The sequence below is a fragment of the Nicotiana sylvestris genome, chromosome 4 (genome assembly GCF_000393655.2).
Source record: "Nicotiana sylvestris chromosome 4, ASM39365v2, whole genome shotgun sequence".
Taxonomy (NCBI): domain Eukaryota; kingdom Viridiplantae; phylum Streptophyta; class Magnoliopsida; order Solanales; family Solanaceae; genus Nicotiana; species Nicotiana sylvestris.
This window is the reverse complement of record NC_091060.1, coordinates 166,861,497-166,933,585: the sequence shown is the minus strand read 5'-3', so window position 1 is coordinate 166,933,585 and position 72,089 is coordinate 166,861,497. Positions and strand designations below refer to the sequence as shown.

Sequence of the window (72,089 nt, the reverse complement as noted above, 5' to 3'; positions counted from 1 at the left end):
GGAATTTCAAGTGCTGGATATAGCTGTTTCCTACAATTTGCTATTAGGGCGATCGTGGATTCACTCCGCTAAAGCAGTACCATCAACACTCCATCAAATGGTCAAGTTTGAATGGGACAGACAGGAAATAGTGGTGCACGGTGAAGATAAATTTGTGCGCTCACAACAGCACCATTGTGCCATTCATTGAAGTGGAAGATGTCAAGGGACCATGGGTCTACCAAATTTCTGACGCAATGTCAGTCGAGAAAGTTCCAGAGGGGAAATGTATCCTGAATCCAAAGATAAACGCTGCCTCAGTCATGGTAGCGTATGAAATGTTGAAGAATGGTTTTGTACCAGGAAAGGGCTTGGGATCAGCGTTGCAAAGCATCATACAGCCCGTGTCTCTTCCTGAAAACTTTGGAACATTTGGTCTAGGATTCAAGCCCACAGCCACAGATATAAAAAGAGCCAGGAAATTGAAACAGAGGGCATGGGTCCTTCCAATGCCGGTCCCACGTCTTTCTATATTATTTGTCAAGTCCGGTACCAGGAGTCGCCTAGTGACAGCAATTCCCAGTTCTATGATTAATCCTGACAAGGAGTTGATTGAAAGATTTGAGAAGTTGTTCGCCAGTGTGAACATGGTGAAAATTGGAGAGGGTTCTAGCAACGCGGAAGTGCAATTTGTCGGGCCAAAAACAAACCTTAATAATTATAAGGCTACTCCTCTCCCTACTCAGAAGGAGTCTTGGTAGTTTGCTTTGATTTTCCTTTAAAGTTTGTACGGATTATTCTAGGGTTGTAATCCAGATTTCATTTTTTCAGTCTGTTTGAGTGTGCAAACCTTGTTATCTTTTATCAATCAATGAAATACAATTTGTCTTTCTTCATCATTCCTGATGGTTTTCCTTTTTGTTTTGTTTTGTTTTCTATACAGTTCTTTTTACGCTGGTTCTAATGACATGGCGTGCATAAGGAATCCTCAGCCCAGTCTTAAAAATCAATCTGATTCCGAAATGTTAGTTCAAGAAGTAGATTGTGATTACGAGTCAGAATACGAGGATGAGGATGAAGCCTTCGAAGAGATTAGTAAGGAGTTAATTCACTTCGAAGAAAAACCCAAACCCAACCTGAATGACACAGAGAAACTAAAATAAGTGTCCACCTCGATCCAAAAATCCGGGAGGAGTTAATCAAAGCACTCATCGAGTACAAAGATGTTTTTGCATGGTCATATGACGACATGTCGGGTTTAAGCACTGATTTAGTAGTCCGCAAATTGCCCACTGATCCAGCATTCCCTCCCGTCAAGCAAAAGTTGAGGAAATTCAAAACTGATATGAGTGTGAAGATTAAAGAAGAAGTTACCAAACAGTTGGATGCAAAGGTTATCCGGGTCACCCGATATCCTGTTTGGTTGGCTAATGTCGTGCCTGTGCCAAAGAAGGATGGCAAGATCAGAGTATGCGTCGATTACCGCAATCTCAAAAAAGCAAGTCCGAAGGATAACTTCCCTCTACCCAATATCCACATTCTGATTGACAATTGTGCCAAGCGTGAGATTGGATATTTTGTGGATTGCTATGCCGGGTATCATCAGATTTTAATGGACGAAGAAGATGCAGAAAAGACAGCCTTCATCACGTCATGGGGAACTTATTGCTACCGAGTAATGCCATTTGGGTTGAAGAATGATGGGGCAACTTATATGAGAGCGATGACTACTGTGTTTCATGACATGATACACAAGGAGATTGAGGTATATGTAGATGATGTGATCATAAAATCAAAACATCAGGCCGACCACGTCGAGGATTTGAGGAAATTCTTCCAGAGGCTTCGCAGGTACAACCTCAAGCTTAACCCCGCCAAGTGTGCATTTGATGTTCCATCTGGAAAACTGTTAGGATTCATAGTCAGTCGGCGAGGCATTGAGTTGGACCCATCAAAGATCAAAGCCATTATAGAATTTCCCCCTCCGAGGAACAAGACTGAAGTGATGACTCTGTTAGGAAGGCTGAACTACATCAGCAGGTTTATTGCTCAGCTCACGACAACTTGTGAGCCTATTTTCAAGTTGTTGAAGAAGGACGCTGCGATCAAGTGGATTGATGAGTGTCAAGAAGCGTTTGATAAGATAAAAGGTTACTTGACAAACCCACATGTGTTGGTTTCGCCAGAACCAGAGAGACCTTTGATTCTTTACTTGACAGTCTTGGAAAATTCATTTGGTTGTGTACTGGCGCAGCATGACGTCATTGGCAGGAAAGAACAATCCATCTATTATCTTAGCAAGAAGTTCACAGCTTATGAGGTTAAGTACACTCACCTGGAAAGGACATGTTGCGCCCTAACTTGGGTGGCACAGAAATTGAAATATTACTTGTCATCCTACCCTACCTGCCTCATTTCGCGTTTGGATCCGTTGAAGTATATCTTTCAAAAGCCTATGCCGACAGGAAGACTTGCAAAATGGCAGATTTTGCTCACAGAGTTTGACATAATCTATGTGACTCGGACTGCGATGAAAGCCCAAGCATTGGCCGATCATTTGGCCGAGAACCCGGTCGATGAAAAGTATGAGCCACTAAGGACTTATTTTCCTGATGAAGAGGTGATGCACATTGATGAACTAGAACAGGCCAAAAAACCAGGTTGAAAACTTTTCGTTGATGGGGCTGCTAACAGGAAAGGAGTCGGAATAGGAGCTATGTTTATTTCTGAAATAGGGCATCACTATCCTGTTCCGGCTCAGCTTCGGTTTTATAGCACCAACAATATGGCTGAATACGAGGCATGCATTTTGGGTTTGAGGCTAGCTGCAAATATGAATGTCCTGGAAGTTCTGGTCTTGGGAGACTCGGATCTTCTGGTGCACCAAATTCAAGGAGAATGGGAAACGCGAGATCTGAAGCTCATACCATACCGACAATGTGTGCATGATCTTTGTCAACGGTTTAGATCAGTGGAGTTCAGGCATATTCCAAGGGTCCATAATGAGGTCGCCGATGCTTTGGCTACCCTAGCGTCAATGTTGCACCATTCGGACAAAGCCTATGTCGATCCTTTGCACATTCAAGTGCAAGATCAACATGCTTACTGCAACATGATTGAAGAGGAATTTGATGGCGAACCATGGTTCCATGATATCAAGGAATACATCAGAATGGGGATATACCTAGTGCAAGCCACGGGGGATCAAAAGAGAACAATTCGATGGTTGGCAAGCGGATTTTTCTTGAGTGGAGGAGCTTTGTATAAAAGAACACCAGACCTGGGATTGTTAAGATGCATAGATGCTAGACAAGCTATGTCTGTCATATCCGAAGTACATTCAGGAGTCTGCGGACCACATATGAGTGGATATGTGTTGGCAAAGAAAATTCTCCGAGCATGTTATTATTGGCTCACCATGGAGCAAGATTGTATTATTTTTGTGCGCAAATGTCATCAGTGCCAGATACACAGAGATTTGATTCATTCTCCGCCATCGGAATTACACACAATGTCAGCGCCATGGCCCTTCGTCGCTTGGGGCATGGATATCATTAGACCAATTGAGCCAGCAGCATCCAACGGGTATAGGTTCATTCTGGTAGCCATTGATTATTTCACCAAATGGGTTGAGGCCAAAACTTTCAAGTCTGTAACCAAGAAAGCAGTGGTCGATTTTGTTCACTCACATATCATTTGTCGATTTGGAATCCCGAAGGTGATCATCACAGATAATGGTGCTAATCTTAACAGCAATTTGATGAAAGAGGTATGTCAACAGTTTAAGATTACACACCACAATTCTACCCCATATCGTCCCAAGGCGAATGGAGCAGTTGAGGCAGCCAACAAAAACATAAAGAAAATACTTCGGAAAATGGTGGAAGGTTCTAGGCAATGGCACGAAAAATTACCATTTGCGTTGCTGGGTTATCGCACTACTGTCCGTACTTCGGTAGGTGCAACTCCTTTTTTGTTGGTATATGGAAGTGAAGCAGTAATACCAGCGGAAGTTGAAATCCCATCCCTTCAGATTGTCGCTGAGGCTGAGATTGATGATGATGAGTGGGTCAAAACCCGTTTGGAGCAGTTGAACTTGATTGATAAAAAAAGATTGGCAGCTGTGTGCCATGGCCAGTTATATCAAAAGAGAATGGCAAGAGCATACAACAAAAAGGTGCACCCGTGGAAATTTGAAATGGGTCAGCAAGTGCTGAAACGCATCCTTCCACATCAGGTTGAAGCAAAAGGCAAGTTCGCCCCGAATTGGCAAGGGCCATTCATTGTAACCAGAGTATTGTCCAATGGTGCTTTATGTTTAACAGATATCGAAGGAAAATGCATAGACATGGCTATCAATTCTGATGCAGTAAAAAGATATTATGTATGATTTCTTTGGTATAATTGTTGATTGTTTGTATTTGGCATTATTTCGAAGATTGAAATGATGAAGGCAATTTGTTCTACTATCTAAACACTTTACCCTTTGTTCCCCTTTTTTGAGCCTTATTTATTTCTTTCATACCCCTCTTTTGGAATCAATAACGAAAAAGAGAGAAAAAGAAAGAAAAGAAAAAGAGAAAAAAAGTGAAAAAATATAACAACAAGGAAATTCAGGTGTGAACTACGTTTGACCTTATCCCTATTAAGGGTACATAGGCAGCTTTACGGCTCGGTCATAGTAAAATAAAAGTCAAAAGATCCCCAAGCAAGAAACTGGGGCAAAGGTTGTTTTGTAATAAGAAATGTGATTCCAAAAGTTGTAATCTTAAACCCATGTCAAATTATTTTGAGCCTTTGATACCCTTTCTTTCTAATCCCATCCAAAATCCCACATTGCGGTCCAATGAAAGACCTTCTGATCAGTTTTCGAGAGATAACGAGTCGAGCAAACAGAGGTGATTCATATCAGGGTAATACTCCGGTCCAAGCAGGGAAATCAATAAAAATGAGAGAGAGTTATTGGTGAAAAACTTCACAAGCACCATAAGGTGACAGAAGTTGAGAGAAATAAAATGAGAGAGTCTTATCGGTGAAAACCTTCACAGGCACCATAAGGCGATGGGAGTTGAGAGAAATGAGAGAGTCTTATTAGTGAAAACCCCTCGAAGGGCACTATAAGGCGACAAGGAATTAAAAGGAGCAAACGAGATAAGCTTGATGGAAAGGATCTGTCGAGACGTCAAGCAGAATAAAAATGTTGTTTCGGAAAAACAAGATGGGTTGCGGGACCTTTTGAATGCAAAGAAGGGATATCAGAAAGATTGATTGGTGTAAATAGACTGGGTTGATTGATCTAAAAATACACGACATGACTATTGGGATTGGTTATACCATTCAGATAAGCCATTTTCTCTTCAAACAATCGTTCAGAAAGATTTTTCTTGTTCTATCTTTCGAAGTCATCATTTTACATTTCTTTTTGGTCAATAGTAGTTTGTTGTTAAGAAGTATTTTCAAAGCCAACTACCAGTTGCCAACATGGTGTAAGGTAAATAGGGGTAAGACATGCGAGGATAATGTGATGGAACGAGAAAGACGTCGTTATAAGACCAAATGATGGATTGGTCTAAGTTTTCGGGGACAGTATGGAGCAAAGGTGGAAAACAACGGTTGAGAGGTTGATGAATACAGATTCATCAAGAAGGTCGGAAGTTATCAGCCAAGTTTCAAGATGGTCGAACAACACGGAGAATGGAGAAGAGCCAAAGGGAAAACTGTCCCCAGCAAGAGCATCCCCACGTTTTAAACTAACAAATTCTCTTTGATTTTAAGCAGGGACAGGAAATGTTATTGAGGACAGAAGGACAGGCCACAACAAAGAGCGTCAAACTGGGGCAGAAAATTTTCTTTCATTTTGAAAATTTTCTGGAAGTCAGGTACCTACTTGGGGAAGAAGGAAGATAACACAAGTTTGGAGAAAAATGACACCCCCAACAGTTTTCGGAAGAAGGCAAAACAAGTTTTAAAGAAAGCAATTTCGGGAGAAAAATAATACAAGTCTTAAGGGAAGTAGTTCCAGAGGAAGGAAAACACCAGCTTTAAGGGAAGTAATCTTTGAAGGAGGAAAATAGCATATTTTTTGAATGAAACACCGAAGTTATCCCTGGAAGTTTAAGAGGAATGAAACACCAGTGTTGGGGAAGCAGTTCTGAAAGAAGAAAATTCAAGTTAGAAATGGTTCAGGAGGCAGGAAGGAACAATGGCAATAGAACGCATTTTTAAGTCATAATAGAAGTCAGGAGGCCGCCTGGAGAATAGAGGTACTATGTTTTTAAGTGGTAGTTGTAGTCAGGAGCCCGCCTGGAGAATGGAGGTGTTATATTTTGAAGAAGTTGTTAAAGTCAGGAGCCCGCCTGGAGAATGGAGGTATTATGTTTTTAAGTGGTAGTTGTAGTCAGGAGCCCGCCTGGAGAATGAAGGTATTATATTTTAAGAAGTTTTAGTCGAAGTCAGGAGCCCTCCTGGAGAAGGGAGGTATTATCTTTAAATTGTTTATTGAAGTCAGGAGCCCGCCTGGAGAATGGAGGTGTTATATTTTGTTGAAGTCGGGAGCCCGCCTGGAGAATGGAGGTTGTTATATTTTTAAGAAGTTGTTGAAGTCAGGAGCCCGCCTGGAGAATGGAGGTATTATGTTTTTAAGTGGTAGTTGTAGTCAGGAGCCCGCTTGGAGAATGGAGGTGTTATATTTTGAAGAAGTTGTTGAAGTCAGGATCCCGCCTGGAGAATGGAGTTATTATGTTTTTAAGTGGTAGTTGTAGTCAGGAGCCCGCCTGGAGAATGGAGGTATTATATTTTAAGAAGTTGTAGTCGAAGTCAGGAGCCCGCCTGGAGAAGGGAGGTATTATATTTAAATTGTTTATTGAAGTCAGGAGCCCGCCTGGAGAATGGAGGTTGTTATATTTTTAAGAAGTTGTTGAAGTCAGGAGCCCGCCTGGAGAATGGAGGTGTTATATTTTGAAGAAGTTGTTGAAGTCAGGAGCCCGCCTGGAGAATGGAGGTATTATGTTTTTAAGTGGTAGTTGTAGCCAGGAGCCCGTCTGGAGAATGGAGGTATTATATTTTAAGATGTTGTAGTCGAAGTCAGGAGCCCGCCTGGAGAAGGGAGGTATTATCTTTAAATTGTTTATTGAAGTCAGGAGCTTGCCTGGAGAATGGAGGTTGTTATATTTTTAAGAAGTTGTTGAAGTCAGGAGCCCGCCTGGAGAGTGGAGGTTGTTATATTTTCAAGTTGTAGTCGAAGTCAGGAGCCCGCCTGGAGAATGGAGTCGTAGTAGAAGTCAGGAGCCCGCCCGGAGAGCGAAGGGTTACAACAAAGATCCCCAGCATAAATTAAAGTTCAGAGGTCGGAAGGAAGGCAACACTAGTCAGAAGAAGGCGGTTCAAGCTTCGAAGGAAAAATATTTCGAAGCTCACAAGAAGGAAATAAGCAGTTCAAATTCGGCAATCAAGAGAAGACTACGAGTCAAGACAGAAAGAAAGAAACATCAGAGGAAACACCAGTCACCAAGACGTCAAAGCAACAAGAGACACAAGAGCACGGCTGAAGATCTAGATAAGATTTTGTAATTCATAGACTATAGTTTAGTCTAGCTTCTTGTTTTCTTTTAGCATGGTGTAATAAGGAGGTTAGTAAGTAGCGGCAGCAACAACAGTAACAGTAAAACCACAGTTCCGTGGTAGTCCCAGCTACCAAAACTTCCCGAACTTCAATGACCTGATTCCCTTTTGGCCACGGATATGTAGGAAACCTTTGAAGCAGAGGTTCGGTCAAATCTTTCAAAAATGATTCACACGGAGTAGCCGAACGGGCAAAAATTGCTCGTATCCGCTCACTTCATCTTTGCACGAAAACTCTTCATGTTTCCGGACAAAGAGGGGTAGCTGTGAGCACGTGATTTTTGCCCTACGAGAACTACTCCCAAAAATTCAAAATAAAATAGTTTTGTGTTGTTTGTGATTTATTTGTATTTTGTCTATGCATGTTTATTTCTACTTTAATTAAGAAAAATACAAAAATATGTGTTGTATGTGCATTTAGGAATTAATTTTACAATTAGAAATTAATTAAACAATATTTGGATTTGCGAGAATGAAAATCACAAAAATATGTACTTGGCATTTTTTTTTGGCGTTTAATGTCAAATTGTGTGGTTTTATTTTAATTGGTATTTAATTGTGTGTGATGATTGTTATCAGGAATTAATTGGTATTTTTAATTTGGTTTGTAGTTAAAGTTAGGATTTTAGTTTTGAAAAATAAATTAAAAAAGGGAAATAAAGGAAAAGAGGAAAAAATGAAAAAAAAAAAAGGGAAAAGAAATCGACCAGGCCCAAAAACCAGCCCAATTCGACGCCCATGTACCCGGTCCAGTTGATCTGGCAAACGACCACCCAAACGGCGTCGTTTCTGTCACGCTCAGTCTGGACCGTTGATCTCAATCCATCAACGGCCAAGATCATCTCTCCCTTACCCGTTCCTATACCCGCCCCGACCCCGTTACTATTAAACGACCCCGTTTGGCTTAAGTGAATTAATCTGGACTGTTGGTTCCCATCATCCAATGGCCCAGATTAATCAACTAATTTTTGATATACCAACCCCCCCCCCCCACTTGTCTCTTCAGAGACCAAAACACACACCACCTCTACCACCGTGCTCTGCCCACCGGAAATCGCCTCACGGCGGTGTGGTTCAAACAGCCCCAAAATTACACCACAACCTCCCCACGACGTCCTCTTTCCAAATCCCGAATCAGTTTTCTTCGAATCAGTACCATACGCTTCGAATCTTCAATCGAAGATCAGTCCCAAAACCCTAGTTCGTCCGTTTGACCCCAAAGTTACACCACTGAACCTCCTAGCTACCCTCGTCCCAAATCCCACCCCAGTTCTGTTCGAATCTTGTTAGAGCCTTTCGAATTTCAAATCGAAGGCAAACCCTAAAAGAACCAAACTTTAGACTGTGTACAAAGTTAAAAATTTGAGGTTTTAACCGACTTTAGTCGAGTGTTCTCAGTCGAGAACACTCGATTAAGGTCCGTTTTGGCTTCAAAATTTCAAGACGAAGTGTCGACTGAAACGGATTGAGTTTGGTCTGAAATTTCGAGGTATTTCTTTTGTTTTCCTTTTTCTTTTGTTGTTGTTTTATTTTGACTGATTAATTCGTCATTTTTGTCAAGTAGTTCTTCCTCCTCTTTCGGACCTTTTTCTTGGTCCAGTTTTCTTCTGTTGATTAACATATGTTATAAATAGTTTCGTCGATTAATCCGTTCATGTTTGTAGTTTAGTAGTTCTCGTCAAGTTGTTTGGTGTCGATTGTTTTGTTCTCAGCCTCAGGGCTCCATTCAGTATATCCTCAGTGTTCCTACATTTTGTGTTTAAGGTTAATTTAGAACTATTAGTGTTTGTTGTTATTATTGGTTCGAATTGCTTCATTTTGTGTGATGTTTGGTTCCCTTTTCTTTGTTGTTCATCATTTTTGCATATGAGCTCAGTTTGTTTGTCGATTCAGTGCGTTTACAGTGATCATTCATTTTGCGTAAGTTTAATTTAGAATTGTGAATATAGTTAGTCATTCCCATGTATCTGTGTCAATCATGGTCTGAAATTTGACCTTGGTAGTTCAATATGATTTTTGTTCGGATTCATTGGTCTTTATTTTTTATGCTATTTGATCTGATCTGAGTTCTAGCTTGAACTGCTGATTGAATTTGATGATTTGAATTGGCTATAGTTGTTGGGGTTGGTACCGATTGAAGGGGGAATTGGGATAGGACAGTAATTTCAGGGATATCAGGAGGGTAATATGGGGGGGGTTAAAAGTTTGGCAAATGGTCTTGCTAGTGGGCTGTCAGTAAAGTACTTAATTAACCAATAATTTAATGTGTTAGTGGGGAACAAAACATAATGGTATGTGGAGGCTTAAAAGGAATTGATTAAAATATAGCATGCCCATACCAATTGAATTAAATAATGGCAAGGAACATATAATAGTGGGGAATGCACTTGCTGATTTTAGGGACTGAAATAGGCGTTAATGATTAAAATAAAAGCACTAGGGTGATGGGGATAATTAAAGAATTGAAAAGATAAGATGTTAGTGGATTGAGCACTAATGGTATGCCTGTTAAAAGAGCTATGAATCAGTCATTGAGGAGGGGAGTGTTAGAGAAATAGAGAGAGTTCTTGGGAGTTTTACCAGTCCTGAAGAAATCGGTTGGTGAGAAAACATTTTAAGCCAGTTCTTCTTTAAGCAATCGGAGAAGTTTGAAAACACTTAAAATACTAGAGAGTCAATCAATTTCTGATGGATCAGTTTGGAGAGTTTTAAGCTTGAAAAGAACAGAGAGAAATACTGAGAAGTCTCACTGTGTCATTGAAATTCTTTTACTGCTTCAGTGATTTCATTTTCCTAATTCAAATACACTAGACTGATCTTGAGTGACTTGGAGTCCAGCTGAAATGGTTTCTGATTGAACTTTAGCCTATTGAAAGTTTCAAGTGGTTCTGGTCATCTCTTTGAGTTCATTTGGTTTGTTTTGGTACTGCTGTGGGTCAATCTTTTGGTTTCTGTTTGGTTCTTGGGTCATTGAATCATTCCTGGGTTGAAGAATAGCTGTGTTATGGCTTTGTGAAATTCCTAATAGCTGTTGACTGCCCTGCTGAGCTAACTGCTTCTACTTCCTGTTGATTTCTGATTTTCAGGTACACAATTTGAACTCACCTTGATATAACTGCAGATTTGAATGAAATGAAACCATATTTCAATAGCCATGCTCGTTTGGAATGCATATGGCTGTATTTGATCATCTGTTGAGTAGTATACATATTTAACTCATCTAATTTGTATTGTATTAAGGACTGTATAATTAGAACCATTTCTGAATTGTTTAGACCAGCTGATTCATACTGGATCGTATTTGGACTGTGAGTATTTGGTTTTCTTAGACTTGTGTGAATACTCTTAGCTAAGCATTCAGTCATACTTATATTCAGTAGAGCAAAGTCTTAACTAGCTAAGGTTAATTCCGGTGGTCATTTCAGGTTGCTTCATGAAGTTATTCTAGTAAGTAATATAGTTGTAATAAAGTCATTTTAAGAAGCTATTTCAGTAGTAGTTAAGTTTGATTAAAATACTAGCTGAGTCTGCTAGGGAACATAAAGGATGTAAATAGCCAAACTATGTAATCAGGGTGGTAGTTCGTATACTTGAGGTTACCTCATGAGCAGTATACTCAATCCAGTCTTTGCGTTTAATCTTGTCTGGGGTACGAATTATTAAAAGTGGAAAACTAAAATTTCAGCAAGTGTTTAGTCTTGTTTAAATTGGAGTTGTGGTTCATTTTGTCGAAAAAGGGCTGAGAGCCTATATTTAGGCGGTTTGGGCTTTAACGTGTGAACAAGGTGGCATAGGTCCTGTTTCACATTACATTCGTTTGGATCTGGGCCCAGGCCTGTGAATGGCCTGCCCTTGTGCTTATTTGGGTTTTAATTCTTTAAAACGGGTTTCTTAAGTCATGTTAATTAATTAGACCCTTTTCTTTATTTCAGAGAGACAAGTAAAAAAAAAATCACTGTAGCTTTTAGGTTTGTCTTTTGAATGATAGAAATGAGATGAGCCTCGCTAAACAAACAGATAAATTATGGGGCTCTCAATAAATGTATATATAAAAATACTTAGATTTCGGGACGGGCCGTTTAGCGAATCTCACGGTTTTTCCCCAAAGTAATAACGCACTAGTCTCTTTAAGCGCGTATTTTAATAATGTTACCTTCCTAAACTCGGGTGCGTATTTATGTGACCTAAATCCGAATCTCAACGATGTTAAAATATGTCAAAAACCACGGGTGCATTTATGTGACGTGGTTCAAGATTTGTTTTAATGACGTTGCAATTTTCCTTAAAAAATAAATAAAAAGCGGTTGAAGTTAAAATTTGCACATAGATTTAACATGTATTAAAGTCGAATATGACAGTTGAGCGACCGTGCTAGAACCACGGAACTCGGGAATGCCTAACACCTTCTCCCGGGTTAACATTCCTTATCCGGATTTCTGGTTCGCAGACTGTAATACAGAGTCAATATTTTCCTTGATTCGGGATTCAACCGGTGATTTGGGACACCATAAATCTCTCAAGTGGCGACTCTGAATTAAATAAATAAATCTCGTTTCGGTTGTCCTTTAATTGGAAAAACTCCCTCTGCGCCCCTTGCGGGTGTAGGTAAAAAAGGAGGTGTGACAATCTAAAGCAAGCACCTAAACAGTGGCATGAAAAATTTGATCAAATTGATTAATGATGGTTTTTCATCAATTGAAGTAGATAAATGTGTTTATACAAAATGTGTAAATGGTACATGTGCTATTATTTGCCTTTATGTGGATGACATACTTATTTTTAGTTCTAGCCTTGATTTGGTACATAAAACCAGATTTTTCTTGTCTTCTAATTTTAAGATGAAAGACATGGGAGAAGCTAATGTTATTTTAGGCATGAAAATTATAAGATATGGCAATAGTTTGATATTGACTCAAGAACATTTTGTTGAAAGAATTCTTAAAAATTTGATAATTATGATGTGGTACCTGTAAGCACTCCTTATGATGCTAGTAGTCAATTAAAAAAGAATAAGGGAGATGCTATAGATCAAAATAAATATGCTCAAGTTATTGGTAGTCTAATGCATTTGATGAATTTTACTAGACCTGCTATTGCATATGCTATGTGTAGATTGAGTAGATATACTCAAAACCCGAGTCATGATCATTGGAATGCATTACTAATAGTAATGAAATATTTGAGAGGTACCATGAACTATGGTATTAAATATAGGATTTCCCACTGTACTAGAAGGATACAGTGATGCTAACTGGATCTCTGATTCAGATGAGACAAAATTTACTAGTGGTTATGTGTTCACCCTCGGTAGGGGTACTGTGGCATGGAAATCAGCTAAACAAACAATAATAGCTAGATCTACCATGGAATCTGAGTTTGTGGTATTGGAATTGGCTGGCAATGAGACCGAGTGGTTAAAGAACCTTTTTGGCAAGTATTCCACTAGGAATAAAACCGACACCTTCTGTGTCGATGCATTGTGATTGCCAAGCAGCAATAGCCATTGCTAAAAATAAATCCTTTAATGGGAAGGGTAGACATATCTGATTGAGACATAATGTGATAAAGCAGCTGCTTAAAGATGGAATTATTTCCATATATTATGTGAAGTCAGAAGTGAATTTGGCCGATCCTCTGACAAAACCTTTGGGAAGAAAATTAATATATGAAACGTCGAGGGGAATGAGACTTTTGCCAATTTGAGTTTTATCATCTATGATGATAACCCAACCTATGTGATTGGAGATCCCATGAAGTAGGTTCATATGGGTAATAACAAGTCATTAGTTGTTCAAATGTGCACTATTAAATTATATCTCTTCCTATGATGTGTGTGTATATATAGTGCAAGACTGCAAGGAATGAGAGGCTGGGTTATTAAACTCTTAATCTAATCCATAGCCTAATATTAGGTGGTGTATTGCGCTGCAGAATACACTTGATGGATAGAAATATATGAGTGTGGTGTGGGCCGCTCCTATTAAATTTATGGCAAAAAATTTCTAAAGCACTCATGAAAACCAGGCGCGTGCATGGCTTATTAGCGCAAAACCGTGACAAACAACAAAGTGTGTGGAGGTATAATGTGATAGATAAGACACCAAACTTACAAAAGAATTCTTATTTCATAGAAGTTCTAAACTTTCCCAATTGTTATGTAAGTTTAATCTTATTTTATCTAGGTTTGGTTCATAGTCCAAGAGACACCAGATTCGACGCATTTTGCTCATTTGTGAAAACCCAACCAGTTATTTAATTTTTTATTTTTTAATATTCTTTTTGAGATATGTGGGGGATTGATAGAAAAATATTTTTGATATCTCAAAAAAAAAAACTAAAACTATGTCTGGATTTATTTTCTTACTATTATATTAATGGGTCTTTATTATAGTAATTATTTCAAATATATTTGTAACAGAAATTAGTTTAATGTTGAATTTAATTTGGGACAAATAATCTTACCAATGCATTTTCTTTGCCCTATGTATATATATATACGTTTTTGGTTTTACTTTGAAAGTGTGTGTGAATTAAAAAAATTCTTTCTTATTTTGTTTTGTGTTGGGTTTAGTTCTTAATCTTTGTTGTTTCTGCTCCTAGTTATACTAGAAGAGTTTGTTGAATCCTGGGGGATACGCTCAATAATATTCATCTCAGTGTGGGCGAAACATCCTTAAGGACAGTGTCTTTGACACGCTTCAAGCTAAATCTTTTATTCTCCATAATTATTCAATTTTTCCAACAATCTATAGGTCATGGGTTCGAACCGTGAAATCAACCACTAATACTTGCATAAAGGTAGGCTGCCTACATCACACCCCTTTGGGGTGCGACCTTTTCCAAGACCCTTGTGTGAGCGCAAAATGCTTCGTGCATCGGGTTGCTCTTAATTTTCTCTTACTTGGAAGATGGATTAACATGTAAAGCTTGATCACTATGCTACTGAAGATGACATGGCTAAAGTAGGAGCATCATTGTCCAGTTTGAAGTTTTCTTACAAGAGTTTGGTTTTGTCATCAACTGTAACATTTTCTTTTCCAATTTAGCAGCCTGTGACTAAAAGTTACTATTCTTTTTAACTTCTTGCACTAACAGAAAATGTATACTCCTGTTTGTTTCCTGGATTTTCTATCAAAAAATCAATTGAATTCTAGAGATATATTCAACTTAACGGAAATCATACGAGACGATGAATGATGAAGATTAAAAAGCATCTTGACATTACTATCATTACTTGGGAAAAAATAGTATTGAACATATGACCCCGACCCCTTGGTTCTGAATTGTACTACATAAATATTACTCCAATAAGATTGAAACACGTGATGTATAGTAAACCAAAAATTTACTGCTAAAATATTTTTATTATTTGACATAACAGGTTGGACCATCACAGTTCGAATATAATACACAAAATTTTTGAGAATTCATAAAAAGTGAGTTTTGGCTCTTATTTGTTATAGATATTTAATCGATTTTACTTTGGTTGCCAAACTTAAATGTGCTTACACATTTGTTTCTCCTGTCAAGAAAAGATGAATACTCAAGACTACAGTTTTTAAGAGTTGTTCTATTTTTATGTTTTTGCAAAGTTTTTTGTAAAAACAAAGAATTTAATTCGATTTTCTCTACTATTTACTACGGTTTTTTTAAATTCCATTGGCCAAGAGATGTTGAAGCTGCATAGATTATTTGTATTGTACCTATTATCATGGAGAAAATATAGAAGGGAAATGAGGTAACGATTCCATATTGATTCGAATTAATCCATACACTCCCATTTTTAATAAGATTCTGGCTAGAAATCTTTAAATAGGAAGTAATACTGTAACATCATAGTCCACCAACTGGCTTTGAAATGGTATTATTGACTTGAGAAATCAAAAGGAAGACCTTTGCCTTCACTGAAATTTGATCATTTGATATCAAAACAAAGCTCTAGTAGGTATACTATGACTACCAAGAATAATGAGTTCAACCACAACTCTGCATCTATCTTCATCTCAATAGACACACTGCACTTCCATTATTGCTGTTGCTTTGTAATCGTCTTCGGCTCGCTTTTTGATCCTCTTTCCTTCTTTACTTCTCTGTTCACATTCATAATAATCAACCAGATCAAACAATTGTTTGTTATAAGTAAATTCTAGTCTAGATTCAGTTTCAAATAGTTGGACTTTTAGGAAAAGTTTCAAGTTTCAACTACCCTTTTAATAGTGTTAAGTTTCTCCTCAAGACAGTTGTTTTCTCAGTGAACCCATGAAAAATCATCATCTCATATGATAAAAAGCAGTAAAGACTAGTTTGGTGTAAGTAAACTCTACTGTAGATTCAGTTTTTTCAATCTTTGTAGTTTTAGGAAAAGTGTGAACTATTCCTTTAACATTCTTAGGTTCCCCCTCAAGATAAGTTGCTTTCTAAGCTAATCCAATTTTCTAAGATAAAAAAAAATAGTAGAGAGAAGAACACAAATCAAAGAACCCCCTAATTTACTATTAGAGCGGAACAAATATCAAGAATTCATATAGCCTAATTTTGACTAGCTTGGAACTGAGACGTAGTTGCTTGATATGTATATTATACAATAAAACAAGGTTGGAAAAATCTACCTTGGCTCGGATTGCTGGTTGGAAGGTGATTCATAAGTGGAAATGGAACGCATGGACATCTTGGCAATCTCCGCCACAGCAGTGTCTCGGATAGCCGGTGAATCACTCGTCAAATCTAGGTATGCTGCTTGGAAAGCTTCTTGCCAGAATTTAGGCAACCTGATTCTGCTACTCTGTGTGTACACATCCCACATATGTTTTACCATTCTCTCTTTTTCCTCCAATTCCTACAGATCAGCAGATAAATTCAACATCTTAATACATAATGGTGTAAATTTCAAGATATAAAGATCTCAAACAAGAAATCCCATCATCTAAAGTGTATAAAGAAATAAGAATAGAAAGAGGAAAAGCATTAAAGAAAAGGACTTTTTTTAGGTGATTTGACCTGAAACGTACACCTCTTATCACCAATCAACTACATTTCAATACCAAACTAGTTGAATCAGCTGACTTTATTACTAATACATCTAGCAAAAATCAATTCATTTTTTCTTAGTTACTTATGATTTGCCTTATAGTAAGTGGCCCCTCAAGGTCAAGGAAAAATCAGTTCAAATGTAACATCTAAAGTAGAAAAAGAAGATTAGGAAAAGGGACAGTCAAAAAAAACTTTTTAGGTAAATTTACCTGATTTGTACTCCTAATCTAACCACTCAAGTAATCAACTACATCTCAGTCCCAAACTAAAATGGGACTAAAATCAATGCAACTTAGCATTTTAACACACAAAATGGTGAAACATCAAGAGATCAAACACCCCAGAAAAGCAAATCCATCATCTAAAGTAGAAAAAGAAGATTAGAAAAGAGGAAAAGATAAAAAGTACAGGACTTTTAAGGTGACAACAACAACAAGTAGTCAACAACAAACCCATTACATTCTCACGCATGGGGTGTGGGGAGGGTGGTGTGTATGCAAACCTTACCCCTAACTCGTGCAGGAGCTATTACCGAGAAACTCTTGGTACGTGGGGTTTGGGAGGGGGTGTACGCATCTCTTACCCCTGCCTTGTGCAGGTAGAGAGCTATTTCCGAGAAACCCTCGGCACGTGGGGTCTGGGAGGTGTGTACGCATAACTTATCCCTAACATGTGAAGATAGAAAATAGATTTCCGATAGCCCCATAGCTCGAGCAGGACTTTTAAGATGAATTGACTTGAAATAAAAGCCTACTACAACCAATCAACTATATTTCAATACCAAACTACTTGAATCTGTTAACTACACAACCACTAAATCTAGAAAAGATCAAATATTTTTTCTTATTTACTTGAGATTTTTACCTTATAGTAACTGACCCATCAAAGAAAAAGGAAAAAGGAGAGTAGAAAAAGTACCAGAATATCAAGATCATCATGGATCGAGAAATCAGAAGCATCGGATAGACGGCTGAGATTAGCAGCAGACCAATTGAGACTGAGAGTGAGAGAGCCAGTAAACATAGACCAAAAAGCTAGCAATAAAATTGCAGCCAATACCCACAATTTATATTTACCTTTACCCAATAGTCCATTACATCCTTCTTTTTTCCCACTTGCTGCTGCTGCTGCTGCTACCGCAACTGAAGCTGCAGTTGGTGTTACTGTATATGTAGTAATACTTCTTGTTTGAGCTTCTTCCTCTTTCATTTCTTGGTATATTCTCATGATTTTTACAACCCAATTAAGAAAAAATAAGATCTTTGCTAATAAGAATCTTGAAAATGCAGAAGTGAGAGTAGAGTTTTTGAGAATCAAGAAGATGGGTGTATTAAATAGTGGTGGTGATGTTTGGATTTTTAATTTAAGGAATAGTGTGTAGAGGTGAACACAAATATGAGATGAGATGAGGGGATTGGGATTCAAAAGTTAAACCACCGACAAGAGTAGAGAGTGGGACAGTGCCATTAACAAATGTGGTGTTCTCACTGTATATATCAGTAGTTATTAGTAGTAGTACTAATTAGCTGTGAGGAATGTGGAGAAACAAACATAGCGGTAACAAAATGGATAAAAGAAAATATTTATTCACCCGTATTATTCTTAAAAAAATAGGTTGAATTATAAATTTTTTAAAAATGGGTTAAATATGAATAAGAACCATATTATCCATGTAGAAAATGGATAACCAATAGATAACTAATGAGTTTAATTTTCATATTTGTAAAGCCTTAATTTGGGAGTTACTAAAGTTTGGGTCCCAAAGTGATCATATTCAAGAAGTCATGGATAATATGGATATTTATATTATCTGTCGGTTAACCCATATTTTATCCGTATTAAATATGGATGGGGTCGGATAATTTATCCGTTTTTATATTACCCGTTTTCGACCAGCTCATATCCGATCTGACGCGCAATAAGTTATATTTTGGGATCTTTACACAAATAGCCGGTCATATTTACTATTTATGTTTTCTAGCCATATACATATATTATGCATTGATTATATACAATTACATATGTATAATATATAAATAATGCGTATATTATACCATCGCTGGCTATTTTTAGTTTAAGCAATTGAGTAAGCGACTATTTGGATTAATTCTTCTATTTTTATTTTTAACTAAAATTTTCGAGTTTGAGTCTGAGGTTTTTATTTGGGAATATTTTACCTTAATGCGAGATTTCTTGCCACGAATCCAAATTTAACTGAGGTCTTAAAATATATATCGGCACCAAATGAAAAACAAACAAAAAAACAAAAAAAAAAATATAAATATGAGGAATGTAGAGAATATTAGACAGGGCATGTGGGGTTTGTTAAATACATTTGACTAAATTGGCATGCCGTCAATGACTTTGTAATTTGTATGGGCTTTCAAGACCTGTGGGTCAGCTAACCTTTTATCTTTTCGTATAGGGAAATTTTCGGTTTCTCGAAATTATATTATCAAATATGTTCATAGTTTGCATATTATTCGTCATGCTAATAGTATTTCTACAAAATATAAATAATTCATTAAATAAAAAATTATTGTAACTGTAGACTTCCTTATTTAGGGGCGCTAATATTGGGGAATTAAATATTCTTTCAAATATTTTACAACCACCTCACTCACGTATCAAATCACACCCCACGATTTCCTCTTCAATCACCCACGATTTCCTCGTCTAAAACCAGCGAAAATCTGCATCATTGACAACTATTAAAAAGCTTTGAAACTTTGAATTCGAATTTGGGTTTTCAAAAGACATTTGTTTGTTTGGATTGGATGTTGTTGCAAAGAATTGAGAATTCTCTTTACGTCTCTCTCTATCTCTTAATCCCAAATTTCAGTAATACAAAGCAAAGGAAAAGAGAGCAGCAATTTCACCATTGACAGCCATTAAAAAGCTTTGAAGCTTTGAATTCAAATTTGGGTTTTCAAAAATCATTATATGTTTGGCTTGAGTGTTGTTGAAAATAATTGAGAATATGGTTTGGAGTTTATATCTCAATTTTGAGGGATTTTGGTGAAGATTAGACTTAGTTTTGGCTGAATTTCAGATTGAAAGAAGAAGAAGAAGAAGAAGAAGAAGAAGAAGAAGAAGAAGAAGAAGAAGAAGAAGAAGAAGAAGAAGAAGAAGACATGACATACATTATATTGCAAAAATTATAGAAAAATTGTAGACTTTGTTTATTTATTTTTCTTTTATTCATTTACCTATTGTATGAAAGTTGAACAACATTGTATAAAAATTGTATTTAAGTGGTATAATATTATAGTTATATATAACTTAGTAGAAATAATGTACGAAAATTGTAGATAAGTTGTATAATATATAATTAATTGTATGAAATTTGTTTTTACTATGTATAAATCAGATACAAAATATACAAAAGACATATTGTATAAATTTTGTATGTAAGGTTTATGTTATTGTAGTTGTATTTAACTGGGTGAAAATAATGTGTGAAAGTTGTAGAAAATTGTAGATAAGTTGTATTCCTCTGTAACGCGAGATGTTGGCATATCAAGTAACTTTAGTGTTCCAGACGAACATGCATAAAAATAAAGATAAATTCTGTTATGAACAGTTTGTAGAAATTTTGTAGATAATTTGTAGAAACATTGAAATTCTGTATTTTCATATTAATTTTTCAAATGATATGTAGTTTTATTGTAGAATAAATGTAAAAATTTTGTAGATATTGTGAAAATCAATACTGATATACGCCATAGTTAAATGAATAAAAGAATACAATTTTATGGTAGTAAATTGTGCATCCGCACCTCATGCTCAGTTCTGCAAAGTCAAGAAGACATTTTGTGCATCCGCACTCAACTCACGTAACTTTACAAATCCACAAGCAACTAGAAAATTGGTCATGTGCCTCATTTTACTTTACAATCCTCAAGCAACTAAATAAATGGCCATGTGCCTGGATTTTGACTACAACAACTTGATCAATAGATGAAGCACAACCTAATTTCAATTCCTCAATTTTGTGTCCCCGAAAACAAGCCATTGTGAGTCTTATTTGACTCATTCCTCACATTCAACCTATTCTACAAATTCACGCCTCTTTACATACAATACAACCATAATTTCTTGAATTTAAAGGTATAGCAATATATATAACTTAAAAAACATCTTCTCCTCTACACAAATTAGCTCCAAATTAGACGAAGTGGAAGAACAAGCTCTCATCAAAACTTTTAACACAAAAGCACAAAGCTCAAAAATAAATAAACAACAAAATACATTTTTTCTACAATTTTTCTATAATTTCTGCAATATAATGTATGTCATGTCTTCTTTTTCGAGTTTCAATCTGAAATTCAGCCAAAACTAAGTCTAATCTTCACCAAAACCCCTCAAAATTGAGATATAAACTTCAAACCATATTCCTAATTATTTTCAACAACACTCAATCCAAACAAATAATGATTTTTGAAAACCCAAATTCGAATTCAAAGCTTTTTAATGACTGTCAATGGTGGAATTGCTGCTCTATTTTCTTTTCCTCTTATATTACTGAAATTTGGGATTGAGAGATAGAGAGAGACGTAGAGAGAATTCTCAATTCTTTGCAACAACATCCAATCCAAACAAACAATGACTTTTGAAAACCCAAATTCGAATTCAAAGCTTCAAAAATTTTTAATGGTTGTCAATGGTGGAGGGGTTACAGATTTTCGCTAGTTTTAGAAGAGGAAATCGTGGGTGATTGAAGAGGAAATCGTGGGAATTTGGAGAGAGAAACTTGGGGGAGTGGGAATATACGGTTGAGTAAAATTAGGAGACTAATTAATACCATTAAAATCCTAAAATGGTACATAAATAGTAATTATATTAAAAGTTAAGCATGGAGGGTAATATAGTTTACTATATGGCATAAGAATGTAAAAATTACTTTCGTATATGTAACTAGTAATCTGCCTAACAAAGTGTATGCAAAACAAAAAAATTTATTTTGTGTCTCACACAACTAACATTAGTTATATGAGGCTTCTTTCTTGTCTTACAATTTTGTGGTCCTAAAACTTTGTGGACCCAAATATATAAGATACGGGTCCACAAATGAATGAGATAAGAAGAGACCTCACACAACTAGTGTGAGTTGTGTGAAGCACACCATAAAATCACTTGAAACGAAACAGTTACGACTCGTTTAGTACTGGGATAAGGAATAATTAATCCCGGGATAAAATTTGAGATGAGTTTATCCTTTATTTAATTGGGATAAAATCATGGCATAACTGATCCCTGAATTAATTATCCCGAGATTGTAGTATTTTTTAATCCCTATGAAACAGTTGGACTAATCTCAAAATAACTAATCCCAAAATAATTAATCATGTGATAAGTTATTTCCAACCAAACGACACCTTAAACTCCCCCCACATCTCAGAGTTTGACCTTTATAAACATATAATCTCTTCATAGGAAACATTTTACCTATTTTTCTATAATCGTTGTATGCACTTTTTTTGTTGTTAATTTTAAGTGTATTCATAAAAGACTTAAAAGTCTTTAGGTATGGAAAATCCTTAGTAGGGAGATTTTCTTCCCGAATGTGGCCCTATGCAGTGCGAATCCGAATATTATTGGGCTTCAATACGGGTTTCGGATAGAAATTTTTATCTCCTATAGCAAAGGTTAATACCTTATTTATTTTAAAAAATTATATTTTATAGATACCTTTTGATTTTTATATCAAATATTTATTTATGGTTTCCTCCTACTCTTAAGCCATAAAATACTCTTTGTATTATTTTTCTCTCTCATTCTTTCAGATTTTTCTCCACCCTCTCTCTCTCAACGCCAGTATTTCTCAGTCGAACACCGGCAACCACTATCCACGTTATGTCTTCAGCAGTCGAACACCGGCAACCAAACAATGTTTTCCTTGATTTCGTGGTTAATAGCAACCCACCATTCTAAATCAATTTCTTAGTTCTCAAATTGTGCAATAAGAATTTGGGTCGTGTTTTATTTGTAACACCGGCAACTAAACAATGTTTTCCTTGATTTCGTGGTTAATTGCAACCTATCCTTACACTCTCCACAATCTCCATTGGGTCGTGTTTTCACTACCGGCTTCCGGTGAACGGCGGATTCGCTGGAAATTAAGGTTTGTTCTTGAACAAAGACGACGGAGTTTGGGGCTGAGCAACTTGATTTTCTGTTAATATATTTCAATGTATTTTTCATGTATTTCATTGTATTCATTGTCTTTTTTGTAATTCAATGTATCTCATTGTATTCCATGTATTTCATTGTATTCACTGTCTTTTTTTTTCATTGTATTTCAATGTATCCCGATGTATTATATGTATTTCATTATATTCATTGTCTCGCTATATGCCATGAATATATTCATATATTTTTTTAATTAATATAATTTATGTATTCAGATGTATTATATAATTTCTCTGAAGATTGCTATGTTTTTGGGGTATTTTTTGGTTGAGAATCTTTTTTATAACTGAAAATACAAAATTTGTGTGTTATAATTGAGTTTGTTGAGTTATATTAGGAGTCTATTATGTTAATTGATTCACTTTCCGTTTTAAAAATAGTGTAATCCCCTATTTCACGTCGTGAATACAGTCGAATACAGTTGAATACAATAATCTGTCCAGCTGTAATTCCATGTTTCACTCCATGAATCCAGTCGAATACACTCGAATACAACAACTGATTAACTAGACTTCCCAGATTTACGCCTATTTTTGCTACTGTATTCATGAATACAATAGCTTAAATACATCAAATACATCTTATAACCACACAGAAGGTATCTATAATCCGTAATATAACAAATTGTATCTATAGATGGCTAATTACTACCAAAAGATAGTGTTTTATGAAAATTTCTCTTCCGGATACCGGGTGGGAAACAAAAAAAAGTGTTTTTGTACAAAATAATACAATATTCATATGACACTTAAATAACCAGAAATCCATTTTGGAAAATGCTACAAATACGAAACATGCCAAGTGGCAAGTGTTAACAGTTTTCTGTTTTGACGAAGTTGCAACGAAAATGGCCTTTTCACATTTGGTTTGTCAAACTCTTCAACTATTTAAAAAAAACTATTAATAGTTGCTTTCTATTAAAAGAAGCCAAAAGATAGTTTTCCTCAGCCTAAAGCGTATCAATGCGCGTAAAACTTCCACAACGTTATGTTATTGCTGTTCGGGGGACCTGGGTGGTGTTTTGTTAACGAGTATTTTAATATATTTTAATGGTTCTTTTTTAATGACAAACTTGACTTTTTAAAAGATGTAATCCTTTTTAGAGAAGGTGGTTTTAATCTCTCCCTGTTTTTTAATAGTAAATTCTCGACTAAGATGGTTTGTAGTTCCTTTTTTTGACAATTTTTGAAGTGTGTTTGCTTTGGAAGAACGGCTGAAGATTCCAAACGGTTGATGCTCAACTCATGCCAGTTTTATTAAAATAAACAAATATAGACAAAAATCTAAAAAGAGCTGATGGTGATTTACAATAATAAAGATTTCACAACCAGTCAACTAACCAACCAATAATGTTTCTGTTTACCCTAAAAATTGGATGACAATTAAACTTATAATGTGGCTTTAAGGACACGTGATTTCACCTAATACCAATTGATAAGTGTAAAGATTAGCAATAGAAAATAACAATAAAATAAGGCAAATTAGTGTTTGAACGGAGTCCAGCCCTCGAGTTTGAACACTCTCGAACTGACCACTGCAAGAACAATTAAAAGTATAACAATATGATGAACAAGAATATAAGCTAGAAAGTATTGTATTGCTTTGATATTCGTGAATGTAAGATGGTTACAAAATGATTAGGGCCCTCTTTATATAGTAGAGGAATCCTATTTATGGCACAATTATAATTACAAAAGCAAATCTCATGATTAACATAAATAACAACCCTTGATTTGATTTGTTCTGAAATTTACGCCATGATCTTAGCCTAGTCACCGATATCTTGTCTTTCTGTTATTGTGCTTTGCTCGATGTCTGTCTCATTTGGTCTCGATCGCTACTGGCCGATCTTCGATAGGTACCTCAGTCCTCGAACTCGGTGCCTTATTCTCGTACATCGGTCTGATCCGTTGTGAGGTCGACCTTCGATGTAATTCTCTGGCCTCGATCAAATAGTAAAATTGGGTAGGCTCAGTTTTAACCGTATACAGATAGTCCCTTCGTTTCTTGGAGTATAATGAGAAGAAACGAATTGAGCCTTCGATTTTGTGCCTCGACTTGTCATGATGTCATCTCCATGACGTAAGCGATGGAAGTGACTGAAACGTCCCGTCGGTTCACATATTGAGGCATTAAATGCTTGTCAGTTGCTGTCCGCCATTATTGATTTTGAACTGTCATCTTCTTCCTATAAATGTGCTTTCCTTCTGTTTTGCCCAAACTTTACTCTTAATCTCTGCCCTAATCTTTAAAGTTTTTCACTTCCTTCAAGCTTTTTCGTGCTGCACAATCTTTAGGTTTCGTTATCAACATTCCCTCAAAACACCAAACCCCATTCTCTTCTTCCTTCTTTCAACTTGCAGAGATGGCAAAAATGTCTAAAACTGTTCCACAAAAGGAGGGCGCCTCTTCATCGCGGCCGGACGGCGATAAAATGCCAATGGAGCCGCGCCCTGAGGAGTGCATTCCCGAGGGGGGTGTGATCTTACTTCCGACTTCAAAGTCGAGAAAATTTTATCTATCACTGGCCGGCGTGAGCCAATGTCGAGATACATGTGCTCGATAACTGAGAGCGACCTTGAGTAGGTCAAGAAAGACTGCCACTAGGAGAAGAAAGAGGCGGTGATTCTGGGCCCCGAGGAAGATATCACTACCCATGTGAAAGGGTTTCTAAGTGCTTACACTTATCTTTTCACACTAGGCCCCGTTGATCCCGTCATCATTGACTTTTGCCTCCAATATCAAATAACATTAAGTCAGATCCACCCTTCCTTTTGGCGGATTGTCATTCTATTCGGATTTTTCACGAGCAAAGTCGAAGGGACGCCTTTCACCCTCTACCACCTCATCAGGTTGTATAGGTCCCATCTTTTTCGAGGTGGGTTAATAAAGCTTCAGCGTCGGGCCATCAAGGTGTTGTTCTCGAGCATAAACGAGGACAAGGATCGAGGGTGGATGGGTTGGTTCGTTCGAGTGAAGACTTCCGACCTAATTCCGACCGAGAAGTAGAATATGAAGCGTAAATTCAAACCTTTCTTTAGCTTCTATTTACTATTTTGTTTCATTTACTTCTCCTCATCGACATCCTTTTCTATGGTGTAGCGGTCTCTTGGATGACTGGTGCGATTCCGAATCTCGATAGTTGGGTTCGGACTCTAGTTTCGACCTCCCCGTACTCTGAGCGCTCATGGCGCGATTTAGCAAGGGGCCGATGGGAGGCCAAAAATCACGGTAAGCCTTTTCTTCACGTATCTGATGGCTTTCGTTAAACTGTTTCCCTCTTATACTCACTTGACTTCCTTTCGTACAGGCCTCGAGAAAGATGCCGTCATGAGGCCCTCGTCCAGGGAGGAGGAGGTTTCGCCCCCGGTCGCGAAGCCGGCGAAGGAAAAAAAGGGTCTCACCCTCCGAGACTCTAAAGCCCAAGAAGAGTAAGGCTCGTAAGCCGAAGATAGATACCGCCCCTCTGCCCGCTGATGTAGCTCAGCAACTGAGAGAGGAAGAAGAAGATGAAGACAAAGGCTTCGCACTGGCTGCTCGAGTGAAGAAAAATGTTGATGCCTCAAAGGCAGCTGAGTCAGTTGGGGCCGAAAAGACTTAGCCTCGAACCAAGGGGATCTCGGAAGAGGGCCCGAGTAAAGTCCCCGAGTCATCGGAGGCTGAAGATGCTTCTTGCCGAAATGAGCAATTAGCGGGTGTGCCTAAAGGGGCTAGCTCTGAGGCCCTTCAAAATGAAAAGAACGCCCCAAGTGACTCGCTTGGGGCATTAGAAATTGGCGATTCGCCGAGCCTAACTACATTTTCTGCGGGGCAAATTCAGGGGGCCCAGGCCTTGGGGACTTCCGATGTGGAAAGAGCCCACGATGGGGAGGAATTTTTTTGTGGTTGCTTTACGGAGTCGAAGATGCTATCGACCTGAGTGATGCATCGAGTCTCTTCGATGAAGCTCAACAACTTCTGAGCCAGGTAAGCCTCAGCTCCCTTAATCGATATTGCGCTTACATTTATTTTTTCTTGCCTAATTTCCTTTCTTTCTACATAGGCCTTGACATTTCATCGGGAAGCGTTATCTAAATTCTGGGCAGAGCTGAGCCGATGCGAGGCCGATCTTCAAAGGCTCACGGAGGAGAGAAATGCCCTCAAACTTCTCAGCGGGCTAAAAGAAAAGGAGATCAAGGACCTCCCAGCCGAATTGCCCACAACTTATAAAGAGCAAATCGACCTGATTGAGCAGGTAATGAAATTTTTTAGAAGCTCGATGTATCAATTCGGGAATGACGACTAATACTTCGATCCTGCATGTTCAGCAGAAGGCCGAAAAGATCGAACAACTTCGTCAGGAGGCCAACATGATGAGGGCGGAGACTTTGGGGTGAAAACAAAACATGGACCGCCTTGCCTCGGAGAAAGATACTGCTCGATCCCAACTGTCACCGGTCAAACGTCAACTCCAAAGCATGAAAGAGGAAAGCTCGACCCGAGCCAAAAAAATTAAGGAGCTCGAGGCTCGGTTGGCCATCGAACTTGCAAAGGTCACATCTGATGCAGAAAAAGTAAAAGCTAACGCGAAGGCGATCGTGGCCGTCTACCGAGCTGATGTTGAAGCTGCTCAAGCTTGAACAAAGGAAGTTGCTGACACCGCTCAGACTCGATCATACTGGGAGGCCGAGCATGCCAAGTACCAGTCTCGAAGAGAGACTCTCGAGGAGATTCATGCTCGTGACTTTAACCTGGCTATCGAGATCGAGAATGCAAAAGAGTTTGAGGCCGAAGCCAAAGCGTTACTCTCTTCTGATGATGATTCCGGGAGCGCGAGTGGATCCAAGAGTGGAGGGGACTCCGATGATGAAGACACAACTCCCGAAGAAAATTAGGCACTTGGAATTTTTCTTTTTTGAATTTTTGTGTAGGATCCTAATCGGTCCTTGCTTATCTCGACTTTTGTCTTGTGAAAATTCCAATTTGCTTTTCACCTTATGACAATTTGTAATCAAGTGTTGAAGAATTTTATTCATTCCGCGAAAATCCTTAGAGGTGCCAAGCTAATTATATCCAAACTTTTAAGATTTTTCAACTATATTTTAGACCTTAGGTGAATACATCTCAACCAACATATTAATAGGAGTATTATGGTTTAACTATTTAACTTGTCTGTCAACCTACTAAATTCCTCCTTTTCCAGAGTTATGAACAAGTCATACGAAACATAAAGTACGAAATTAAGCTTCAGAACTTGAGGAAATAATATATTTTCACCGAAGATGATCTTTTTTCGCAGTTAATCTACAACTGCTTCTTTAAAGAATTTAAATACTTGCAGCGATCCATTTGAAGCATCTAGTGGTTCATCTGCTTTACTAAAACCAGTGAACTATAAAGTGATAAAAATTTATATTCATGACATAATTTGTATAAATACTGATTGTCAATTCGTTTATTTTGTGATTTCAGTTTTCTTTTTATCCAAGAAGTTTGTATTAGTACCAAGTTTGTATTCCAAACATGAGATATAGCCATGAATAAACAAGCCAAATAAGATGCACAATAACCAAAGAGCTGAAACAAAAAATCTGCTCAGAATTTGCAATTAAATAATCACGGACACTTATCATAAGTCCAGACATAATTTTGAGCAAGTTCATCACTGCAATCAGATGAAACCAAAAAATTTCAACACCATATTCAGCATATAAATAACACAAACAACAGAAATTCCAACCAAAACTGAAATAAAAAAACACAAATTAAATTTATTTGTATTAAAACATTAGCTATAGCTTTCAGAGAAATTCCATGAAAGGAAGTAGTGCAGACATTCAACACAGCATCAGGTTCTGACCGCCCGTCTGCTTGTTCCTCATCAATAAGCTAACAAAATAAATTTATTTAATAAATAATACTAGTAAATATTTTCAAATCTAAATAATAATTAGGAGGCATCAGAAAATTAATTGAGAGTTATTTGTCTTCATTCATTTTCAGTGTGTAGTATAAGTTTTTTGTTTATCATCATTTGCCTCCTTTACTGCAATTATAAGCAAACTTATCAAGCAGAAAATAAAACTAAACAGAGAAAAATTAAACAAAAAAAAATACATTTTAGATCTATCTCTTAGAAGAAGAATAGCATCAGATAATAAGCGGAGTAAATAATCAACAAAATTATTCAGTATTTACTGTGTTATATCATCATATGTCATAGGAAAATCATTAAAAAATAAAAAAAATTAGAAGAAAAAAGTCGAAAATTTTTTATATCGGAAAAGGCAGCGATTTCAGTTTAAGCATCAGCTATATCTCCTCGTTTAAATCTTTCAGTACAAGAAGAGGATAAATCCGATGGTATTTTAAAAAACAAAAATAAATAAACAGATTATACATATATATAACTATTTTTTGTAAACTCAATTGACGGAGAAAAGCTAATGTTCTAAGAAATAACGGAGAAAATCTTGCTTAAATAGAGTTTGGACTGTGCTTAGGGTTTTGGAGTTGCGGCGTTTGGCCAGAAAACTAGCGAATATCCTTCTTTGCCCCTGTGGTTTTTCAAAAGTACATTGTGACTCCTCCTTAATTTTTAATTACTAAAATACCCATTTTTTAGTAATATCCTTCTTTGCCCATGTAGTTTTTAATCTCAATTGATATGATGTTAAGGATTTTTTCTATTTTAAAAGATTATTTTTACTATGAAAAATTTGTGGGATTATAGTACTATGAAATTATTTAAGACTTTTTACTCTCTTTTTGACAAAACTAGTAACAAAACTACAAAGAAGCATACTTATTGAAAAGTGATTATTTCCATATATACTTGTCTAAGCGGAACATTAACAAGTATGGGCAAAATATAAATTGGCCGATCGGTAGAAATTAATCACATTCACTAACCAAAAAGTGCATCTTTCATACATCTATCCTAGTTAATTATGTTTATTTTGATATATTAATCATTTTCAACGTTATTATTCTTATTTTTGTTTATAGTTGGGTGTTAGTTCCATGTAGTAACTTCATGTTCATCTATGTATCAACACTGCATGACTACTTTGACATTTAATTCACGATAAATTATAAATTAAAGCAATCAAATAGCAAATTTACTCTTCGAAGTTATTGTTATATGTTTCTATCTATATAATTTTTGTTGACCTCTTTATATCAAAATTGTCTTTTCTAAAATTTCACTTCTGTTGAATAGGGAAAGAATGTATGACATTTATCGAGAATTCGGGAAAGTTTATTGGCAAGAGGAAATCATTTTTTAATCAGCCTACCTATTTATGTATTCGAGGAAGAGGCTAAAAGCGGAAAAGACCAGGTTTCACACATATAAGACATGTAAGGTATGGAACGAGTAGTTTATTAAAGAGCGAATTTAATTCTGTAATCGTCTTCTTTATTCGAAAAATATACTTAAAGATAATTTGATTTACCAGAAAAAACAAGACACTATGAGGTAAATGAATTAAATATATTATTTAATACATCAATCTTGATCAGATTACATTAAGTCTTATATTTGTACTGTTATTACAACAATCTTGATTAGATTACATTGAATCTTAATGTAATCTATATCATGTCTACATTAAATGTCTATCACCATTGTCCTATGGCCCTATAAAATGTGAAGTTTCTCCTCCATTTGCATAACATCACAAACAACTTAAACATGGAGAAAATTAATATAACCCTTTTTCTTCTTGGCTTTCTATTTATTTCTCATTATGTGGTCATAATCCAATCCAAAATCCCTTACCCTCCTTGTGATCCATGCACTTGCACTGGTAATCAGTGCAAAAAAAAATTTGGAAGTTGGTATCAATATGAATGGCCGGAGTTGAAAGGAGTTGAGATCATGAAAGCTAAAGCCATCGTAGAACGCACAAATCCTTATGTTACTGGCGTCGTGCTAAAAGATATTTATTGTATTGTTACAATGGACATTTGTTGCAATCGTGCGTGGCTTTGCCCTGATGAGCATGGTCGTGTTAAAAATGTACCAAAGGTTTGGATGGTAAAAAGTTTTATCGATAGAGGAACTAGATCGGATTATGGATCCGAATTATCATTCTCAACTTTGAAATATATATATTATGAAAAAATCTTTTTCTTTTCAAATAATATTATGTGGATGTACTACTTCGTTCTCTTTTACATTTTGATCTAAGCTCCATGAGCACTATCTCAAATAGTAATAGTAACAACAGCAACGATTCAGTGTATTCCCATAGGTGAGGTCTGGGTTAAATAGTAATAGTAGTATTTAAAAAATATGGCTTCAAATTCTTTCACAAGACTAAAAAAGAAAAATAATCAAAAAAGAAAGTAACATTCTATCAATATTTACAAATATTTTCACATTAGCTGGTAGCCACTAACGCTAACATTAGAATAGGCTGTCTACATCACACCTATTGACGTGTGACCCTTCCCCGAACCTTGTACGAACATGGGACGTCTTGTGCATCGGACTGCCTTTTTTAGGATACAGCTCTATTGTCAGCTAAAGCAATCCTAGGATCCCATTCTTCATTTTCCTTGTTAACATCAGCAGGAGGCAAAAAACAATCCATTGACAAACCACTTATATTAAAATCAATCTCTTCAATCTTCCATGTTTCCTCAACTTTTGCTCTATAATCTATGTTCTTTCCATATCTATAAATTGTTGCTGTAGTTTTCCCATTGTGTGCTATGTTTACACCTTCAATATACCGATAATCTTTCAACATAGATTCCATACTTGTTTCCCAAAAAACACAATCATCTTCTTTAGCTGATTTCAATCTAACTAGTTTTGTGTCCTCAAATTGGATAAGAAGTCCGGAGCGTTGGCTAAAATAGCCCCATATAGTGTGATGAACAACTTCTGTGTTAGCTGTACTTTGTGCCTTTATCATGTCTTTGCTTGTCTCAAGCTTTAGTATAAAACATTCTTCATCTTTAATTTTCTTTTCACCAATACAAACAGCATTCAAGAATAAATTGGCTGTTGATCTGGGGTCTAATCCCTGTTGATCAAGAAGAATTTCATGAACAAGAGCAGTATTTATACAAGTGACCATTTAGACTCCACTTGAGTAGAACTAGTTGTTGGATGATTGCATAAAGAACAAAAGGGTAAGAGCGTGACTTGCAAATCAAAGACAAGAAGTATGTTACATTAGCCACCGAAAGATGATAAAGAATGTGTAATGGCAGCCTAGTGCACTAAGCTCCCGTAATGTGCCGGGACCACGAAGGGCCGGATTACAAGGGTCTATTGTACGCAACATTATCTTGCAGAAACGGGTTGAACCCATGACTTCCTGGTCACATGGCAGCAACTTTACCGGTTACGCCAAGCCCCCTTTCAAATGATAAAAGAATGTCTAAAGAAAATTTTATACCACAAAAATTCGAGTTTAACTTCTATGCACTAACGGTCTAAAAAGTATTTATACAATCAACTCACTTATACGATAATTAACGAGTTTTGATGCTTAGATCCTCCAAAAATGCTTACAGATGTGGAGGCATTTTTGAAAGATCCCGAGCAACATAGATTATAGGTAAATCTCCATGATATACATTAACTATTAACTTGCTAAAACGGCAATGAACGTGTTCTCACAGGTAAAACTACACATCAGTGTATATAACTTAAATTCTAAAGCCACGTGAGAAAAAGGGGTACCTGAAAGAACCTCCGGGGTGGTCTTGGAGGACCTTTTGAAGCATTAGAATTGTTGGAAGAGTGACTCCAAGCTACTATACCATTACTACCTGCACTGACCTTGCAATCAGAAACAACCAATTCTAGAAACCACAAATCAGGGTTCTTTTGCCAAAGAACAAATCCTCCATCCTCACAAGTCCTTTTGGAATTCATATGGTTACCACTTTGGTGAATATCTGATGTTGCCATCTGCAATTGTCCCACTGCATACATGCTATTTAATGAATTTAATGCAACTTGCCCTCCACTAGCTGCTAGATATTGTTGTACTATGTATTTTGCAGTAGAAGCCTTCTGTTGATCACAATCAAAAGGATTTTAGCTTGTTGTTTCAGAAATTTAAGCAAAATCTATCAGTAAAAGCCTTCTGTTTACCACAATATCAGAAGGCATATAATTGAAAAGCATAAAATTCCATGGATTTGAAAGGGAGCCTTGGCGTAACTAGTAAAGTTGCTGCCATAAGACCAGGATGTCATAGGTTCGAGCCATAGAAACAGCCTCCTGCAGAAATGCAGGGTAAGGTCGCATACAATAGACCTTTGTGGTCCGGCTCTTCCCCGGACCCCGCACATAGCAGGAATTTAAGTGCACCGGGCTGCTCTTTTTTTTTTTTGCAAGATAGTTAGTGCGGCCCGAAGCAATTTTCGAATCACCTTTGCTACTACATTAGAATCTTCCCCAGAGTCATCAAGATTCACCAAATTATATAGTATATATTACCAAGAAAATTGTTTTAACCCTATTTTTCCAATATAATTTTTCAGCAAAAGAGATTCAATTGAACCCCTAGCCTCCGCATGGGTCCGCCCCTTGTCCACCAAAGTAGGTGTTACATTCCGAAATCATGCTGAATTCCTATATAAGATGCTTAGATTTGACCTTTATTATTTGACGAATTGAGGCATAATTGGTTGATTTTTGTCGATAGATTGAAATAAAAACCAATTAAACATTAGCATGAATATAGAGCACTCACAATGGAACCATCCATAACAGGCAAGCTAATGGCATGATCCAATTGAACTTGAAAAGGAATAAGAGCAGAGCCAACAATTTTCAACAAGAATATAAACTGATCATTATTGCTTGAAACAGCCTTTGATTGAGCAGATAATTTATGAGCTTTCATAAGATTGCGCATATTTTTCCATCTTATGGCTGCATTACTACCCATTTTGCTAAACATTTCTTCTGGAATTGGCACCTCTAAAACTGTGTCTAAACCATCTTCTCCAAATTAGGACACAATTTCCTCATTGTGTAAAATGTGACACTATCCTTCAAATTTTTATGAGAAAAAGAAATAAGAAAAATTTATACACGAGAAATAGGAAGATTGTAGGAACATTTCGTTCTTGCAATAATTGAGAAAATGGGGTTTCAATAATTTTTTTCTCATTTGGAAATGTTTGAATGGAGTATGTGATTTTGAGAGAAATTTGGGAAAGAGGAAAAGGAGAAATGTAGGTTTTTTTGGTAGTTGCTATCGTGTGGGCATGATTTTGGCGGGAATAATATTTTTATAATATGGATAGGGTATCAAATGGGCGTGTAGGATAAATATGGACGAATTAAAACATGCTAAACTAATAAGAGTAATTTTCATAAACCATTATAGTTTAGAGCCTAATTATCATACGTAATTATAGTTGCCTAATTACCATTCATTGCGAGTCGAACTCAAGACCTCCGCTTACTATTTAGCGGGTACTCTAACTAATTGAGTTGTGAAAGCTTGTCGCTCTCTTGTTTCCGTTTAAAATAATTGATCTCTTATTTCAGTACTACAGATAGATTTGCTATAAAATTCAAATATAACTACAAATTGTAATTTCTGAAAGTATAGTTGCGAATGATAAATACAATAATATATTATATATGTTTGCTATGTCGCGTAATTTTCAATCAATAAATAGGCGAGTTAGTAACATGGCCAAAGGTTTCTTGGGCTTCTATGGCTTAAATTAAGATGTACTAAACAATAGAACATATACTGACTTTAATTAATTTTAATTATTCTTAATCTCTTGTTGTCAAAGACGGATCAAATATTTAAATTTGATAGAATCATCTTTTAAAGTTCTAAGTTCTGAACTTATTGCACTTCAAAAATTATGAGTATTTGATAATATTACGGTATTTTTCTATATATCATCATACTATATTATAAATGTGAACACCTTAAGTCAAAGTTAATTTACAAATTTACCCATCAAAGATTGAGTGACGATTTTACCCTTAAATTAAAAAAATATTCGAACAATATTTATGTACAAAGAGGTAAATATACGTTCCAATGAAAAGAAAAAATAAATAAAAATTTAAATTAGAATGCGGACCCATTAAGATGACCAGCTTTTAATAAGCCCTTTGGGCTTCTTCCAAATTGTCTATGCAAACTTGAGTATTTTATTTATTATTCTACATTCAAAATTGTATAGCAATTATATTCGAAAAACTATTGCTGCTCAATTCATTACAGATGACCGTGAGCCTATTTCTATTATATAATATAAGCATTTCGTGGTAACTGACATTCAAGCTACTAGAGTCTCTCCTGCTTCCTACCGTAATTAGATTCTTTAAAAAAGACATTATCTTTTCAACATTAATATGTAAAAGCACTAAATAATATAAATGTATCTGGCACCTTTGGGGTTTGTGAAACTTTTAGTATTCCTAATTAATTAATTAATTGTGCAACTTATTACATTATGAACTGAATTCATGAAACTTTTCAGAAGAGAAAGTACAAATCAAAATACAAATTGTCACAAAGCTCTCCCTGAATATATTGCTACTTTTGTTGCAGTTGCAGTTGCAGTTGCAGTTGCGTCTTCGTCCTCTTGATAGAGAGACATCAAAGCTCTCCCTAAATATATTGTTACTTTTGTTGCGGTTGCGTCTTCGTCCTCTTGATAGAGAGACACCATATGGTACATGTATAATCAAGGAGCTGAAAGTTGTGTATCATCAAAGACGTGCGCTAAGATGATAATATGCTATAAGCTATGGCCTCAAAGAAGTTTTGACATTTGTGCTTGCTAAGTCGGGAAATATTTTCCAGATCTTTTTAAAAAAAAATAATAAGTGCACAATTAGTGTTTATAAGAGTAATATGGGATTTTCAGATGGGAATGAACTCAGAGCTCAGGTTTTATGTTTGTTATCAGAATTCTTTAAGTTTTACTCGACGAAAGTTCTTTTGAAATTTGGAATAATTTGGTTGAGGACAAAACATGAAATTGGAAACTAGAGTTAGTAATGTGTTTGATAACAAATAGTTTATATCAACAAGGGTTATAGGGAATTAATAATTTCTTCATCCTTAACTACAGCTTTCGAGCCTTGATATGGAGCCGATAACAAATAGTTTAGTCAATTTATTTAATTTGCTAGAAGAAATATAGTATATAGTGATATGATGTAGAACTAATTGACTTATGACATCCAAACAAATGTGTATTTGAAAGAATTTAGCCTATGTCATACTAAACCATAATTAAGAATGAACTATTGGATATCTACTCATTCTTTTTTAGTTATTCAGGACTTGGTATATTTTTGTCTCAAAGCAAGATTCTTTCTCCTTATGTGTGTTGCTCATATAGGTCGTATTATTGCATATTTTTTATTAATATGAATAGTTTGACTGCACAAATAATTATATGTACTGATTGTACAGGACAATCTACATTTAGGAAAAAAAGATGAAAATGGACAAAAAAGAAACATAAGTTTGAGGCCATTTATAAATGCAATGTGGTTGCCACAATTTTTAGCCATCTATCTATCATCTCTTTCTCTCTCTCTCTTTTTTGTGTGTGTGTGCACGCTTAATTTAGCCAGTCAACTAGGGTATTTGAATTGGCTTTTAAGCTGGTCAAATCAGCTTTTAAGTTGTTTTTACTTCCTTTTGTCCAAAATAAATAATTTTTTGGTTTTTTTCTTGTGGTCCAAAATAAGTGATTTTCCAGATTTCAAGAATGAATTAATTATTTTTTTCCTACATTGCCCTTGGAGTAATTAATGTTGGAGTATGTGTTAGGAATATTTATGTGAAGAGATAGTAAAGGTTAATATGGTCAATTTCATTGCTAATTAATGTTAAAAGGTAAATTTCTTAATGTGTGGAAAAAAACAAAAAATCACTTATTTTGGACCGAAGGGAGTAGCTTTTTTCAGTATTTGACAGTTAAAAAATACTTAAAATAAGCTAAAAACTACTTAACAAGCTAAAAACAATAAGTTGGGCATTGCTTTTTGGCTTAAAAGCTATTTCTACTAAAAAGCCATTTTTTAAGCCAATCCAAACGGACTCTAAATAAGGCTGAGAGATAGAGAGAGTTTTGTCTTTCTTAACTAACTTGTTTGAATAAAAGAAAATTACCCTAACGATCTCCTATATTATTTTTATAATTGTCCTATATTATTTTTATAGATCTTTTATGAAAAGATATTATAATTAAAATAATATTTGCAAATAACTACAAAACTAAAAAAATATCCTCCCGTATTAGAACTTTATACTTTTAACATATGATACACACATGCAACACACGTGATCAAAGATTAGTATATACAAAAAGCACATAATGTTAATTAGAGAAAAATGCCGAACAAATAGTGACACAGGAATAAGGATGGAATAAAGAAGACAATATGACCAAATCAAAACAACCTTAAATCTTTTTTTCTTTTTCTTTTCTGCTAATAACCTTAAGTCAATATCGACTTTTTGCAACTTTTATCATTGTCATTCCTTTTTTATATTCGGGGAAAAAAGAAAAAAAATTATTCTCATTAATAGGACTATCTTTATGGTATTTGGACAGCAAGGAATTCTTCAACTCACAGCTGGATACATTTTCAGCATTTGTTTAGCAAAAATAGCAGGATGATTTTTCTACGTAAACTCCTTTTTTGGATAACTAACTAACAACCTTTTATATCAAAAATAAAAATTAACCAAGAAAAATATACTGATATAAATTCTGGAGCTTGCTGGCAATAGTTGACAAAGTTTGCTTCATTTTTTTTTATTTTTTTTTTGGCATTTGATATTAAGGAAAAATCTAAAATCATTAAATTAAGAGTGGGTTTGGTACGACGAAAGCCACTTTTGTTTGCAAATGTTTTTTGGTGTTTATGTGTCGGTAAAATATATTTCTCGAAAAAATACATACTTCTTAAAAATTAATAATAATATTAGCAAATTGAAGAATTTTTTGATTAAAAACTCCTAAAAATTAATAATAATGTCGTAGTGTTAATTGGAACAAGTAATATAAGGTCAAAAGCTAAGATAATTGTAAAGAAAATGACTTATAGCCACTCATTTTCCTCCTTAGTCGCGACGAAGGAAAATATTTCTGGTGGTAACTAAACACCAATAAATGGCTTCCTCATGAAAATTATTTTCCTACAGAATGACTTTTGTCATACAAAAAAGCGGGTAAACATTTGAAATAATTAAAAGCATGAAAAAAAATATCATGGGCAGTTAAATAATATAGTTAGACATTTCTATAACAGCATTACGTATATAACAATCATTCATTTTAAAAGCCAAGTTTTTTTTGGAATTAATTTTCATGCTAAGTTATAATATATGTTCTTTATATATAGCAGCACTTCGCTATAATAACCAAAAAAATCTTGAACAAACGAGATTGTTATAGAGAGATTTGACCGTAGAATGCAACGCCATGGCAGTTGAATCCAAATTACAGTCAGACCTCTCTATAACAACATCACTATATAACAACCATTCACTATAAAAACCAAGTGTTTTTTGCAACCAATTTCCATGTTAAGTTATAATTTATGTTCTCTATAGTAACACTTCGCTATAATAACTAATAAAATCTGGAACAAACGAGGTTGTTATAGAGAGGTTTGACTGTATCACGAAAGATAAATACAAAAGAGAGATAAAAACCTTTGATGTCATACATCAAGAATTAACATTACATAAAAAACTACTTGGGACCATTTCCTCTATATCTAGGATTATCTCAAGGGAATTTATATGTAGCTTTCACATCTGAATGTCATTACCTCACTCAGATTTAGTCAGTCATAATTCTCCTGATATTAGGGGGGGAAATTACTTTTATTAAAAGATTAGCCTACTGTCAGCTGATCAAAAGCCGGCCATTTCTCCTCCTCGTCAATTTTCTCATATAAAACAACACCATATTCTTGAACTCCAAACTCATAGAGTTAATCGGTAGTGAACATTCCGTCTGTAATTGTACAGGCGTCCATAGCAATAACATATTTTGGTTCAGACATTTACTCGCAATTTTTCAGAACTTTTTAGAATGAGAAAGCGTTTCAAACTCAAGCTTTCTATACCTTCTTTTAGCTTTTGTCGATCCAAAAAAACTTCTTATTTGCCAAAAAATCCAATGCCAACTTCACTATACAAAATTTCCCCTGCCTATAATCTTGATATTTCACCTATTCCAGTACCCCCTTCAACCCCATATCACCCTTCTCTTAAACAATTCAGAAAAGATCACAACTTGACACAAAAAACATATAATTCGCCGATTTCTGATTATTCTGATCATGACAATAACATGATCATGAAAAAGGAGAATAGTAGAATAAATGAGTCAACAAATAGTAGGTTGAATAATATGAGTTTTGCCTCTACTGATAGTGGCTGGTTCAGTTTCAACAGTGAATGTAGTAATGAGAAGCCTAATGATGAAACTGAAAGCTTTATTTCTTCTCCAAGTTTTGAATCTTCATTTGACGTTGATTATCCTATAGACCCTTTAACCGGAACCAGAAGGAGGAAAAAGAATAACAACGCGAAAGTAAGGAGGATCAAACGTTACATTTCGAATAGTTTTAAGGATTCTGATTATCAGAAGATTACTACAACAAAAGCATCTGTTATAGAGAAACTGATGCCATGTATGGCTGATGGGAAAGTGAATGAGAGTTTTGCAATAGTGAAAAAATCAGCAGATCCTTATGAAGATTTCAAGAATTCAATGCAGGAAATGATAGTGGAGAAACAGATGTTTGAAGCAGCGGATTTGGAACAGCTTTTGCTTTGTTTTCTGAGTCTTAATTCAAGACAACATCATGCAATTATTGTTGAAGCTTTCACTGAGATTTGGGAGGAGTTGTTTGGTAAATCTTCAAAGTCTGTGGATTTAAAACTTAGAAGATTTCAATGAACAATAATATAGCATCATGTTGGTTTCAAGTTCAACTTCCTAAAATTACATAAGGAGAATCACATCACATGTTATTTTTTCATTTGTTTAATCATAATTTTTCGTATGGTCGTGTAATCTGGCTATTGTGCTTTGCTATTTTTTTTAATAGTTATATTATGACTCATGTTATATACAATGATTATTGATTATTATCCAGTTTTATTTTTATTTTGCCAAAGAACCTTTCCATCACCTGCGAGCTGTCTCTTATTGAGATAATAATGACGAGAATACTATATGGGTCAAAATCTATCTCTAGAATATAAGTCAAAACGGCGTCGGTAAAGTATCCCAGGCCGCCAAGGGTCGAGGCGATCTAATCAACTATGAAGACCATGGTCGAAGAGTCAACAAGGGCTGAAGCCGAAGAGTCATCAAGGACCGAGGTTGAGGTCGAGCACCCTTGACAGGATTATAACAGCCAGTTTTAAGTTTAAACATAGGATATAAAAGAAAATATTCTAGTAGATATTCTCCGTACTTGTACTATTGGGGGTTTTTTTAAACATGTTCCATATAAATAGAAAGAGACACACGTGAGAAATTCATTTGTAAAATACTTGTTGACTTTAAAGGAGAGGATCAAATTTTATTGCAAGGATACAAACATAACTTTTTGGCTAAGATTCTTGTCCGCACTTTTCCCCAAATTCGAGAATAACTCCAATATTCAAAGGATTGTCCATCACTCATCATTGTCAAAAAGAATATTCATTACTTTCATCTTGTCTTGGGTGACTCTTTCGCATTTATTTACATAAATGTCATTGCATTATTTCTATTTTGATTCTTGACCCTCGACTATTGCATGTTGTCACTCCTATTAGAACAGATCTGCGCGTCATTCGATATACTATTAGGATTTCTTTCAAGGATATTATTGTTAACAAAGATTTGCCCTCATTTTTATATGTTTAATTAGTTAAACCAAAATCCATATTGTCGGTCAAACAAATACCACTTGAACCATGCATTTGGCGACTCAGGATAACCGTCATTTGATCTAAAGTACAAAGCAGAATCACAGATTAAAAGTCATTTGATCTGAAGCACGAAGCAGAATCAATATTAAAATGTATTAGGTTCTGCACAATGAACAATAATATTTCATGTTACATTATTGGACACAATCAACCAGCAAGATACACGATAATCCATTTGTAGAGCAGGAATATTGAAAAACCTGCAAAAGCTGGCTGCACGTAGAGGCCTCAGATGTCGATCTAAGGGAATCATCGAGAAATATATCACTTTCCCTGATTTCACTTGAGCATCATATTAATCTGGGCAAAGCCTTATGGGCTGTTAAAGTAGGTCTGGGCTGAGGTCGTTCCACTGCTGCCACCTCTTTGGTAAAGTAGGCTGATGGGTCGCAAGAATCTAACCACACCCACATAAATGGTACAAAGTTTTCCAGCTTTTCATACTTTTAGAGAACTTCCAGTAATCACGGAAACAAAAAGCTATGTGAAGGAAGAGAAAAGTCCGTTGATTGTTACTAAGAGGCTAACAAAATTTCTCATAGAATCAGGTCTTCTTGTTTGTCGCCATCAGATTCCAAAGTTAGCTCGGGATCCTCAAAATAGCTGACATGACAGAGCATACCACCAGCTTCATCAGCAAAAGAAATTTTCCTTCCCTCCCTGTGGACTGTGTTCTTGGAAACAGCAGCACCATTTTGACTCAATTTCTATATCACAGAAAACCAATGACTCAAATAATGAGTTATGAAGTCCATATTCAAACATTGGAAAAGTTTGAAGATAGAGCAACTATGAATAACAGAAAATGAATGGTACCAACCATGATTTTACAGAATCTGGTGCAGTCCCTAGTCATCATTGACAACCACTTTCGTGTTGTCTCTTCGACTTTTGTTGCACTTTTTATGGCAATCTTCACCTGTCAAACATAAGATACTAGAGGCTGAGAATGATATACTTACATGACATGCAATTCATCTAAGCATGTCATTCTAATGTAGCCTTTTCCCCGTGTGTCACAATGCCTATTTCAAGTTTATAACCGAAATAAAGATCAAATTGATATATTTTCAATTGTTAGATAAGGTCTTGGAAAATGAAACATCACTAGTACTTGAAAATTTAAAATGAAAAGTATCATTTGCTATATCAGACATAACTATGAATTACTTTGGTCATTTAACTCAACAATGCATCTCGGATATGCCAGTATATCTGGAAGAACATACCTCATCAGCATCATTCTTCAAAGAACTGGTGCGATATGCTTCAAAGAGCAATTTTTCTTCTACCATATCCTTCATCGACTTCAATTCAGACATAAGCTTCAATGCTAGAGATTCCATGTCATGCATCTGCCTCTGTGAAAATGCTATAGCACTCTCTGAACAACGTGTGATAGAGGTGCACCCAGTGTTAAGTTGAGGTAGAGAACGCGAAAGACGAGGACCTTCCAGATTGCCTTTCGGAGGGGAACTCTGCTTTTGTAGATTGCCTTTTGGAGGGGAACCTCGTTTTTCAGTCTTCCATCTCCTAGCAATCTGCTTGGGACCTATAAAAACTTTAACCTTCTTAAGCCGTGCAGATCCTTCGGAATCTTTAGTTGTGCTAGCATCAGCAAGGTGTGATCCTTCAGAATTCTCATTCCCAAAAGTGAGCTTCTCTTTACATTCTGAAAGAATTTAGCCAAGAAAAAATAAGTCAGCTTCTGTGGCACTCTCATGTTCTGAGGCAGTTCAGAACATTTAGGAAGAAAAATATTATCCTTATCACAAGCAATACAAAGGACATCATCATTAAGAGTAAGAGAACCAGGAATTTCAATCCAAGCTTCTGTGGTCACTCTCATTCTATGGATTGATTGGAATTAAGTCCAGAAAAACATGTGTGGTGGATAATCTTAAGGAATTTAATAACTTTCAAGGTTGAAGTATGAAACCAAGAGTTTATCGTTCATTTGACAAGTTCTTTCATTTCAACTGGTAAATTAGAAACTTACTCATTTCTTCATGTTGCGCGATACGAGCTAAAAGCAGAAGTTTTCCACCCATCAGTTAATATTTGATATGATACTAGAGTCAAAGCAAGAAGGCACTCTAAAACATAAGTCTGACAAGAAGTAAGTCATTCTCTTCTTCTTTTAATAATAGTCTGTTATCTTCATTTGTCAACACATATACGCTGGATAATATATAATTTGCAAATTATTTAATTTGTCTGATTTACTGTAAATCAAAAGGCTTGTAAATGAAGACAGATCTGTGTCTAAAGTAAAACCTTTAGAACCAAAGATAAAATTCACAAATATCTGTTTGATTTGTCATCTGGTTATTGGTTCTTGGGCTCAACCAAAGAAGCAACTACCAGAACTCTTAAGATGAAACAGCTAAAATGAACTTTGAATTAAGTTGAAGCACCGTTCAGTTGTTTCTCTGATCTCAACTGACATCGATTTATCAGTGAAGAAATGTGAAGCAATGCATCAACTGTGCTTGGAGTTGCTATGCATATACATCAGTTGAATTATATAGAAAAGTGATAAAAACATTAAGTCTGTCCAACTTATGATTCCTAATTTCATATATGACTTACTATAGTTCTCCAGGTCATCGATTAATTCTATGGAGTTCATAGCCAGACAAAGTCGCTCTTGAGAACACGGAGAAATAGCCTGCATAAGATTATATAGTTTAAAATACTTCAAGAAATACAGATAAAGCAAATTATCTTCAGCAAACACCCCTAACCTTTCGTGTTGATAGAAGTCTCTCAGGAGGCTGTGACAGCTCAGACGCTGAGATCTGATCCAAAGCATTCTGAGATTGACTGGTTAACGTCAAATCTTTTTCCTCACAAATACTTGAAGATTTCAGAGGCTGATTTTCATCATCCGAGCAATTTCCTGTAAGGCAGCACTCTGTTAGCTGCTCCTTGTCATTTATGTCATCTACGAATGGCAAACTATTGTCGCTGCCCGAGCAAGTTTGCAAATTACACGATAAGATACACTTATCAACGGGGTCATCAACTGAACAAAATTCCTGATTTGAGAGCAAAACTTCCTTATCTCCATCTCCAGACATGCAAACATCATCTGCATAATGAAGACCAGCACTGTCAGTGCTATTAGGTATCATTGCCTCAGGAATGTGAATCACAACATTGTTGGTACTCTGACCAGAACTCTTATCCATATCAGAACAATTCCTGAGGCAGTCATGCATGCCTAAACTATGATCGTTTGCAGTTGCTACTATCTCTGTAGATCTTGATGGAGCAAACAACTCTTTTTGACTGTTTTCTGTATAACATCTGTCCTCCTGATTATTTACCTCTGCTAGCGCTTCACTAGCTGAGTAAATATATTTAGGATCCACATGTTTGAACTGATCATTGGAAATCTGATTAAGAGTACAGAGTTTCTGCTCTTCTGCAAATGAAACAGGTATCTTTTCCTCAGAGTCAAATACGTCTGATAATTCACTACGCGTAGTTGCATCAGAATTAGGTTTGCTATCCATCCAGATATTAGAGGGGCAATTGGAAGAATCTGAGTTTCGTGACATTGAAAACACAGATTCTGAAGTCTCAGCTATAGGCTCTGGCACTTCAGGTAAATCAGATCTGAGCTGTGGAGAAACTTCAGGCTCCAGAACCACTTCAACTTCAATTGATACAGGTTTGTTTGGTGATGCAAAGAGATTTCTGTTGGTGCACCTTCTTTTACGATTTGCTTTCTTGGAAATCCCCAGCTTCAAATGACTAAGGGGTACTTTTAGATCATCATCTTCCTCTGGCTGATAACATCCGTCAGCCTGCTTTGGACTTGTAGAAGTAGGACTTGGAGTAGCAAATTTCCTTTTCTTGGACTTGCATCTCTCCTTTAGTAGTTTCAGTGTTATTTCTCCAGAATTATAATCAGCTGACTGACTGCTTACCTCATCATCAGCAAGGCAACCAAATTTGTTATTTTCAGGTTCTATTGTCTTTAATGTTCTGTCTACTACTGGAAAACATTCAGTTTCACACTTAACATGTGAACCCCCGAGTCTAGCATGTTCAGTATCACAGATGTCTTTTAACTTCTTGATAGTCAGATCAGGCTTTCCATGAGAATCTACATTACGGACCTTTACTATCAACCCTCTTCTCACAACCTGGATATAGTGCAAGTAGTTGCCACTCCTTCGCTCCATTGACTAACAGGTTTGGCTCGAGTTCATGAACTATTGGTGGAAATGCAAATGCCTATCAAGGTGTAGTAACTCTACCCTGACTATATCTCCAAGATGCCACCAGTTTTCCAGAATACTGCAGAAGAAAGAAACCTTATAATTTTACTCAGATAACCTCCTTTGGGCAAAAACCCTATTTTGGGATGTCTAAAAAGCCAAACACTTAATTATTATCTCATATTGATGCTGTTATAAACAAGAAAAAACAGTTCAAGCAAAAAAAAAAAGTATGTGGAGATACATGGAGAAAAATGAACACAAACCTATACAATAATGCAGAGTAGTTCAACAAATGATGGAACTGTAGTAGGAAACAACAGTGTCACGTCTTCCACTGAGTAAAGATCAAGATGTCGACCAACCCCAAGAACTGAAAAGGAAATGCCACTCCTACCAATAGCTTTAACCAATTTCACATTGACTTTCTGGTTAGTAATGTCTAACAAGGTGAGGTCCAAAAATCATAAAACTAAGTCTTCACATTAAGAAAGATTTTCTTAGCTCAGTATTTCAATTCACATGGAGCTGAATCGGAAAGACAAATAAAAAGGAAAGCAAAAATTTCACATCTAGTAAATTACATAAAAGTTAAGTAACATCACATAAATAAGACAATGGCATTTGCAAAAAAAAAGGCAAAGTGGGGGCAGGAAGTGACAGAAGAAACCACTGGGAAAAGTGGGACAATGAGATGCCAAATTTATGCCAGGTTCCGCCACACCAAGTAGCTTTTGCTCAAACAATGTATTTGTGTAAAGAAATTCATCAAAAATGTACAAATATTAAATCTAGAATCTAGTTATTAGCACGTAAGTTCTCCTGAACCCATATCTGGCTCCACCTCTGCATATGCGAAATCTCTGAAACAAGTTTCTACCTCACAGCCCTATATGTTTTCTCTTGACAAGACTGAAAGATAAGAGAAAGTTTCTACCTTACAGCCTTAGCTCAAGCACGAATAGTCAATTAGCAATTTTTTTACCTATAACACTTGTAATTATGAAAACTAGATCTCAATTTGACTTAAAAAAATCTGAAAGTACATTATCAAATGCCCAATAAACTAAGCTAGGAATATCTGAAATTAATCACTTAAAACACCTTTTTTAACCAAATAAATTAATTAAACCACATGTTTCCAAGTAAAAACAAATGGGTATATATAAACATGGTTCATTTAACATATATTCCCAACACATTTTTTTCAATCAAAACGGTAAACTGGATCTATCCGTGCATACAAGTCGAAGATCCAAAAATTATAGAATCTTGATTGGAGGCAGGAGTAGTAAATGAATATGGGATCTATAAAATCCTTAAAAGGCTAATATATTGAAATAAATCTCATGTTTTAATTAATTGTAGAATAAACAAAGAATGCTTTAACAGAAAGACAAATCAACAGCTCCAGAAAACAGATCTGGGAATAAACAGATAGCAAATTGAGCTCACCTGATTCTGAATCGCTGGTTCGAGAGTGACAGAAGAAAGTTGAGGAGAAAGATGAGCGACTGAATTTTCCCGGGTAAATTAGTGAAATATAAGGATATTGCTGAATGTGAAAACGCGCCAACATTATTGGCGGGAACTGGACTAGGGCTTTGTACTTTTATATTGGGCTTTACGATCCCGCTGACTTGGTACCTGCCTATTTTCCTTTTGTCTTTATTTTTTATTTTTTGTGATATTTGCACTTTTGGTCCCTCAATTGTTGATACATTTCGACTTTAGTCCTAGTAATAGTGGCTAAGCACATTTAAACTTTAGTTTATTAAAACGAAAAAGGGCCAAAACAGCCCCTAGACTATTGGAGTTGGTATAATAATATCCTCTGTCCACCTATTTTGTCAAATTTATCCTTACCGTTTTTTTCGGCTCAACACTACCCTTATGACTAACAGCCCTATTTAGTAGAAATAAAAAAATAATTAATTTTCACATGTCATCATCTCATTGATCTAACTTAAAACCCACCCCGAATTAAAATAAATCTACCCACATCCAACCCGTAAACAAAAATACATTTTCCCTTAGTCTATCCTTCTTCCTCTCCATCTTCCATTTCTTTCTCCTCTAACTTTTCAAAATACTCCAACATCCGAAACCCTCACACACCTATTTTTTTAAGCAAACAAAATTTTCTCTTATAGTTCATCACCTTCTTCTTTCTATTTCTTCCTCCATTAAATATATACATCGACACTCCAATTTTTTTCTTTCACAAAAATACCATTCATCATCAATTTTTTCTTACTACATTTCACTCTTTCTTACAATAAACTCAACAAAGTGTTTATTATAATCACCTTCTCCTATTCTCTCGTATTCTTAGACATGCTCTCAAATATTCTTCTTGATTTTGCCGTCTCTTTCTTGAAATTGGCGGTGTTGATATAGCATGATGATCATCCTCGTACTACAACTTAATTTATGGACATGATCGGATGTTCAGAAAATATACACTGAAAAAATTTGCAAATGCTCAATGACCATCACCCTCGACTCTCTGTTAGTGTTCATATGTCCGGATGAAAGTTGTATGATATAAAATGTTGGTGACTAAAAAATTTAATTGTTTGAAAATAAAACTTTAATGGTGTTTGTGGTGATTATTCGAATGAAGTGCAACGTCACCAAAAAAATGAGAAGAAGAAGAAGAAGAAGAATATGAATGCATAGACGTTGGGGTGGGGGTGAAGGGGGAGATTGATACGGTAATGCATTTTTTAGAAGAAGATAACATTTGGAGAAGAGAAGAGCAAAGAAAAGTCAATTCCTTAGATATGGGTTTTGGATGCGAGTGAGTTTATTTTAATTTGGGTGGATTTTAAGTTAGGCCAATGAGACGATGACACGTGAAAAATAATTAAAGCTTCTTTTAAAACAAACAATGTTGTTAGTCATAAGGGTAGTCTTGAGCCGGAAAGAAAACGGTGAGGGTAAATTTTGCAAAATAGGTGAAAGGAAGGTATTATTGTACCAACACCAATAGTTCAAGGGCAGTTTTAGGCCTCTTTCGTTATTAAAATGTGTATTTTGATCCGTTCATGTAGGAAATATGTGATATTTAGATTATTTTCAAAACTATAAAACATTCAACAATGAAGCAACATTACATATTTAACATAACACATTGGTAACTAAATGGTCCAACACCAAGTAATTCATTAAATATTTGAATTTATGAATGTTTGCTAGAAGGGATCAATATGCACATATCAATTAATTGAAGATTTAATGTGCTTAACTAGAAATTATAAGGATTAAAATAAAAATTTATTGATATTTGAGAGGCTAAATTCACAATTTTCCTTTTATTTTATTTTTTTATTTTATTGGTATTAATTACATGCAACCGCCTTCATTTTCTCTATCAGTGAATATTTTTAATTTTTAAATATACTTATTAAAGTGTTTTGCGGTGAAATATGAAAAAAAAAAAGTTAAAATATTTATACCCAAAAAGTCACATTTTATAAAACCAACAAATGTAATACCTTCAATCAAAAAAACTAACACAATAATATATATACAAAAAAAAATACTTGAAAATCAATGTCATGGTTATTATTATTATCTTTTTTTGTTGGTAACTAACAAATTTTGTATTAATCGCCAGTAAATTTTACGTATCCATAGCATGCTTATAACTCAGCAGTTATAACTCTTACATATTCTAAAGCCTACACTAATTGTCTATATCAAAACATAAAATGATGCACCATGCTACTAGTCCAGTGGTGGCTCGTACGTTACATATGTAGGCTAACTCACGTGCAATACCATCAACTCTTCTGCTTCTCTTTTTAAATAATCGCAGGTTCCTTTCTGTCCAAATGAAGTGAGTTATCTCAACATATACCATCCTAAAGACTTGTGCTCATTGTGTTTTACCCTTAGCACACTGTATAGCCCATTGCATATGTTGTTCCCAATTATCCCTAGCAACATTTTGCCTTTGCATCCAATGTAGGACTCTCTGCCACAGCTCCTTAGTAAATCGGCAGTTGACAAACAAGTGTTGCATGTTCTCAACATGAGCTTGGCATAAAGAGCACTTTGGATCTACAGCTAGTCCCCGTTGTATCAACCTATCTGCATTCACCAATCTCCCATGTAGTTACAGCCACATGGTGAATATAGATTTTGGCCTGGCATTGTTTTGGAACACCAAGCATTTCCAGTTAACTCTTGGTATGTTTCCCAACAACTGCAAGTAGAAGCTGATGGTCATACTCTTTCTTTAATGTTGTTGATGTTGCAACTGTTGAAGTGTTGTTCTAGCATTTAGGATCTGTCTCACTATCCAACTTGTTTGTTTGGGAATTGACACCTCTTCAAAGTGTTTGTCTTTGATGTAGAAAGCATGTATCCATCTTATCTATAGTCGATCTTGCTTATTTGCTACATCCCAGCAGACTTCAGCTAGAGTAGCCTTGTTCCGTAGATGCAAATTAATCAAGTTTAGGCCCCCACTTGATTTAGGTGTACGCATTTTATCCAAGGCTACCAGAGTTTTTTTGTGATCACGTTTATCCCAGACCAGATGTAGCTTCTGCAATATGAATAAATTATCTTCAAGACCTTTGAAACAGAGTAAACAGCTGCGACCAATAGGATTAAATACCAAATAGTACAGTTTGAACAAGTTGTACTCGACCATCACATGATAATTTCTTTGTTGTCCAGGAAGAGATCCTTACAACTATTTTCTCTATCAAAGGTTGCCACTATATCAATGAAAGCTTTTTGGTAGCAAGTGGGATACCAAGATATTTGAAAGGCAGTTCCCCCAGTGTGAAACATAAATGTTGCACGATATCCATTCTTACAGTCTGAGGGACTCCACCAAAGTGCATTGAGCTTTTTTCCAGATTTGCTTGTAGCCCTGATACTTGGGAACATTGACTAAAACATCTATGAATAACAAAGATTGAAGGAATGTCACCTCTAGCAAATAACAGAAGGTCATCTGCATAACTAAGGTGTGTGATCCCTAGTTTGGCATATCTTGGATGAAATATGAAATTTTTCGCTTCTTTGAGACTATTAAGACTTCTACTAAGATACTTCATAACTATGGCAAATAGGAAGGGGGAGATATGATCTCCCTGCCTCAAACCTTTAGCAACATCAAAGGGTGGGTGGATTCACCATTTATCATGACAATATAGTTAACAGTGGTAACATACTTTATTATCCATGCTACAAATCAGAAATCCCAGTTCTATTAGGACCTGCTCAAAAAAACTCAACCCGACTGAATCATAGGCTTTTTGAAGATCAATCTTGATCATACATTTGTCAGAAATATGTTTCATTGTGTATGTATTTACTAGCTCATGTGCTAATATGATGTTATCACCTATTCTCCTACTAGGGATGAAGCCAGCATGTGCCTCACAGATGATAGAGGCAATGACTTGTTGTATCATGGCTGCTAACACTTTAGATATGAGTTTATAAAGCATGGTGCAACAGGCAATTGGTCGATAATCTTTGACTAACTTTGACTATATTAGGACTGGGTATTTTAGGCACCAATGTGAGAGTAGTGCAGTTAACAGCTTTATACAATTAAAAGTCTTTGACGGCTTTAATGATCAATCATGCCTTTTTAAAGAAGTAGGTATTGTATCAATCAATTCCTCGTGCTTTATCATTATCAATAGCACATGATCCAGCATAGATTTCTTGGTCAGTAACCTCAGCACATAGAGCAATCTTTTGTTGTTGTGACGGACTGGTCCATTTCTCATAATCAATTTGTTTATAGCAAGGAGAGAATGGGTTGCTGATCCCACTAGTGACTTATAAAACTCAATTATACTGTCAGGGTGAGTAAGCTTATTACATGTGAGGGCCACAATTTCATTTAGATGTTCTTCTGACTTCTTTCCTTCATGACAGCTACAAAATACTTGGTGTTTGAATCACCAAGTCTAATCCATTTTGCTCTAGACTTCTGTTTCAATACACTTTCCTTTATGAGAGTCATTTTTCTAAATTCTGTAAGAGGCTCATTTCTTCTTCAAACAGTGAATCATTACATGCTGCATTGATCTTCTCCTGTATGTTTCCTAATTCCACTATAGCCTGTTCAATCTTTAAGCTAATGGTTCCGAACTGTTCATTATTTAAAGTTCTGAAATGTGGTCTTAGGGTCTTCAGCTTCATCCAAACATTCTTTATCTAGCAAGTAGCATATGATTGTCCCCAAATCCTTTCTACAATAGCAATAAAACTATCATGCTTAGCCCAAATATTAAAGAATTTAAATGGTACTTTGCCATGTTTTGGAGCTGAGTGTAAAGTTAGTGTCGTGGGAGCATGATCAGAAATAAATGGTAACCCGTATTCAGTAGTCACATGACCCCACTGCATCTTTCATTCAAAATTACCAAGTGTTCTGTCAAGCATGCTATATATTATATCTGCACCATGTTACTTGTTCGACCATGTGTAATACTCCCCTGTCCAAGGCAGTCCATTTAGTGATAGTGAAGTCAGGCAATTAGCCAAATCCTAAATTTTTGTATAGTTAATAGGATTACCCAGAAGTTTGTCATTAGAATACAGTACAATATTGAAATCACCATATAGGAGCCAAGGTTTGGTAATTCTTACTGCTAACTCTTTTATAGATTCACATAATTGTTTCCTTTGTTCCAGAGTATTATATCCATAGATAGCTGTAATTTCATAATCCACCACACACAGCCTATCCTGTACTAAACAATGTATAAGTTGAGCTTCGGTTCTTAGCAATGTAACAATATACCATTGAGGATCCCATGTAAGCCACAATCTTCCATTTGGTGCATGTTGATAATTTGTAAAAGAGTTCTGCCCTGGGTTTACATTTAGCATCACCTTACTTGCATTATGTTCTTTGACTCTAGCTTCAACTATTGTTGCTAAATTTATTTTCTGGCTACTAATATATTTTTTAACTCTTTTTTTTGTATCTCTTATTTACAACCCTGATATTCTAGAAGAGCCACTTCATTAGCAAGTCATGTGACCCCTACCTTTATCAGGTGGTAGGGTGTTAACTATCCAGCTTCCACTTTGTAATGGCTCAAAGACATTTTTCACTGATATAGCTGACACTGCTGGAAAATTTACCATATTCAGTTCAGGCATAGTTCTTGCAGCTTTACCCTTATCTACTGTTACATCCAAATTGTCCTTGTGTTGTTGTATAGGCATTTGAAAATTGTCCTGCTTCTCTTGTGCATGAGCTCCAACAATTGTCTTCACATTTCCTCTGCCCTATGGACCTTCTTTGCCTTACTGAGGAAGAATGTCTTGTGTCTGTTGCTGAGCTTGGTCCCCTGGTTGGTTATCCTGATTGTCTCCTCCATTCAATGGGCCTTTGTATCCATTCCATTGTTACCTTCTTAGGCTCTCTTCTCCTTATAGATTGCTTCTCTTGTTGATTATTTGGTCATTGCTCTATGCCACACTTATGCCCCACCACTAGGCATTTCTAGCAATACTCAGGTTTCTAGTCATCACTAGCTGTGTGAATTGCGTGCCATTAGGATCCATAACCACTAACTCTAGAGGCAGCTCTTTAGTGATGTTTACTTCTATCAGCATCCTCGCAAAAGACACTCTGATTTTCATTGCAGTACACTCATCTGCATATATAGAAGTCCCAATTGCACTAGCCATTCTGCTTAAAGAATCATGACCCCAACAGTTCATAGGCAACTTAGGAAATTGGATCCACAAAGGAATTTTTGTAGGAAACTCCTCATTGAAGTCAAAGTCTGGTGTCCAAAGCTTTAAAATAATAGGTCTATTGTTGATCGTATATGGCCAAGAATAATAGATTTCCTGCATGTCTGCTTTGTTATGACATTTAATGGTGTAGTAGCCTCCTCATGTAGGTATAACTCGGGTTCAACAACATTTGCCCAATTAATCCCAATATATCTCTTCATAGTGTAAGAACCTGACACTTCCCCAATGATTTAAGCTATCGCTACACTTCTCCACTTCTCAGTCTCTAGATCAATTTCAGCTTTGTCTAATTGCACTACAATTTGTCCAACAATAATTTGTGGAGGTATGTAAGATAACAACGTACCATTCTCAATTGCTCTGTTCCTCTGAAATAGATTTGTCCATGGTTTGGCCTCCGCAACAACTACCTCACAGGCTTAGTATTCTCCACAATCATTGTTCCATTAGCAGCATGTATAGGATTCACTGTTTCATTGCCAGAAAATATTGTTCCCTTACTTGCATGTTGGATCTGGTGCTCCTCAAGGCTGTTAACTTCAGTTGCTATTAGAGGAGTGTTCAGATCTAGCCTCTTTTTAATGCTAGAACTTGTCGACGGTGATCCCGCTTCACAGCTCGTTATCCCCACTGCAATTTCAATTTCCTGCACCACTTGTTTGTGAGAAGGTGTGCCTAATTGATCCTTCTCCTTTCCATCAGCTTGGATTCGAGCACCCACAGAGCTACCAAATATAGCTATGGGGTTCTTCTTGGGCCTACCACGCCCTCGTCCCCGTCCCCGTCCTCCTTCATTTGCCATGGATGAGCACAGTCAGCGCATGTTAACTATCATGTGCCGAGAGCATGTTTTAGTTAGTTCAGTCAACTTGATTTTCTCTTTAAGCCTTGCAACCTATTATTATTATTATTATTATTACCATCATCATCATCATCATCATCATCATCATCGTTAATGTATATATTGATTTCATTCGAACTAGTCACACCTTGAGAGGTTCACAAAATATTTACACACATTAAACATTTTATATGTATTTTCTATAATATTTTCCGGCATGTTTTGCTTATATACATATTATCTATATCATCATATCATATCATCATATATTATATATATATTATACTAAAAGTGGGAAGATCATAAGTAGAAGATTGAATTACCTAAATGCCCATTAAAAATTAATAGAATTTTAGATCCTTATAAAACTTAATAATACGTTCAATTTAGTACACAACATACGTTAGTTATAAGGTTAGTCATGAAATTTTAAAGTTCTGTAGATACATGTATCTAAGGTATAATTGAATTTATAATAAGTTAATTTCTTTAAATTAATACATGTATCACCCCATTATTCCGTCAAAATCTGGTGCGTTAAACAAACTTTTCTTCTTTTCTCTCATAATGTGAAGCTAGCAATCAAGGAAATGAATTATTCAATATAATAAATAACATTTATTAGGATAATGATCAATGGTCTCTTCAATTCCTTGCAATTATTTTGCTCTTGAAAATCAATATAATCTTTGCAAATGCTCAAGTAATTTGAAATTGTGAGCAAATGAAGAGACTGATCAAAGACTACGTTGATGGATTGAGGTAGGTTGCAGCTTGGTGTATGTATGTCTCTGGTTGTACAATTTTTCTTTTTTATTGTGCCTATGGAAATCTCTACCATTCTTCTAATCTTTCTCTTTTGTTTAAAATAGCTACCAAAGGACAAAAACACTTTACAAATTTTATTTTCATTATTTCATATATATAATTTTAGAAAGATATATCACTTATCTATACCTTAGATTTCATCATCTTTGACTTGTTTCTTTTTTCATCTTAAAGAAGTTTAACATGTTTATGCATATAACAGGCATTTAATTAGAGATTAAAAAAAAACAAAATGAAGGAGAAAAAAAAGAACTAGATTATCTAATGAATTCTTTTTTTTTTTAAATTGTCTTTTTGAAGTTTTCACGTGTAAATGAGTTCGTTTCTATTTTTTGGAAAACTGAGTTACATGGGAAATCAAGATGTTGATTAAATTTTATGTTAGTTTATTTGTTTAGCCTTAAAATACTATTAATTTGACATGAAATTTTTCGACTTTCTTATATTTTGTGAGGTTATATGGTACTTGGTGCTCTTGATGCATGTTTCTCCAAGTTTTAATTTTTTTTGTTAAATTATATGTTCTTTAGTAGATTTTGCCTTGAAAGTGATAATATCCCGAAAAAGATTTTGTGGGTTTTGCTTATTTTTTTCGATTATGTGGTACTTGGTGCACTTTTTTTTCTCTATAAGTTTCAATTTCTTTGTTAATTTTCTGTTATTTGTCTGTTTAGCCTCAATTTTTGCTTCTTATCAGAAAAGGATTTTAGAAAATTTGATTAATTTTTTGTGATTATGGGGTATGTTTTGTTTTTGTATCTACATTGTACTTCAATTTTCCTGAAGTTCTAATAAAGTGTAAATCTGGTTGCTAGTGGAACTAGAAATACGTCCAGTTTACTCTTTATCTTTTACAAAATTTTATAATTATAATTCGGGTGTTCTTGCAATCTAAATACATTTTGTATATCACAATAACTCTTACTTTAATAATCCAAAGAAAACTTAAATTTGATTGCCCTTCAACGGACACTTGGATATGTTTTTGTATTTACTGCTTGTTTGGATGGTTGTTACATATTGTATCGTATCGTATTGTTACTTTAAATATAATTTTTGTTTTGATTGTTACTTAAATTTTATTATATCGTATTGTTAAATTCGTCGTTACGTAACGATGAAATGTGCCACTTTATGTAACGATTGATTTGGTGTGATCGCATCGTTTCCTTGTGTTTTTCCTTCAATCTCACCCTTCATTATTATTAAATAATTTTATTTTATCATTTACCCTACCTTTTTATATACCGTATTATAATTTTTCTTTGTAATATTGCAAGTTTATTCATCATATTACTGGTGCATGATACCATGAAACGACGACAAAACGACACAATTCATCCAAACATTGTATTCATCAAACGATACAGTACAATACAATACGATACGATAAATTATGAAACGATATGTAACAACCATCCAAACAAACTGTTAGTGAAGCCCAGTATTCATTCTTTGTTTGAATATTATTCTGGCTGACTCTAAATCTTTAGTATATTTTGTGGATTAGTTGGTGTTAGACTGTTAGTAATCTTCTTTCTTTAGGAGAACTATATTTAATTGTTTGATTTTACTTTATTTTTAACTCATCAATAGTACAACTATTTTCAACATAAGATCCAAATGATAAACTCTTACTAAGAAATTAGAATCTATTTAAAATTTGTGCCTTTTATTATTATCTTAGTAAGGAGATAATTTCTAAGTAGGTTAGCGTTAATCTTTTCACATATTTTGGTGATATTTTCATTTGGCCAAAAAATTGCAACTCAACTAATTAAGAAGATGGCGTTCGTGCCTTTTCTTAAACTGAAATTTAAATATATTATGTGGATAACTCAGAAAGGCATCAAAGAACTTTTGTGTATAACTTTATAGGTTAGCTAAATAACATCAATAACTAACGATAACAATAACAATCCACTTTATTTTCACAAGTAGGGTCTAGGAAATATAGAATTTATGCAGACCTTACCCCTACCTTCAAGAAGGCAAAAAAGTTGTTTCCAGTAGACCCTCGTTTTAGTAAAGAAAAAGGGAAAACACAAGCACACTAAACAGAAATACACAACTAACCGTATGAACCATTTTTAAAATTAAAATACCACATTTAATTTTTATTTCAAAATCAAACATATCTATTAACAATATTTGTAATTTTAAAAAGTTTGTATTCACTGTTATTGGGTACACGCACAACATACGTGCCCAGAAACTAATTATATTAAAAGCACGAAGGCCCTTTCGCTTATTTTTTCTTTTAAAAATAGATTTCACATTAGACAAAATTTTAATTTAATTTTACTAATTAAGACTTTAAAATCAAGTAAAATCTTGCATATTAAATAATTACCTTTTTTGAACTGCTATGTAGGAAATCTAAATATTTTGAACTTAAATATCGATTAAAATTTTACCTTACAGAGTTATAAGATAAAACATATTAATTAAGTAATATATAAAGCCTAGCCTAGAAATTTCGAAAAACCTATACTTTATTTATGGTGTGAAATTGAATGGTAAATAAAGAGTGGAAAGAATCAAATTAAAATTGACATTGATCTTGTTTATTATAGGTCCTATATGATTTTTCTTCCTTTATTTTTAAAGTATCGTTACCATGAATCCATGATAACTAAGAATAACTTGTATCATGTTATGGAACAATAAAAGAAGAAGAAGAGTATTGTAGAGAAAAATAGAGAGAAGAAAATTCTTATTGATATAGGATGAATTACAATGGAATAGAACCCTCTATTTATAGGGAGAGATTGACTTAGCCACCAAGCAATAAACCCTCTAGAAAGTTCTTTACGAATTCTCCTAGGTTGCTTGTTCTCATTAATTAGTAGACCAACTAAAATTAGGATTGAATCTCATAAACACTGGAAATATCAAAAGTGAATATGGGCTCATTCACTTGCCATGTATGTCACACCTCCTTTTTCACTACACTCCCGTAAAAGGGTGTATAAGGAGTTTTTCCACTTTAAGTGACAATCGAAACGGGATTTATTGTTAAAAAATTCAGAGTCGCCACCTGGGAGATTTATGGTGTCCCAAGTCACCGGTTGAATCCCGAATCGAGGAAAGGCTTGACTCTGTTTAACAGTCCGCGAACCAGAAATCCGAGTAAGGAATTCTGTTAACCCGGGAGAAGATGTTAGGCATTCCCGAGTTCCGTGGTTCTAGCACGGTCGCTTAACTGTTATATTCAACTTAATTATCTGACTTTAAATAATTATGAACCTATGTGCAAATTTTAACTTCAACCGCTTTTATTCATTTTTTTAGAGAGAATTACAACGCTATTAAAACACATCTTGAACCATGTCACATAAATGCACCCATGGCTTTTGACATATTTTAACATCGTTGAGATTTGGATTTGGGTCACATAAATGTACACCCGAGTTTAAGAAGGTAATATTATTAAACTAACGCGCATAAAGCAATTACGAATTTGCAACTTTGCGAGGGCCATGGAAACTAAATGGCACGCCTCAATATAATTAGAAGAGTCATACTTAATTAAGAGGGGCCAAGATGTCGGATCTGTTCTACATATATATTAACAGTATATGATTGTGAAAACGGGCCAGGCGCAATTTCAGTGCATAGGCTCCAAGATTTCTTCCCTTTTTAAATTAAACTCATAGCCAATATAAAACTCAATCCCTAAATTTGCTCCCAGGAAACTTATTGCTTTCCTGGTGTCTTGCGTTGACACAATGACAGAAAAAAACAAACTGTCTATGCCATGAATTCAAAGCTCACTAACTAATCACCATTTTAATAAGGAAGATTTGAAGGAAACAGTAACATTTAAATCTCATAGTATGCTAGATCTCAGCTGGAGAGTTCAACAGGATAATCGAATCAAACACAGAAGTGTAACTCGAATCAAGAAAAGGTTAAACATTGAGAACGATCTGTAAGCACGTGATTTTTGACCCTCCCCGAGAATTTTCACATTTTAGTGTGAATATGTGAAATTGGGTCTAGTATAGCTATTTTAACTATTTTTACTTTATTTCGTTGCAAAAAGAAAAATTACAAAAAAAAAGTATATATATAAATTTTAGTTTATGTATCCCTCATAAACTTGAAAAAATCAAAAATTGCACTTTATTTTGGTACTTTATATAAATTCGAAAATTAACAAAAAATATATATATAATTCTATTAATGTTTTGAAGTCATTTTAATACAAAAAATATTATTTCATATTTTTGTCTTTATTAAAAAACGAAAATTACAAAAAAAATAGTTTTATTAATATTTTATAGTTATTTTAACTTTGAAAAATACAAAAAATATTACTTCATATTTTATCTTAATATTTACGAAAATTACAAAAAAATGGTTTTATTAATATTTTATAGTCGTTTTAACTTTGAAAAAATACAAAAATAGTACTTCATATTTTATCTTAATATTTACGAAAATTACAAAAATAGTTTTATTAATATTTTGTAGCTATTTTAAAACCTTAAAAATATTTAAAAAAAGATATAGTTTTGTTAAATACTAGTCTTATTTTCGGTAGTTATTTTGCTTACATAGGACTAGTTAAGCAACGTGTTCCTATTTCTCGGGTCCGGGCAAAAGAATAATATTCGGGTTCAAACTACCCGGTTTTAGGCCTAATTTCGGACCTAGCCCACAATAAACCGTGTCCAGGACACATGGGGAACCCCACCACGCGTGGGGGACATAAGTCTCGAACCCCACCACGCGTGGGGCTCATTTTTTGGGGTAAACCCATACAAATGCACGAGACTTGGACTGGAAAAAGGGGAACGACACTGTTGATCATCTTCTTCTTCTTCAAAAGAAGAAGAAGCAAACCCTACTGAAGGGGATCCCTACTTCCCCCTACGTCCAAACCACCTACTGCCGGCGATATCCAGCCACGACTAACAGCTTCCCTACCCCCCCCCCAACGCAAAAACCACCAACTCCCCATCGCCCATAAACCACCACCCCAAACAGCTTCCTCCGTCACCTTCTTCCTCCTTTTGAAAACAAGAAAAACCCTAGGGACCCTCACGAAAACCAGCAGAAAACCACCCAGGTACCACCCCCATCCCGTCGCCTTTCCGACGTTAAACCACCACCAAACAGACCCCAAAACCACCGTCAACCTCCCCGCGTCCAAACCCAACACCAGTCCAACAGCGTCTCGCCTGCGTCGTCCAAACTACCAGCCCGACGAGTAGCAGCAGCGTTGCCACCTTCACTGCCTCCTCGCCACTGTCCTCACCTTCCCGGCGTAACCCACCAAACCAGTCGTGACACTCACCTTACGTCCGAACGACATCGCCATCTTCCTCCGTGAACCCACCATGGCTGCCTCCACCAGCTCCCTCCATTGAAACCAGCTCCACACGCATCTCGTTCACCACCCAAACCGTCTCGACCTTAACCCAAAACCACCAGTCCGCCGTAACCACCACCCAAACGATCACCCTACTGTCCGAACGACCCCTTTGCTTCATATCCACGTACCAACTGCTGCGTCAAAAATATACAGTAGCCACCAACATTCTTGGGTGTTGACAGTTTTGGGGTCCAAGCTTTCCATCGAGGTCGTCTTTGGTTTGTCGAGGTGTTAGTCCGAGGTTTCGTCGTTGTTCCGCGTCCAGTGAGGTCTGGTTTGAATTCCGTCGGGGTCGTGTTTGTCGTCCTGAGTTGGCCGAGGTTCAAAGGTTAGTAAACCTCGATGTATTAGATAAAGGAACTTTACATTAAATGTTCGAAGATGCAATATATAAATTGATATGATGATTTTTTGCTTATGTTTCACCGTATGCATCTTAGTTCATTTTTGTGTTATGTTATTGTTGTTTACTTGATATCATTTGATTTAGTTGTATTAGTAGTCCTAAGACACAGTTTGACGTTGATTCGCTCGTCCCTTCGTTGTCTCAGTTTATTTGGACAAAATTAGTATTAGTACATGTTGTTACTACGCCCGAAACACCCATTCACTAGACTCATTTTATTAAATTTTGACAAGCTATAAGATTTTAATTGTAAAGAAGCCGTAAGATTTAGTATTGCTAAAGGCGTAAAAATGGCATCCTTTTAAAATATATATAAAAAAAAATAATAAAATAAATGAAAAATAAATGATAATAAAAAATAAAATGAGACGAGCCTCGCCGAATAAAAATACAAATTGCGGGGCCCTCATAAAACATACGTATCAAATACTTAGATTCCGGGACGGGCCGTTTAGCAAATTTCACGGCCCTACCCCAAAATAATAATGCGTTGGTTGCTTTAGGCGCGTTTTAATAATGTTATCTCCCTAAACTCGGGTGCACATTTATGTGACCCAAATCCAAATCTCAACGGAGTCGAAATATGTCTTTAGTCACGGGCGCATTGATTGTGGCGTGGCCCGAGATGCATTTCCATGACGTTGTAAATTCCTTTTAATAATAAATGAGACGAGCCTCGACAAACAAAAATGTAGAAGCTGCGGGGCCCTCTAAATGCATATATATTAAAAATACTTAGAATTCGGGACATGCCGTTTAGCAAATTTTACGGCCTTCCCCAAAATAACAATACGTTAGTTGCCTTAGGCGCGTCTTAATAATTTATTTTTCTTAATTCGGGTGCACATTTATGTGACCCAAATCCAAATCTCAACCGAGTCGAGATATGTCAATAACCACGGGTGCATTGATGTAACGTGGTTCGAGACATGTTTTCACGACGTTGCAAGTCCTATAAAAATAACAGTGAATGATAAAAGCGGTTAAAAGATAAAATTGGCACATAAGTTCACGTTTGTATAAAATCAGATAATCAAGCCAAATATAACAGTTGAGCGACCGTGCTAGAACCACGGAACTCGGGAATGCCTAACACCTTCTCCCGGGTTAACAGAATTCCTTATCTAGATTTCTGGTACGCAGACTGTAATATAGAGTCATTCTTTTCCTCGATTCGGGATTAAAATTGGTGACTTGGGACACCCTAAATCTCCCAAGTGGCGACTCTGAAATAATTAAACCAATCCCGTTTCGATTGTCCTTTAATTGGAAAAAACTCCCCCTGCGCCCCCCGGGCGCGGAAAAAGGAGGTGTGACAGCTCTGGCGACTCTGCTGGGGATTAAAAACCCAGAACCACTGGTTCAGGGTTAAGAATTCGAGCTTAGAATAATTGTTATTATTTGGCTTTATTTATTATCTGATTATTACATGTTTTGAGCCTAATGTGCTAAATGCTGCTTTTACCGCTTTGATATTATTTGAACTGTATATAAACTGTGCCGAAACCTTTCTCTTCTTACCTCCGGGGATGTGCTTACTGGTTGAGACTCCCTATTCTGTTAGTGTCATACCCTAAATAAAAGAGGCTCGGAAAGTTTCTAAGCCGGCTGGCCTTTTGGTTCCCGGAAAGGAGCTCCTTCCTCAGCTCGAGTTGTCCGCTCGGGTACACTGTCTAGAACACCGACCCAGGTTTTTGAACCTAGTATAACAAAGCCACATGCCGGATCCCTAGTAGGAACGTTTATTTGCATCATGTGCATTTGACTTAGGGGACTCAACATAGGGGTTGGGTCCGTCTAGGACAAGCAACCTGAAAATAATAGACAATCTTTCGGCATCCTATGTGCTACATGTTGTATTTAGTCAAGGGCGTATGGGTCATTTGGTCATTTCCAGCATGATGTTATTTTAATCAAAGCATGGGGAACATTTGTGGAATCCAAGAAGCCTTGGAATTCCCTATGTCCCCCACGCTTGCTTTTTGGGAAAGCACATGGGGAACATTTGTGGAATCCAAGAAGTCTTGGAATTCCCATATGTCCCCCACGCTTCATATGTTGGGAAAAGCGCATGGGAAGCATTTGCGGAATCCAAGAAGTCTTGGAATTCATTATGTCTCCCATGCCACATTTTTTTAAAAGAAATAATAAATATAAAAAATAAAAATACAAATAAAAAAACAAAGCATGAAAATTCAAAAAGATTTTGTATGTTGTCATCATTTTCCACATATAAGAAAATCGTGAAAAAAGGAGAAAATAACAGCATAGAAGTCCGAGTAGAGTCGAAACTCTGCCGAAATTTTGAAAATGAAAAAATGTCTTGTTAGTTTGTTATATTAAAAGCAAAGGAAAAAATATAAAAAAAAATATAAAAAAAAATCATCATCGTTCTGTCTGGTTTTTAAAAAAAAAAAATATTAAAGAAAATAGTTTGTTTTGCCATTAAATGAAAATAAAAAAGAGTATGTTTTTTTTTTTTTAAATAATAATAAAAAAAAATGTTTTATTTATTTTACTTTGTTTGTCTATGAAAATGCCAAAAATAAAAATAAAAAGAGTCCGGCGTTGAATGTGATTTTATTATTTGTTCCAAAAATAAGTATATATATAATCCAAAAAAAAATTCAAAAGAAAGTTCAAAATTCAAAAAAGATAAAATAGATAAATAAAAAATCCGAAAATATTTTTATTCTTCTTTAGAAAATTCAAAATTCAAAAAAAACATGTTAGAAGCATTTCTTATATTGAAGGTAAAATTCCGAAAATATTTTCTTCTTTTCTTTAGAATAAAAAAAAATGAAAATTCAAAAAATATTAGTCTTGCTTTTAAAAAGAAAATCAATCAAAAAATAATTCCTCGCTTCTTTTAAAGTAGTTCTTTTAAACGAAAATTAAAAAAAAAAGGTTAGTTCATCTGCTTATTATTATTTGCCTACTTATTCTTATTTGACCGAACTACGCGGGTTTGATTCTCACCGGATGTGAGATACGTAGGCAACCCACATCGGGTCCAACCCCACCTTCTCAAAAAAAAAGGAAATGTTTTATATTTTTCGTCAATTTGTTTGTTTGTTATGAATGAAAAATAATAGTCTATTTGATTGTTGTGGGAAAAATAATAAAAACAAAAAATATAGAAAATGGAAAAGGGTCCTCTCAAAAATAGTTTATTCGCCCGAACTACGCGGGTTTGATTCTCACCGGATGTGAGATACGTAGGCAACCCTCATCGGGTCCAACCCCACCTTTTGCTAAAATAGCCAAAAATCAAAAAATTTAATCTTGTCATAATTGAGTCGGGTGATGTCCAACCCACCTTTTGCTAAAATAGCCAAAAAACAAATAAATAAAAAATATATGTCAAATTTTAATTTTGTCATAAAGGAGTCAGGTGACGCTGTTTTATCAAGACATAGTCGAATGTTCCCGAAAGGGACGCCGGAAGGCTGACTTTGCATAAACAACCACCTTTGGGTCATTTTGATATATGGATCCACACAGCCTAAAAATCTTCGTCCCCGAGACGTTGAAAGGCTGTGTTTGTAATATTGAGTTTTCTAATTTGAAAAACAATAAAAAGAGTCATAAAGAAGTCGGGTGATGCTGTTTTGTCATAAAAAGCCGAATGTTCCCGAAAGGGACGCCGGAAGGCTGACTTTGGATAAACAACCACCTTTTGGGTCATGTCTAGGAGTTTGGTCCAGTTGACCCACACAGCCTTAAAAAGCTTCGTTCCCGAGACGTCGAAAGGCCGTGTTTGCAACACAAGGTTTTTATCGTAATTTGAAAAAAAAACAACTAGTCAACGGTCAGGTGAATACCGTTCAAATTTTGTCATAATAAGCCGAGCCAGCTTCGGCCGCGTCTTAAACCGTTCTTGCCGAAATAGCCTTAGAGTATCTTTCAGTTGTCGAAAGGTTATTTTCGTAAAAGAATGGACAAATTGGTAAAAGTGTCATAAAATAATCCTCCCCGGCCTCAAAATTCATGTGAAATTTGGAAGGGGCCACATTTGCAAAAAATAACCGTCCGGTTGCATTTGGCAAACGGGGAAAGGAACTATCCATCCGTTTGAGTTTGTAATTGTTGGTTAGAGTATGCGAATTATTTTGATTTTCGGGTCCGTTTGTTGTCTCTTGTCAAAAGTCTGTTTTTGCAATCAAGTCTGTTTTAATTTGAAAGTTGGAAATTCCAAAAGAAATGTGTGTTTATTATTGTTTATCTTTTATTGGTCCGAACTACGCAAGGTCTGATTCATGCGGGGTCATGATACGTAGGCAATCTCCATAAGATTCGACCACAACAAAAAAAAAGAAATGAAAAAAAGAAATGAAAAAAAAAAGAGAATGACAAAAAAGAAATGAAAAAAAATGAAAAAAAAAAGAAATGAAAAAAAATGAAAAAAAGAATGAAAAAAATGAAAAAGAAAAAGCGAAAAAAAAAAAAGAAAAAACATCAAAAAGAGAAAAGAAAAAAGATGTTGTCAATAATGAGGACCGACTGAGTCCATTCTAACCTGTTTGTTTTGTAAATAAGTTAAGGTGGTTGGTTTGTGGTAAGCCGGACAACGACACCCAGAATCCTTTACTTGCACCTCCTGATGCACACTCTGCGGGGATCAGGCCTGATGACGGAAGCATTCGAGTCCTATTGGGAACTTGTTGACTAAGGGCAATGATATTGAAGTTGGCAATGGTCATTGCAATACTAGTGCAAAGCTCAGTGGCTACGATGCCAAGTTTGATAAAATGGGAGGAAGCTCCGTTCCTTGGTTAACAAGAAAGAAGCAGTTGGTGGCTTATTTTGTTGTCCTTTCTGTTGTTCGGATTATTAGGGTTATAAGTCGGATGTTGTCTTGTCCAATTTGTTTTAAGATTTTGTTCTGGATTGTTTTGTTTTGTTCGTTACTTAAACCATTTCACCGGTAGTCTAATACAAAATCCGGTCTTTTATTATTTCCAGTCATCTTTTTGTTTAGTCCTTTTATCATTTTTGTTCAAAGCCGATTCTAGGGACATGACATGCGCACACATTTTGGGCCTAGTCTTTAAAGTTAATCATAAAACCCTGGAAAGGCGATCAGACCATTTAAAGAAAATAAGGACGGTTTGAGATTATTCAGAGCTCGAGTCATGTGGAACTGGGGCAAGTTAAGCACAAAGAAAACCGTTAAAAGCAAGATTCGCCAAATTGGCATGAGGGTCGGTCATGATAATGAGAGTGTCGCCCAACGGTGCTTAGAAATGACAAAGGAAAAATAAAATGTTTAACATAATTGTCAAGTCCAGCACCATCAGAAGAGACTACAAATTTAAAGTGTGTTGTTTGCACTTGGCATGTTTTGAAGACTGGAATGACGAAGGCATTTTGTTCTGCTACCCAAACACTTTATCCTTCGTTACCCCTTTTGAGCCTTATTTATTTTCTTTCATACCCCTCGTTCGGAATTAGTAGCAACGAATAGAAATGCAAGCATGGCATAAAACAAAAAAAAAACAAAAAACGGGAAAGAAAAGAAAACAACAAAAAAAAAAAAAAAGAAAATTGATAACAAAAAAAAAACAAAGGAAAGTCAAATGAAAAAGAGGAATTGGGAACTATGTTTGACCTGATTCCTCAAAGAGGATACGTAGGCGCTTCACGGCTCGGTCATAGTTTTGAAAAATGAAAAAAAAAACAATTAAGATATCCCCAAGCAAGAAACTGGGGCAAAAGTTGCGTTTGTTGTAAATAAATCTAATTTCGAAGGTTGTAATTAATAACCCAAAATCGATTCATTTTTGAGCCTTTAATACCCTTTCTTTCTAGCCCTATCCAAAACCCACATTACGGTCCAAAGAAAGACCTTCTGACCAGTCTTCAAAAGATGCCAAGTCAGACAAATAAGATTCTTACCGGCGAACATAACATTCTGTTTCCACAACAGAAAGGACTCTAATCTCCAACAAAAAGAGTCATGCCGGCAACACTCCAAATTCCCAGCTGGAAAGTGATACAAATGAGAGAGTCTTATTGGTGAAAACCTTCACAGACACCATAAGGCGATAAAAGCTGAGAGAAAACCAAAATGAGAGAGGCTTGATAGTGAAAACCCTTCGGGCACTACAAGTCGAATAAGAGTGAGAATCAGATGGGGAATCGCCAATTGAAGATCTTGAAAGAGGATTGACGGTAAAGGATAGGCCCCATATGCATGTCATGGCCATTAGAGTCGGCATCTGCATTTGATAGGGTTTTTATTTATAATTTCTTTTGTTAAAGAGTCATGTTTTTTTCCTTTGTCTTTTTATTCTGTTCCCTTTTATCTTTTTTCCTTTCATAGAAAAATCCCCAATAGAGTCTGTCTGGTCAGAACAAGTATGAAATGACATCAAATAGGCCATCAACTTTCCAAAATGAGATCTGACTAGTACATCCAAGTGGTATAGTCAGCAGGGAACAAACGCGAGGCCAGTGTCAAAAGATATCCCCAGCAAAAGGTCAATACAGATATCCCCAGCAAAAGGGAATTGACAGAAGGATTGACAAGCGTTATAAACCTCAAGGCCAAGGCCCATGGACAAAGCAAGGAAAGCAGTGAGCATGATTTGGCGAAATCCATACTAGACTAAAAGGTCGGGGAAATGCCAGTTTCCGAGCTATGCCACAAAAGAAGAGGGATATCCCCATCAGAAAGGGATTGTACCCAGCAAATAAAATCGTCCCCAACAAGTTGTGCAACGCAAAGCAAGGAAGGAAAAGAGGAAAAGCCATCCCGTTGGGAGTATCACAACCAACCACCATGTTTTAAACTAACAATTTTGTTTGATTTGAAACAGGTAAAGGAAATGGCATTGATGCCAGAACTGCATGCCACAAGGGATATTATCAAACTGGGGCAGAAAATTTTCCTTCTATTTAGAAAATTTTCTGGAAGTCAGGTACCCCCAGCTGATAACATTTTACCCAACAGTGTTATCCCTAGCAGGTAAGTAAATAATTCCTCAAAAGTGTTATCCCTAGCAGTTGCGAGGGGTCCAACACAAGGTTGGAAAGGCGGCATCCTCAGCGGTTCCTTTCGGGGAAATGCAAAACGACTCTCAAGGGAGGTAGTCTTCGAAGGAAGAAGCTATGCAAAAAAAAAAGAATAAAATCAAAAAGAAGAATAAAAATATAATAATGAAAAAACAAAAAAAGGGTAAAAAGTCATCCCCATCTAAATAATCCCCAACAGTTTCGAGGAAGACAACACAGGTAAGTAAATAATTCAAAAAAAAAAACGAAGGTTTCATTAATAGGAGACGCACTTCCTAGTTTGAAATCATTAGAGTTCTACCCATAGGAGATGCATTTCCTCCTAAGTTCGTTTTAGTTGCACCAATAGGAGATGCATTTCCTCCTGAGTTTTAGTTTTACCCATAGGAGATGCATTTCCTCCTAAGATCGTTTTAGTTGCACCAATAGGAGATGCATTTCCTCCTAAGTTTTAGTTTTACCCATAGGAGATGCATTTCCTCCTAAGTTTAAGTTTCACCCATAGGAGATGCATTTCCTCCTAAGTTTGTTTTTACCCATAGGAGACGCATTTCCTCCTAAGTTTATGTTTTACCCATAGGAGATACATTTCCTCATAAGTGGTTGTTAAAGATATTTAAAAAAAAAAAAACAGCAACAAAAAATGACCTAGTCTGACGAACCTTCTCCTAGGATCAAAATCTTAGTCCGATGAATTTTTCTCCTAAGATAGAGACCTAGTCTGATGAACCTTCTCCTAGGATCAAAATTTTAGTCTGACGAATTTTTCTCCTAAGATAGAGACCTAGTCTAACGAACCTTCTCCTAGGATCAAAATCTTAGTCTGATGAATCTTTCTCCTAAGATACCCAAAAACAAAAAGTCTTAGTCTGACGAATCTTTCTCCTAAGATACCAAAAAGAAAAGACCTAGTCTGATGAACCTTCTCCTAGGATCAAAATCTTAGTCCGACGAATTTTTCCCCTAAGATAGAGACCTAGTCTGACGAACCTTCTCCTAGGATCAAAATCTCAGTCTGATGAATCTTTCTCCTGAGATACCAAAAAAAGAAAAGACCTAGTCTGATGAACCTTCTCCTAGGATCAAAATCTTAGTCCGACGAATTTTTCTCCTAAGATAGAGACATAGTCTGACGAACCTTCTCCTAGGATCAAAATCTCAGTCTGATGAATCTTTCTCCTGAGATACCAAAAAGAAAAAGACCTAGTCTGATGAACTTTCTCCTAGGATCAAAATCTTAGTCTGACGAATTTTTCTCCTAAGATAGAGACCTAGTCTGACGAACCTTCTCCTAGGATCAAAATCTTAGTCTGATGAATCTTTCTCCTAAGATACCAAAAACAAAAATGACCTAGTCTGACGAACCTTCTCCTAGGATCAAAATCTTAGTCTGATGAATCTTTCTCCTAAGATACCAAAAACTTAGTCCGACGAATTTTTCTCCTAAGATAGAGACCTAGTCTGATGAACCTTTTCCTAGGATCAAAATCTCAGTCTGATGAATCTTTCTCCTGAGATACCAAAAACAAAAATGACCTAGTCTGACGAACTTTCTCCTAGGATCAAAATCTTAGTCCGATGAATTTTTCTCCTAAGATAGAGACCTAGTCTGACGAACCTTCTCCTAGGATCAAAATCTTAGTCTGACGAATTTTCTCCTAAGATAGAGACCTAGTCTGACGAACATTCTCCTAGGATCAAAATCTTAGTCTGATGAATCTTTCTCCTAAGATAACCAAAAAATATAAAAGACCTAGTCTGACGAACCTTCTCCTAGGATCAAAATCTTAGTCCGATGAATCTTTCTCCTAAGATGCTAAAAAAAAACATTTTTGAAAAAAAAGAAAAAAAAAAAGAAAGAAAAAAAAGAGTCATTTTCCTAAACCCAGGCGCCCACCTGTATAACGAGAGGAGTACATTCCAGTTTTTATTTCAAGTGTTGAAATTGGGAGCCCGCCCAGATAACAGAGGCATACATTTCAGTCTTTACTTTTCAAGTGTTGAAATTGGGAGCCCGCCCATAGAACAGAGGAATACATTTCAGTCCTTACATTTCAAGCATTGAAGTTAGGCGCCCACCTGTATAACAAGGGAATACATCCTAATCTAGTGTTTAGTTCACTCTCAGCACTGCATCAGTAGTATCAGTGGGCTACGATTTTGCTAACGACTCACAAACCTTCCCAGTGCAAACTGGGTTAGGAAATTTTGTTTGTTTTGTTTGTTTTGATTGTCAGGGGCCTGCCTGTAGAGCAGAAGATTGTTATATGTCAAAGATTGAAGAAGTTAGGGGTCCGCCTGTAGAACAGCGGGATCGTTCAAAGTCAAGCCGTAACCCATTGGAAGGCAGAAGGCTACAACAAAAATCCCCAGCACTCAATCCAAGATAGAAGCAACAAGAAGCTCGCCCCAAGAGTGCAAGTCAACAGTCTGGGATGATCAACAGAAGCTGGTCACAAAAACAAAAACAAAAAAAAAAACAAGAAAAAAAAAAGAAGAAAAAAAAAGGAAAAATGAATGAATCCGAAGCACGGAAGTGGAGAACGGATGTGATCTGCTCAAGAACTAGCGCCTACAACTAGCAAGTATCAAGGTTCAAATCCAAAGTCTGTATGAAGCACCATTCAAGACTCAAGACCAAGTTTCAGAAGACTTAAGAGATAGGAATCCTTGTAACTAGTAGCTGATAGGCTTAGTTAGTCTTTTTCAGTTTTCATTTTTGTTGTAATGACAGGACCGCGGACCGGAACCTCAACGGAACGGCACCTCGATCGGCTCTCCACCTCGGTACACTTCACTATCTCTCTCATTCCCGAACTACACGTGGCCTGATTCCTGTATAACCAAGGATATGTAGGCAGCTCGGATACCAGGGCTCGGTCACATTCCCTCCCTTTCCTGAAGTGTAGTCCGTCCAAGTAATGGTCGGGTCAAAAACACGGCTAGTCGTTCTTTGTCGGAAAACTCTTCGTGTTTCCAGTCAAAGAGGGGCAGCTGTAAGCACGTGATTTTTGACCCTCCCCGAGAATTTTCACATTTTAGTGTGAATATGTGAAATTGGGTCTAGTATAGCTATTTTAACTATTTTTACTTTATTTCGTTGCAAAAAGAAAAATTACAAAAAAGAAGAAGTATATATATAAATTTTAGTTTATGTATCCCTCATAAACTTGAAAAAATAAAAAATTGCACTTTATTTTGGTACTTTATATAAATTCGAAAATTAACAAAAATATATATATAATTCTATTAATGTTTTGAAGTCATTTTAATACAAAAAATATTATTTCATATTTTTGTCTTTATTAAAAAACGAAAATTACAAAAAAATAGTTTTATTAATATTTTATAGTTATTTTAACTTTGAAAAATACAAAAAATATTACTTCATATTTTATCTTAATATTTACGAAAATTACAAAAAATGGTTTTATTAATATTTTATAGTCGTTTTAACTTTGAAAAAATACAAAAATAGTACTTCATATTTTATCTTAATATTTACGAAAATTACAAAAATAGTTTTATTAATATTTTGTAGCTATTTTAAAACCTTAAAAATATTTAAAAAAAGATATAGTTTTGTTAAATACTAGTCTTATTTTCGGTAGTTATTTTGCTTACATAGGACTAGTTAAGCAACGTGTTCCTATTTCTCGGGTCCGGGCAAAAGAATAATATTCGGGTTCAAACTACCTGGTTTTAGGCCTAATTTCGGACCTAGCCCACAATAAACCGTGTCCAGGACACATGGGGAACCCCACCACGCGTGGGGGACAAAAGTCTCGAACCCCACCACGCGTGGGGCTCATTTTTTGGGGCAAACCCATACAAATGCACGAGACTTGGACTGGAAAAAGGGGAACGACACTGTTGATCATCTTCTTCTTCTTCAAAAGAAGAAGAAGCAAACCCTACTGAAGGGGATCCCTACTTCCCCCTACGTCCAAACCACCTACTGCCGGCGATATCCAGCCACGACTAACAGCTTCCCTACCCCCCCAACGCAAAAACCACCAACTCCCCATCGCCCATAAACCACCACCCCAAACAGCTTCCTCCGTCACCTTCTTCCTCCTTTTGAAAACAAGAAAAACCCTAGGGACCCTCACGAAAACCAGCAGAAAACCACCCAGGTACCACCCCCATCCCGTCGCCTTTCCGACGTTAAACCACCACCAAACAGACCCCAAAACCACCGTCAACCTCCCCGCGTCCAAACCCAACACCAGTCCAACAGCGTCTCGCCTGCGTCGTCCAAACTACCAGCCCGACGAGTAGCAGCAGCGTTGCCACCTTCACTGCCTCCTCGCCACTGTCCTCACCTTCCCGGCGTAACCCACCAAACCAGTCGTGACACTCACCTTACGTCCGAACGACATCGCCATCTTCCTCCGTGAACCCACCATGGCTGCCTCCACCAGCTCCCTCCATTGAAACCAGCTCCACACGCATCTCGTTCACCACCCAAACCGTCTCGACCTTAACCCAAAACCACCAGTCCGCCGTAACCACCACCCAAACGATCACCCTACTGTCCGAACGACCCCTTTGCTTCATATCCACGTACCAACTGCTGCGTCAAAAATATACAGTAGCCACCAACATTCTTGGGCGTTGACAGTTTTGGGGTCCAAGCTTTCCATCGAGGTCGTCTTTGGTTTGTCGAGGTGTTAGTCCGAGGTTTCGTCGTTGTTCCGCGTCCAGTGAGGTCTGGTTTGAATTCCGTCGGGGTCGTGTTTGTCGTCCTGAGTTGGCCGAGGTTCAAAGGTTAGTAAACCTCGATGTATTAGATAAAGGAACTTTACATTAAATGTTCGAAGATGCAATATATAAATTGATATGATGATTTTTT

General features: G+C 36.0%; 3 protein-coding genes, 2 non-coding genes and 1 pseudogene across 6 annotated transcripts; 1 reads left to right on the top strand and 5 right to left on the bottom strand.

Annotated features, from left to right (window-relative positions):
• Nucleotides 1–15,322: 15,322 nt before the first annotated feature.
• LOC104212073 (uncharacterized) lies at nt 15,323–18,094 on the bottom strand. Its single transcript, XM_009761254.2, has 3 exons — nt 17,548–18,094; nt 16,209–16,435; nt 15,323–15,689 (listed from the first exon to the last, which is right to left on the bottom strand). Exons 1-3 carry the CDS (start codon nt 17,854–17,856, stop codon nt 15,626–15,628), a joined length of 600 nt encoding a protein of 199 aa, XP_009759556.1. The 5' UTR covers nt 17,857–18,094; the 3' UTR covers nt 15,323–15,625.
• Nucleotides 18,095–28,753: 10,659 nt separating this feature from the next.
• On the bottom strand, nt 28,754–28,842 carry LOC138890979 (small nucleolar RNA R16). The gene has a single exon (XR_011407341.1). It is a non-coding gene; the product is annotated as a small nucleolar RNA R16 (small nucleolar RNA).
• A 101-nt stretch (nt 28,843–28,943) lies between these two features.
• LOC138890977 (small nucleolar RNA R16) lies at nt 28,944–29,022 on the bottom strand. The gene has a single exon (XR_011407339.1). It is a non-coding gene; the product is annotated as a small nucleolar RNA R16 (small nucleolar RNA).
• A 2,031-nt stretch (nt 29,023–31,053) lies between these two features.
• Nucleotides 31,054–34,001, bottom strand: LOC104212074 (uncharacterized; annotated as a pseudogene).
• A 4,713-nt stretch (nt 34,002–38,714) lies between these two features.
• On the top strand, nt 38,715–39,877 carry LOC104212076 (transcription repressor OFP7-like). The gene has a single exon (XM_009761255.2). The coding sequence runs from the start codon at nt 38,875–38,877 to the stop codon at nt 39,745–39,747; it is 873 nt and encodes a 290-aa protein (XP_009759557.1). The 5' UTR covers nt 38,715–38,874; the 3' UTR covers nt 39,748–39,877.
• A 971-nt stretch (nt 39,878–40,848) lies between these two features.
• On the bottom strand, nt 40,849–46,565 carry LOC104212077 (uncharacterized). Of its 2 annotated transcripts, XM_009761257.2 has the most exons (7): nt 46,460–46,547; nt 45,271–45,407; nt 43,520–45,083; nt 43,365–43,443; nt 42,002–42,444; nt 41,593–41,691; nt 40,849–41,479 (listed from the first exon to the last, which is right to left on the bottom strand). In XM_009761257.2, exons 3-7 carry the CDS (start codon nt 44,966–44,968, stop codon nt 41,309–41,311), a joined length of 2,241 nt encoding a protein of 746 aa, XP_009759559.1. In that variant the 5' UTR covers nt 44,969–45,083; nt 45,271–45,407; nt 46,460–46,547; the 3' UTR covers nt 40,849–41,308. The 2 variants fall into 2 exon arrangements, with proteins under 2 accessions (XP_009759559.1, XP_009759558.1); XM_009761256.2 differs by lacking the exon at nt 45,271–45,407 and having other exon boundaries at nt 46,460–46,565.
• Nucleotides 46,566–72,089: the final 25,524 nt, after the last annotated feature.

Bases quoted from the DNA above. Each gene is read 5' to 3' on its own strand.
- LOC104212073 (XM_009761254.2), bottom strand. From the start codon at position 17,856: ATGAGAATATACCAAGAAATGAAAGAGGAAGAAGCTCAAACAAGAAGT. The intron at 16,436-17,547 runs GTACTTTTTCTA...GCTGATCTGTAG, and splicing joins ATGATGATCTTGATATTCTG to GAATTGGAGGAAAAAGAGAG. The intron at 15,690-16,208 runs GTAGATTTTTCC...GAATGTGAACAG, and splicing joins AACCAGCAATCCGAGCCAAG to AGAAGTAAAGAAGGAAAGAG.
- LOC104212076 (XM_009761255.2), top strand. From the start codon at position 38,875: ATGAGAAAGCGTTTCAAACTCAAGCTTTCTATACCTTCTTTTAGCTTT.
- LOC104212077 (XM_009761256.2), bottom strand. From the start codon at position 44,968: ATGGAGCGAAGGAGTGGCAACTACTTGCACTATATCCAGGTTGTGAGA. The intron at 43,444-43,519 runs GTTAGGGGTGTT...AATCTTATGCAG, and splicing joins GACTTCTATCAACACGAAAG to GCTATTTCTCCGTGTTCTCA. The intron at 42,445-43,364 runs GTAAGTCATATA...AAATTCTTTCAG, and splicing joins CGATGACCTGGAGAACTATA to AATGTAAAGAGAAGCTCACT.